The sequence below is a fragment of the Haemaphysalis longicornis genome, unplaced genomic scaffold, assembly GCF_048455015.1.
Source record: "Haemaphysalis longicornis isolate Haplotype H1 unplaced genomic scaffold, Haemaphysalis longicornis Haplotype H1 scaffold_1, whole genome shotgun sequence".
Lineage (NCBI taxonomy): Eukaryota > Metazoa > Arthropoda > Arachnida > Ixodida > Ixodidae > Haemaphysalis > Haemaphysalis longicornis.
Window position 1 is genome coordinate 426,048,957 of NW_027526203.1, and position 53,786 is coordinate 426,102,742.

At 46.0% G+C, this 53,786-nt stretch overlaps 1 protein-coding gene across 1 annotated transcript; it reads left to right on the forward strand.

Annotated features, from left to right (window-relative positions):
* The first annotated feature begins 1,240 nt into the window (after positions 1-1,240).
* LOC144155690 (nucleolar protein 9) lies at positions 1,241-49,329 on the forward strand. The gene is made up of 11 exons (XM_077687292.1): positions 1,241-1,609; positions 1,772-2,013; positions 8,570-8,695; positions 10,984-11,155; positions 14,184-14,291; positions 15,214-15,349; positions 31,625-31,817; positions 33,599-33,727; positions 34,315-34,491; positions 44,676-44,819; positions 48,913-49,329. The coding sequence occupies exons 1-11, from the start codon at positions 1,429-1,431 to the stop codon at positions 49,171-49,173; spliced, it is 1,869 nt and encodes a 622-aa protein (XP_077543418.1). The 5' UTR covers positions 1,241-1,428; the 3' UTR covers positions 49,174-49,329.
* Positions 49,330-53,786: the final 4,457 nt, after the last annotated feature.

Genomic DNA, 53,786 nt, shown 5'->3' on the forward strand with positions numbered 1-53,786 from the left:
ACCCAGCACTGCCGGCACCGCGGTGCGGCGAGCGGCCGAAAGATGGCGCCACCTGCGCGCTAGAATCAAAACAGGCCTCTGCAGATGTCTTGGTCACCGATCGCTGAAACGGAAATTACTGCCAAAATAAAGCTCCATACGCGAAAAAGGGGATGATAGTGGATTGAAAAGTTGTGTAAGGGATGGCCATTCGCAGTTGTACAGATACCGGCGATCAAATATTCGCCACGATTCTAAGCCTAAAGTTCCCAACACCCAAGCTGAACCGAGAAACGCCCAGCCCGCGGCTGTCTTGGTCGACAGTTCTTGCGCCCGCCGCCGCGCACGAACTCAGTCCACGTTTAGCGCAGCATGTCGTCGCGTGGAAAATAATGCATCTTGGCGTCGTGGTCGATTTGCTCGGACAGGCTTCCACGAGCAGTGCTTCGCATACTTGAGAGAGCTCGGCGACGCGCACCGCGGTGCCCGTCGACATCGCGCATCGCGCGGTGACGGCACCGCGCAGTTTTCGGCACCAGTGCAAGGGAACACCATATGCGCCGGCCACGAACTGAAGAGCAAAGACGTCGAACACGCAACGTTTACAAGCATTGCTCACACAGCCTATCTATAAACGTTGCACACAGCTACGCCCACGTCTCCTGCCCAAACGAATACCACCGACAACAGCAGCGCAGGATATCGTTTCCGGTTCCGAAAACGACTATATGACGTCACCCCGAACCGGCCAGACACGCAGGCCCGATGTTTCGTCACGCCGAAAGCGATTTCGCTAGTGCTGCCGATTTGTGGAAGCTCGCGGCCTGGACAATCAAAATCGATTTTAGATGTGATTCCGGCCTCGGACCGCTGCAAAAATTTCTGTGAGGCATCTGTACAAACTACTGAAGCCAGTTATATCATTTTTTAGGCGTCAAAATTTGGTGTCAAAAAAGCACCTTGCTCGAGACTTCCTATTTCGAGATGGCATTGTACGCAAGGCCGGTGTGGCGAGTTGGCCTACGACGAGTTCTCCGGAGCGGGCTTGTGACGAGTGGGCTCGTTGCCGTGCTTGACGTGACAAACATGCGCTGGGGACGCTGGGTGGTTGTCGCGAAGTACGCACACACGAGCGCTCGGCATTTTTTTTTTATTTTTATCTGCGCACAGGAAAATTACGATTCACTAAATAGCTTCGCTGTTAAAACGCATGCAGTCACTCTGATTGAAAGGGTAGTAGGCCATTACTCACCATCATCATCAGAGCAAGTTCACTATATTCATGGTGGCAGCGGCAGCGGTGGTGGCACGGCCGTACAAAAGCACTGAACTTACTCGTGCTTGCAAGTAAACCTGAAATAACACCAACTGCGGCCCAACCAATCCTCGAAGCAACGTGGTTTGTCAGCCACTTCGACAGTGCAGTACGGAATACGTGCTTGTGCAACAATGAAGCCCATGAAGCGCAAATTCAGCTCTATGAATTCGAGTCGTGCGGTGATCAAACAGGAGCCAAAACCATGGGAAGCGCCTTCTTCGGAGATGCAGGAAATTGACAAGGATATGAAATCGTATTTTAAGATTGTGTCCCAAAGGTTTCAAGAAGATTTCGAGGATGACGAAGATAAAGGTACAAAAAATAACTTTCCTTAGCTTTATTCAACATTCTTTGCGGGCTGACCTAGCGAGGTGCACCAGCCTCTGAACAGGCATTCGATTATGCGTTCATCGAGGTTCACAGTTAACTTGCTCCACCATGTCTTGTGTGGTAACTGACGTTTTCCCCCTCTAGCTCTGTTCATGGAAAATGTGGCCGCACAGACCCTGGGAAAGGAAGTGGAGCTTTCCTGCGATGAATCAACAAGCGACTGTATGCAGATGCTGCTGATTAACACGAGGGACCCGAGTGTTTTGGAGCGATTCATGGCATCGTTTCTAGACCATTTGCAGCTCGTTTGCACGCACCACGCGGGCGCTTACGTCATGCAAACTCTGCTTGAAGCTGCGTTAAGGTTCCTGCAGCATCCATCAGATGTAAGTCGCAGCTCTTTTGTCTAACCCTGGTGCTTGGGTGTTTTTTGTTGCCAGAATGGTGTGGTACTGGGATAATGCCTTATAAACCAGTTCAGCTTGCACTGACGGAACTGTAGCTGCCATTTTGGTGCACTGCGTGCACGGTGTTAGGCTGCGAATTTATGCTCTGCTCATATTTCTAGTAGAACTGGGAAAGCTGAGAGCAGAGCACTAGAAAGGGCTGTGGCTGCACTGTTGACTTTTTTTGCTGAGCCGTACAAGTAGAATCGTACGAGTGTAAAGAAAGTTTGGGCTCTAGACCATCTTAAATTTTTTGCAGGAGTGGCTTGAAAGGGGTGGGGGGGTAGAGCACCCGGAAAATAGTCTTGACTGGGCCAACGATCATAGCATAGCGAAGCATAGCAGCAACATTAAATCATGGAATACAATCTGTACAGTCAAAAGCTTTATGACAGTAAACATGCGAGCTTGTGCCGCTCACTACATGTAGAGTGCCCTGGTGAGGGGCTGGTGTGCTATCGCAGTTGGCTCGTTTAGCGGAGCATTCCCCAAAAGCACTTTATTGCGTGCCTGCCTGCTGCATTAATTACGTCACGGCATCTGGGTATATGAAGACGTGAGGATAACGCATTCTTATCGCCCAAACAGGCAGCGAAAATCACATGTTTTAATATATTCGCTGGGTTTTGTGCTTGATGAAAAGCCCTTAGCTGCACATGTATTCTCTGGAATCATTTCCACATATCTGAAGTAGCTACCACAGCAGACAACAGCACAATCAATCATTGTCAGGGAGTGGATCTGCCAAAGTGTGAACTACGAAAGTTCACCAACCTATCGTTAGACCGCACTGCATGTACTGTGTGGCACGTGCTTCCATGTTTACTGTCATTAAGCTTCCGACTGTACACGTCTCTGAGCTAAATTTCTTTAGTTTGTGCATGTGTGTGTCGCACCATTCCTGTAGTCATAGTGAAAAAGCCCGCCCGCAGCGGCCGCTTTTCTGGTGGAGGCGAAGAGCAAAAACGCCTGTGTGTATGAGATTTCGGCGCTCGTTAAAGATCCCCAGGGGGTCAAAATTAATCCGGAGCCCTCCACTACAGCGCGCCTCATCGCCTGCGTTGCGTCGGCATGTTAAACCCTACAACCAGTCAATCAGTCTGAGGGAGCACTATGTTTCGAGACCTTCACTACACCCCGCTGACACTTTATGGTTCCTCAGTAGTACAGTAGAAGTCACGAGCAAGGTTTGAAAGGGTAAATGTGCAGAAGAATGTTTCAGTGCAGTGTGTACAGGCATACATAAGCAGTAGAGCCCCACTATAGTGGTTCTATATACACAGTAAATCCCCCATCCTAGTAAACGGCAGCACCAGTCCTGTTTGATATTCCTGTGGGAAAATACCTCCTTATTGCAAAAGTGTGTAACCAGTCTGAGCTGGCTACCTATTAGATGCTTTTGGCACCTGTGCTGCTTGTGGCAGTTATAGCAAATATTTGCTTCAACTTCCGTTGCCAGTTACTTTCAATTTTTGCATTTGCAGTATCCATTGGTGTGATTGGAGGGATACAACATGTAAAAAAAAATTGTTGGAGCACCAACCTCACTCAGAAGATTTGTGTGAAAAGGACGCTTCTGAGAAGGATTGGAACTAGCAGAAGCAGCCTGCCAGATCCTCCTACAAAGCATAAACTTGTCTCAGAATCAGATTCTTTAAAGACGGATGCTCAAATCTGTGCGTGCTTGCTAAAGGCAGTTGTTCAAATGACGGGTCGGTCATAAGTAGTGCTTTTCGGAAGTGTGTACATGTCCTGTGCCTCGTCTGCGCACGGCATGTAGGCTTCTTAGTGTTTTTCATGCCAAAGCAACACCTGGACTATGAGTCACTAAGAACCAGTTGGGCTTGTTGGTTGTACAGGTGCCGTCAGGAGTAATTGGAGCACGGGAGCTATGGCCGAACCGCATAGGAGCGCTGTATAGCTGCACCGGCGGTAAGCTAGAGGAGCTGAATACGCATGCGTGCCTGCCTACGCCGATAGCCCCTCTATACTTCTCAACCCACTTCGTTTGACGCGGCTTTGAGCGTTGTTCGCAGCATACTGGCCTCGGCGATGGCACTGATAGCAAACGCACCTAAAAATATTAGAAATGAAAAATTACGCCAATCTTCCCGCAAGGGAACCCTGGTGGGATGCGACGCATCGGGGGGTTCAATTGGTGTTTCCGTTGGGTTGATTCTCTAAATCGTGTGAAACGTGTTGTGAACGCGTATGATGCATTTCCATCACATGCGGGTGTTCCTATACACGGGAGGATGGGCGTAATTGTTGTGTCACACCACTCACTGAAGGGACCGTCGCTTCCATCACGTCTTCATCGGAAGAATCAAGTCAAGCACGAAGTAGTCAAGCAAGGTCACGTCAAGTGCGAGAGCGAGCGCTTGACTGAACCGCCGCAGTGCGATACCTGCTTTATATTCACAGCGCTTGAAGGAGAGGAGACAATGGAGGAGAGTCACGCATGCACGCACTTGCGTGCGCCGGAGCAGTTGTTAACGCAGCGAAGCGCGCCCAAACAAGCGCGCCAGCTGTGGTATGCTAATGAGCCGGAGTGAGAGTGTTGCACACAGCTGTGGGAGAGAAGAACGGAGAAGGGATGCGGACGGACGGCGCGACGACGACGCAGGAGGGACAAGCCCGAGAGCAAGAGATGCGTCGCATCTAAAAATTGTCACTTCAGATCCAAGCGATTACGATGCTTCTCCAGCAGCTCGTTTGCGCTGAAAGTGTGTGAGCGACGCTGCGAAACACAGCCTCTGGTATCAGCGCCATCGCAGAGACCAGTATGCTGGGAATAATGCTTGAAACCGCGTTAAAAAAAGGGGGTTGACAAGTTTGCACGTGCTATCACCATCGGCAGGCACGCATGCGTGTTCTGCTCCTTTTGTTTACAGCCGGTGTAGCTACACGGCGCTCCTATGTGGTTCGGCCACAGCTCCCGTGCTCCAATTACTTGTGACGGCACCTGTACATGAAAAAGATTTACAGCACAAAACAAGGACGAAATGGAAGAACGAAACAACATGAGAGCTCGTGCTGTTTCGTTCTTCCTTTTCGTCCTTGTTGTTCTGCACTGTAAATGCTTGTCATGGACTACGAGACGTGTCGTCGTGATAGGGAACTGCTAATCACTTTAGCATTCACAAAATCTCAACATACTGGTGTTTTTGTTTTTGTTCTCCATATCAGAAAACAGCTGCTCAGAAAACAAGAAATAGGTGTAAAGCATTATTTTCCACTTAGCTTCATCGTTTTCACAAGTGATGCTTGACGGTGCACAAAACTGGCCCTGGTGTCTTCATATGTCTGAAGGAATTGTTTCACCCCTGCTATAACAGAAGAGAAGGATAGTTTCTGGTTTTAGACCATTTTGGTCAGCCGTTGCTCAATAAGCACAATAAATATGGCACAATAAGCAGACACCCCTACTCAGTGGTCGATTAGATGTCTGATATGTCCTGGACTGGTCAGTCAGGCTTTCTGGTTTCTAGTGAAGTTATGCACTTTGCAATAACAGTCAGCATGAAAAATTAAAAAAAGGAATTTTTTTTTTATACCATTTGGTATTCACTCACATGTAAAGGTTGCCACAGCCCCCCCCCCCCTCCTTTCCCCTCCCTCTCGAATGGCCATCTCTACTGCAGATTTTCATGATTTTGTAAAGAAATTTTAAAGATGTAGTCATTCAAGGTCAAATGCCTTCAGATTAAACTTCCTTTTGTGGTTCCTTCAGATTAGATGGCAGTGTCACCATTACAAAAATATAACAAACATCTTTACTGCTCAGGGTGTCAACCAGATGGGTAAACTGAGATATCATAGATTTAAACGTGCAGAAAATCCACTAATTGTCTGGGATATTCTTTAAAAAGCAACATAAATCGGGAAAAGTGCTAGAGGTTCGCGAATATTCAAACATTAAATTTTTTTTAAAGCCCATTTCATCTTTAAAATACTTCTTTCAAGCACATCTTTACCCCTCGAAGCGTTCCATATCTTTAAATATTCATTAATTACAAATAGTTAAGAAAATAAGAGAGTCAACTTTGCGCTAGACATGCACATTCTTTTGTCTTTGTGGTGGGCACTCTTGTGTTGGCTTTTTCGCATTGCTCCAAAGTTATGCAAGTTTCAGGTGCGTGAGGTAACTGCGGGCAAATTTTACTGAAATAGTAAAATGACGTCCGTGAATTTTTAATTCAAATTGAACAACTGGTTGGATTTTTTTGTACCCAGTAAAATGATACATGAAAAAATTGGCACATAACAGGGCAGTGGGAACTTACGTTTTGAGTGCACAAGTTCTTTTGCCATCAGTGTTGTGCATAATCTTGATAACTTTGTTAGTTATCAGCAGTATTCAGTACGTAATGCTTAATTTAAGCCAAAGGTAAGAACTATCAAAAGAAAAGGATGATTGGAGGCACTACATGCAGAAAAGGAATAGCAAATAGTAGCCACTCTTCGTAAGTAACCTGAAAAAAAAAGTGAAAATTACTCAGTGAAGTACAGGGCAGAGAAATTAGACGTCAGAAAAGAAAATTTTTACGCTAATTCCAAGGGCAGTGCTTTGCTTTTGTAGGCTAGAGTAGGTTTCCTGAGAACTACGAGCTTTGTGGGGAAGTATGCAGAAAATGATGGGGTATGCGTGGTCTGTGGAAAAGAAACAGGAACTAGTTATGCGGCGCATGGTTTTAGAATGCGAGTGTATCCATCTCAAGAGGGAAATATTCGGCTTCCAGAAGCCCTAGGATTCAAGGGTAGCGCAGAGGAAGTTAACTTCAAGGCTGTCGAGGGGACGAAAAGAAGATTAGAATGCTAATGGACGAAAAGCAGAGAGGGTAATAATGCCTAGGGAAGCTACCGCCTGCAACAGGAAAAAAAAAAAAAAAAGTATTTTGTGCCTGCCTTGAGAGCAGCGCTAGTATTAAACGATGTGTATAAAACATGGATATATTAGTTTTTTCTTGGTAAGATGACATGTCATCACCCCGTTTCAAAGGGGATACCACTAGCAATCAATCAATCAAAGTACAGCTTGAAGCCTTAGGAAAGGTAATCTACTAGGCTCTCTCAAGCACTGTCTTGGGCTGTCTTGGTAAATTTTGTTCTCTTTGAAATGTCCCATATATATTTTGTGATGCATTGGTTGCTATGCTGCACCACTTGTTCACTGGTCAAGGAATTTTGACTAAAATTTGGGGACTTTGGAAACTGTTGTTTGCTAGACACCTTAAGTACTTTCAGAATCAGCAAGGTATTATTTTGGCTAGTTGGTATATTTGTTAGCAAAAAACAGTGCGGATAATGAGCACAGGACTACGAGCAAACAACACAACCGCTCGTGTTATTTGCTCCCCCCGTTTTCCACACTGTTTTTTACTCTCAAGACGTTTTTTTTCTCCACAACGCTTGGGGCAGCGTAAATAGACCCATTTCACCTTTGCGAGTGAGGCTGGCACCGAACATTTTATCACACAAGTCACAGACACAGCAATTTGTAGCTAGCCAGAAAAGCTAGTTTTATGCATTCTCAAAACAGCATGCCATTCATGCACTCCAATAAGCCTAGCCTCATCTCAAGGAAATGCTGAGCACAAAGGTTTAATTTTTTTATGGCTGTGAAAGTGTTTCTGATAGAGACAGAACAGTAAAATATTCATGTAGATTAGCTCTGGTGTATGTTATATACTCCAGGAAGTTCTAAGTTAATACATAGACCCTTCACATGGCATGTCTCAGAGGCCGGTTGTTTCTTCGGATTTCACTAAACCTGAAGTCAAAATTTGGTGCCAGGCAAAAATGTCACAAGCCTTTCCTAGAGTTGTGGATTTATTTGGCAGGCCTTATCACCGAAAGCTGTCCTGTAGTTTATTGTTTAGGTTTTTGGGGGGGGGCATTTTGTTTCATTGTCATTTGATTGTTGGATGAAATGTGCTTTGTAAATGAAGTTTTGAGTATTTTCTTGGTATGTCGACACCGTACGAGCTTCTATGGCCTGTAGGAGATTTCTGTTGTTCAAAATTGTTTGCATGGTAGCTTCAGATATTCATTGCTCTCATAGCATGCTGTTTTCGCTTCATGGCGACTTCTGAGTTCACCTTATTGTTGCAGAAGCTGCTCTGCTCTGAGTGGTCCATTTGTAAGTGGCTAACCCTTTGGTGACGAGCACTTGCTTCAGTGCTATTTCTTTTCCAACCTGGCCTTGGGATGTCTCACCCTCTCTTGTTCTGGGCAGTGGGTTATGCCGGGGCATCCGGGATGCTTTCAGCACCTTGGGCAGTTTCAGCTGTGCTTGCTTAGGCTGTAAAGCTTCTGGCCATGCCGGTTCACTATACTGTAACCATCGACTGTGACGTGGCTAAACCAGCGTGTATAAAACTTGCATTGTTTGCATAAAAATGGAGGGGCAATTATGTGAATGAAGCCAAATGTAAGTTTTGTTTGTGCCCTGCATTTCAGTTATTGGATTGACTTAAAAATTTTCTTCTTGCAGTACGGCACAACTGCAGAGGAGGATGACAATGTCGAGGAAAGTGAGTGGGAGCAACAGAAACAGTCTGGTGTGTACCGTCCGAGGGGTTCCTCGCATATGGCCGAACTGCCGAGCCACCATGACAGGGTAAGTTAGTTTGGGTTGTTGGTGCTCTTCCATCTGTGAAGCGAGCAAAGCGAGGTGTTTGCAACTTTGCCACACTAGGCCCTTTATCAGCAGTATTCATGCTTATCAATGCAGCACATGAGATTCGCTCTTGTGACTTACCTGGAGCACTGAGGTAAATGAGAAACATGTTAGAAGGCAGAATGCGTTCTATTGTTAAAGGAGTACTGACACGAAATTTCAAAGCTGAGATAACTATGTAAAACGCTTCCTTTTTATCAGGAGATATCTCCCAGCAAGTTTCAACAGCAACCGTTCAGTGAAACATATTTAAAATCCATTTTAATCTTCGCCCGCACGAGAAAGCCCAGAGCGGGCCGACGTGACATCATCTGCTACGTGCCCCAAACTGCCGACGTCGGGGCTCCCGTGACGAAGCCGACGCGCTGGCTGTGGTTGGCGCGCACTGCTCGGGCGTGTGTACACGTCATGGTTTTGGGACTGACGTCATGCTGCCCGGGCCTGTGGGGACGGCGAAAACCTCGGCCGGTCTGGGCGCGCACGTGCGCTCGCTCGCGCGCGCTTCCAGAGAGGCAGCGATACGGCAAGAATGGTGACGTCATGTTATACATGCTGTCATGGCGGCCGCTCGGCGTTTTTCAGTCGAAACCGAAACTGGCACGAATAAACGACGCCGTAAATGAATGTTTACGCTGCGCTCGACCGTCTAATCTGTCATTCTATGATTAGTGGGCTGGTAGGCACGCATAGCAGCGAAAAAAACGTAACATAAAAATTTCGTGTCAGTACTCCTTTAACTACACGAGGTTTTTCTTGCCTGCCAGTTGCTAACCATTTTAGCAGATATTGACATATTTAACACCACACCTGCCTCTGCGGGATGGTGCTGCTATGGGGGATCTTTAGAAAAGTTCTGCAAGCACAAATATGAAACAAACCATGGGTGGCACTTTAACAAAAAGGACAAAAAACCTGTTTTGATGCTGACGAACATTTTGATCATTTTGTCTCTGACTGTTGACTAAAACTAAAGGTATTAGCGGGCTTTAATTGTAGCCTTTGGCCTAGTACCTCATTTTGCCATGCGGTGCTGAAATAAGGCAAACTACAGTGAAGATACTGCAGGTGGGTAACAGGATGGGAGTACGACGGGCCTATAAGGTGTAAAGCAATTGTTTGATATATTGTGTGCGTGTGTGTGTGTGGGGGGGGGGGGGGGGGGGAGCAAGTGAATGTTGTCAGGGCCTACACACCATGGGAGGCATCCTTAGTCCAAAACACAGCAAGAATATATATAGAGGAAGCAAAACGGCCCCGCAGCGAGCGACCAATGTCACAGTGCAAGCCAACGTGGACTACAAAGCATTGTTGCTATAACAATTCATTCCGGGGCTGTCCAGTGAAATGCCAATCGCTGCAGCTGCACAGTTTTTTTTTCTTTTGCAGCGCATGCCTCTAGCGTAACCTAGGCCAGGTGCTTGTGACGTTATCTGGCCGTCCTAGGAAGCAACCTTTCCCTTCCTGTCTTGTTCTTATTCTGTGGTTCGAGATGCCTTGTTGTGCTAGCTGGCTGTCCGGGTCCGCTCCACTCATCGCTAGTCTGAGGGCTCAAAGCTTGTCAGCTGCTCCACCCACTGTTTACATGTAGGGTTGGGATTAGGGTTACGGTAGGGGTTTGTTGGCACTCCCTCACCAGGTGGTATAGCGTGCCTGCTACAGGGTAGAAGTTACAGATTCCGGGATACTGTGTGGGTTACATAGCATTGGCAGGGTGTAATGGGGGTATGAGTTGGTTTGTAGGTGCCGGACTGTGGTTATTTCATCACGTGGTAGTTGTGAACGGGGGGGGGGGGGGGGGGGGTTGTAATGTGCTAGTGTTTCGGTGCATTTAAGGAGTGGTGTGTGTTTTAATGTTGCTCGATTGTGGTGTTCTTCTGGGGAAACAGTTGGGTTTGTAAATTAATGGCACATGCCGCCTCATTGCCTTTGAAGGACTTGTGGCTTGGTGACCAGATGATGTGGGGGAGTTGGGGTAACGTTTTTACTTGTCATAGAATTAGAAAACTCTTGTTTTTATAGAACATGTAACTGGGACTTGTAAGGAGATATTTTGGAAGCTTGGTTTTGTTGTAATTGCAGGAAGTTCTGAGATAAAGGAAGATGGTTGCAGTATTTCTTTTTTTTATTATTTAGCAGTTTGCTATCAACAACACAGTAACGTTGGCAATTGTGCTGTGCTTTTGTAGGTGTGTTGCAAGAAATGTGTGATATTATCGTGCTGTTTTCAGATTGTCTTCTGGGTGATTGAAGTAGCACAGTTTTTCCTAAAGCATTTGGGAAAGTTTGTCGTCGACCAAGTGACCAGCCATGTGGTTCGCTCTGTTATCCAAGTTCTTGGAGGTTGTTATGTGGAGCGACATCTTACACGACACCGAACTACGAAGAAGAAAAAAAGAACAGGTGGGGTAACAGTGTAATTTTCATGCACAATAATTTTTAACTAAGGGCCCCTGGTTCAGTAACAATATTTGTGGCTCAGTCAGCACAGTGCTGTCAAGCTTCATAACTAAGAAGCATTTCTTCCCTGTTCCTTGTTGTGTGTGTGGGAGGGGTGTACGTACATGTGAGCGGTGCAGTAAAGTGCCATTTGCTGCAGAGTGCCAGTGCTCATGGTCACGTGTTGTCATGTGTAAATCACACACGCACACACAGCGCAAGGGGGTTAAACCCTAGCTTCTCTTCATCTCTCTGGCGCCCGCTTCTCTTCTTCTCTCTGGCTTCTCTGCTTCTCTGGCGCCCGCACTTGTCACTTCCACACGTGGCGACCCCGCCGCGTCAAAAAAGCCACCCTCGCACCTGGTACAACCCAGAACAGCGGGACCGCAGTGCCAAAAACAGGCTCCATTCCCTGCGGAGGGCCGCCGCCGCAGAGCGAAAACAATGGGAGGCGTTTGCTTTCCCGGAGCATCCGCACGCCTTCCCAGCCGAGGGGCGGAGCCTAAAACTGGTCACGTGAGCGGGCCCCGCGGGCCAGAAAGATGGGATTTCTCCGTCATGTGAATCCTGCTTTAGCTTCACTGCAGGATGAATCCCTCGCCCATGGACCTCCAACTACTCCTGTTCCACGCCGCTTGAGTCCATTCTTTGCCTCCGAATTTCCTTATTTCGTCTCTCCATCGAGTTATTGGCCTTCCCCTTTTTCGAGACCCGTCTCTCGGTATTCACTCTGTTGCCCTGGTAGTCCATCGGTTGTCATTTCGTCCGACTACATGGCCAGCCAAAGTCCAACTATGATGCCTTCTACTCGAGTTTGCTGCCTGATCCAGGAGGCTCGTTTCCTCCCCCAAGTGTTACTCCTAACGTTCTTTCCATGGCCCGTTGAGGCAACCTAAGTTTGCTTTCCAGTTGTTTAATAAGGCGCCAAGTTTCCGCTCCATATCATATGTTATCACCGGCAGGATGCATTGGTTGTATTTTCTTCTTTTCAATAACAGAGGTAGCTTACTTTTCATTATTTGGGAGTGTTTGCCGAGTAGTGCCCCCCAGCCCACACCTGTTCTGCGCCTGATTTCTCTCTCATGGTTAAGGTCAGCACTGACAACCTGTTCGAGGTAGTTATAATCTTCTAGTTCTAGCGTTTGGTTAGATATGCTGAAGACAGCTAAGGGGCATGCAAATGGGAAGTGCATCTCCACAGGGAGGGAGTGAATGCACTACTGCTACTACGAGCTATGGCACGTGCGTGTAGTGTGACAATATGTGTGGGTGACAGCTGCTTCGGAATGTCGTCAGGTGCTGGAACCAAATTACCTATCTACAACTTCTCATTTTTGGTTGCCTCGCTCTAAGGGCCGTATTCCGAGTCCCTCCTCCACTCCATTTGCTCCCCCCACTCGGCTGAGGAGAGGATTTTGAAATGCTTGCGCATGGGGAAATCGATTTCAAGGATCTCCTCCACTGGAGGCTCGAGTGGAGGAAGGACTCGGAATACCAGGGTTAGTCAATGGCCCGTTCTGACGCCTAGGTAGGTAAGATATTAAAAGCAGCAATCACCAGCTGTGGTTGCATAGGGCACCCACTTGGTTGTGTAGGCCCCTCCCAAATACCGATGGAGCTTGTCTAAATGTCCAACCCATTAAATTCCCATTACATTCTGGGGTCACTACGGGTGGAATGATTCCAGAGCAATTCCAGCTCCAGAAGGGCAGTTCTGCTGCAATACTGGTGCATAGGGTTTGTAAAATCTGTTAGTGCCGATGGGAGGTAACATTCATGTGTATCGTATCCCCGTTGATAATGAGGTTCATATAACATGGGCCAGCCAGTATGTCAAAGCGCTAAAACTGGTGTCCAGAAGTGTTCGTACTGGGACCTGTGGTTGCAACAGTAGGGCTTAAACTTCAGATGATACTGGTTAATGGTCACACAGAAACCGATACAGTAGAACCCCGCTTGTACGTTTTAAACGGGACCATGGAAGAAAAACGTAGTAGCTGGGAAACATGTGACATGAACATGTCGCTAGTACATACTGCAAAAGACATTACACAAAAGACGTAAGCCATGTTTCAACGCAAAATAAATTTACTTGGAATGTTCAAGGTTTAAAAACATCTGATACAAGCATGGCATTTCTTCTGAGCCTGTGGAATGATACTGCCCTTTCCAAATTGTTAGTTCGCCTTGTGGCTGTCTTCATAGCTGAAGGGGCTCACGTGTACAACGTGTAGTTCAGTTGGGTTCTACAGTGAGTTCAAAGTCGACAGTGGAAGTTTGAGTTCTTTCGCGATATGTAGTTTTTCCCATCTCGGATCCTTGTTGGTTACCCACGGAACGTCAAGCTTGTCGTCAAGCTAGGGGGCTTTCCATTTTCGTGACGCCAGCCATGGCTATAGCCGTTGCAAAGGCAAACAAAGTCTGAAACATAGTAACCTGTCCAGGAGAAAACACCTGCAGCAATGTTTACGGGCGCTGTAGTGAGTGCGTGTTTCGGTGCAAACAGGGTAGCGACAATTGTGACGGTAACAATAATGAAGGTGTTGTGCCGTGCCCTCTTGTTTCTGGGACTTCGGTGCTGCACCAATAGCACTTGTTGGCATTCGCTGGACTGAGGACTATGCAGTTCAGTGTTCTTCAAATTTTTTTCTGTGCACTTTTATCACTTTTGCTATATTTTTTCGATATTTCTGCCCTATAATGGCAACGTATAAAGCAGGAGTGCCGTGGTATGATGACTTATTAAGTGGGATTGTAATAAATGTTTGTCTATAAACATTTTAGTGGTACCGCACTACCACAGTGTAATAACGAGGAAAACATAATAGTGAGGAACATATGAGTATGGTTTTACTGCACTGCACTTCGTTGTAACCAGTTATTGCATGCTACGGTTTCGTGTATAGAATATTTGCCTCCTTACTGGGTATGGGTTGACTAAGTTCTGCTGTAATCTTGTACTATTGTCCTTCTTATTTCTCCTTTATTTTAGCCATAGAAGTTCCCAAGGAAACAGTACAAGCAGTTGATGTCCCACAAGCATTTGATGAACTCTTTAGAACCTTTTTCGAGATAATAGAAACTCAGGTTGACCTGATAGGTAAGTTCTCTCTTTTTTTCTTTTAACTTTGGTGGCCTTAGGCTTTTGTTTGTTTTGTTCTGTTTGAGGTTTTTTAAAGATACGAGGTCATGTTGGGTAATGGTGACAATTGGTGCTTACCTTTTCAGGCTGTTTAATTATAAATTAAGTATTAATTTGCCGAGTGGATGTTGAACCTTGTAAGACTTCATGAGGACGGAGTTATGCAGGTATATAGGAGGAGAAGGAGGAAGGATAAAGGGCATTTTATGCATCAAGTTGCAGTTAGCACCAAAAGAGGCTTAGGGTGGATATGATGGGCTGCAATTAACATTTCTATCTATGTCAACAAAGGGGCATTCGGGCTGGTTGTTACATTCCAAATTTGCGGAAAAAATGGCTCACAAACAGGATGAAGAGGATGAAGGAAAGGAGCACTTTGGCCTGTTGTGTGCACTGTTTTTTCTGCAAATTCGTAACATTTCTATGTTTCAATGAGGGTGAATGTCAATAAACAAGATGGCATCACCTCTCACCAAGAAGTAAAAGAAGAATTGCCTGGTTATGCACTGACGGTGAGCAGCATCTTTTAAGTGCAGACCATGTTGCATGCGATTATTGTCATCTTCTGCTTTAATTTTTTTTTTTTTTGCTATCCTTTTTTTTGTCTGTGCATCCTAAGAGGCAGCTTATGTCCCAAGGCTTGAAATTCTGGTATTACGTTTTTTCATCAGTGCTGCTAGTCTACCAAATAGTCGGTCAACTACTCTAATGGATCAGTCTTTTACAGCTTTGTGTGGCTCATCCACATGTGCACATGTCCTGGTTGCAAAAGAGAGAATAGAGAAAAAGAAATAAAAAAAGAAAAAAAAAGTTGCCATTAATAATGTCTGGTTGCATTTGTACGTGACAATGAAGCAATCATGCTTTGTACCCTGTGCAGAGATCATGAAGACCAATGTAACGTCACTGCTCCTGCAAACATTGCTGATGATGTCTGAGCTGAAAGGTGAAGAAATACGCTCCAGGATTGTGAAGTGTGTTGCCAAGGCTGTTTTCCCTCCAGTTAAAGAAAAAGGGTATGCATGTATTTTTTGTTTTGTTATTGGAAGGAACTGTATGGTAAATTGTCTTATTTTTTGTTATTACAAGAGATGAGCATAGTAAATTAAACCTGGGAACACATATGAGAGGCATTGTCCTAGCTGTAAAAAAAAATAATAAAAGCACTTATATGCACACTGTTTAGTGCATATTGCTATATGGCAAGGAGACGTATATTTACAACTATTTGCAAGGCAGGGTATGCTGGGAAGCATTGAGGTAACCAGCAGCGTGAGTTCGGAGCGGAGCTTCATTGTTCTCATCCTCTTTCGCCAGTGACATAGCGCTGATCGTATGTTTATCACTAACAGGGATTGCCCCGTCACATGAACGCTGGTAGTGTAAGCACTGTCTCTATGTTTTCTGTGGAGAACCGGTTGGGGGTAGCTGATATGGTTTTAAATGGGCAACGTGGACTATACTGGTAGGCGGGCCAGTAGAGGACAAGGCCCCTGGAGAGACTGTAGGAACAATCTCATACGTCAGATCTGTGACGCGACGCAACACTTTGTATGGCCCAGAATAGGGCTGAAGCAGTTTTTCGGAGAGGCCAACATGACGTTCAGGGGACCAGAGCAGAACGAGCGAGCCCAGAGGAAAGTGGACCGTGTGCGGTGACATTTGTCATACCGTTTCTTCTGTGGTACCTGCGAAGCAACAAGGTGGTTGCGAGCCAGTTGATGGGCCTGAGTGATAGCATTGCGAGCGTACTCGGAGGAGGGGGCAGGAATTATGGAGTCCAGAGGCAAAGCTGGTTCGCGGCCAAACAGTAGATAAAATGGGGAGAAACCGGATGTGTCATGGCGGGAGGTTTTGTGAGCGAAAGTGACAAATTGTAACCGAGGTCACAATCTTGGTGGTCAAAAGACACGTACATAGACAGCATGTCGGTCAGCATCCAGTTCAAGCACTCGGTGAGGCCGTTAGTGGGTGGGTGAAGTCAGCGACGTCAGTTGTGCAGCTGGTTGCATGGCATACCACTTAGAGTGATCTGTTGCAACGGCGACCCACTTGTTTTCCGGGGAGAACAGTGGGAGACTAAGTATATCGAGGCCCACCCAAAGAACGGCTCATGGGGAATGTCGATGGAATGAAGTTGTCCAGGAGGAAGCGTGGAGGGCTTTTTCCGACGGTGGCAGCAGTCACATGAGGCAATGTAGCAGTGTATTGATCGGTAAAGGCCAGGCCAGAAGAACCGACGCTGCACTCGGTCATAATTCTCGTCATCCCAAGGTGGCCAGCTGTGGGCAAGCCATGCAGTTGGTACAGGATGCTCGAACGCAGGTGGCTGGGAACAATGAGGAGGGGGTCACGACCGTCAGAATGGAAGTTATGGCGATATAAAACACCATTTTGGAGGCTGAAGTTGTGCACGGAAGGGTCTAGTGACTGAGAGCTCGGGCGTTGAGTTAGTGAACGGAGCAACAGGTCACGGTGCTGTTTGTCACTGATCTTGAGAAAGTCAGATATTGCCAAGACGCAAGTGGCATCAAGTTGTGTTGTCTTAGGGGGGTTAACAGGGCGACATGAGATACAGTCGCATCTTTATGCAAGCGACCCGATTTATGGGTGATGGAAAACATATATTCCTGTGGACGTAATGCCCAGCGACCAAGCCATCCGGTCGAGTCTTTCAAGTTGGTAAGCCAGCATAGCACATGGTGATCGGTGATGACTGTAAAAGGTCTGCCATACAAACAGGGCTGAAATTTTGCAAGGGCCCAGACAATGGCGAGACACTCGCGCTGTGTAATTGAATAATTGCGCTCCGACTTGGACAGCAAATGGCGTACGCAATCACACGGTCTTGACCCGCTTTCGATTGGTTTGGCCAGTATGGCGCTGATCCTGTAGCCACTTGCGTTGGTACGCACTTTGATGGGAGTGGAAGTGTCGAAGTGCCTAAAAATTGGCGAGGGGGTTAGGAGAAGTCGGAGTACTGAATGTTTGGGCTTGGTCGGGACCCCATGTAAACGTGGCACTGCTCTTCAAAGGGTGCCTGAGTGGACGAGCCACGGGGGCGAAATTTTCTATAAAATGATGGAAATAGGAGCAAAGTCCTATAAAGCTGCGGACAGCGTGAGTTAAGCATTATTAAATTAAATTAGATTAGATAAAAAATATTAAAGGATCCCTGGTGGTCACAGATTGATTCGTTTCTCTCCATTGTGGCATGCCGCATAGCTCACATGTAGCTTCATTGTACTCATTATACTTCAAACTGCGAGCACTGGTTGATATCGGGAGACATCAAAGCCCAAACTCCGTCACATACTCGACAGTTGCTGTTCTTATTCTAGCAAAGTGCTACCAGAGTTCTTCAATGCTTTACTGGTCACGAAACTTCAGCGCTTGTTTCATATAGGGACCGCGGGCGCCACCGCTGCACGAAGGGCATGCAGCCGCTGCGCGTGCAGCATATTTGCCAGCTCTTGGTGTGCAAACACTCGCTGCTTTTGGTATCTGTGCCATGATTAAGCATGTTTTTTTTTCTCGTAGTAGTTAGTGATGAATCGTCCAATCATTGTGTATGCCACCTGCCTTCAATGGGGTTCTATTTTGCCAAATAAATTGCCTTAGACTTCAGCCGCAAACGGCAACTGCTTCTGCGTCCTCGGGCACAAGCGCTGCGCTGTCGTGTATACGGATTTTTAAATCTATATTGCTTCTTTTCTTAAAGCAAAAGTTGTAATCACTATACATACAGTAGCTCCGTAGTCTTAGACTGCTGTGGGCCTATCGATAATACAACAAAAATAAACTGAAAGGAACCAAGAACACGTCGTTCAGATTACGCTATTAACTCTTTCGGGACCGCCGGAAAAAGTGATGAAAAAGGGAGGTCTCGGTGAAAATTTTTTATTACATGAAGCAAAGATACCATCCTGCTTTAGCATATACCAAAATGCAGCTAATTATATGTTCTTTGACATACAATACCGTGTTTTACTTCAACACTGACGATAGCACCATGAAAAAATCAGAAAGTAAGAACTTCGCAAAAAAACTACTGAAAAAGATAGAAAAAAGCGTAAATCTAAGAATAATTAAAAAGAATAAAATTATTTCAGGATATACAAAATCTAACACAATGCTTTGTTTATTCATCACGAAAGTTTGATGCGGCTAGGTGTAACTGGTTTTTTGTTTTGTGTGTGATTTCTTTGGCACTAGGGCCATGGCTACGTCGTCGCCCAGGTACACGCCGGGCTCTCGGCTCGGCGAAAACTTGATCCGTTTCTGCGCTGGTGGCAGGAGATCACCACAATAGGTAGTTAACACCCTAGCGAACAGATATAAACTAGCCAGAACATATTTCGAGCGCACATACCTATTCCAGAGCCAATTGAAACCGAAACCAACACCCACCTTTGAGCGCGATTCATGTTCCAGGCTGATCGACACCCGAATCCTCACTTGAGCTGAAATGCGATCTCTAAAGTCGCATTTCGACTCTTCACTGCCACTCTCATCGTAAAAATCCACAGTAGAAGGCGAAGATATGCGAGACGAGACGACGCGGATCTCTTATCGCGCTCGCGCGTGAGTATGTTTACATTCCGAACCACCGCCCGTCAGAATAAAATATCTGATGCGTTGCCGCCTGGCGATAAAAAAAGAAACTTCACAAAAGAGAAAACTCTAGTTTTCAAACTATCTCCTAGATGTCGTTAGGTGTTCCATCGAGCGAAAATTTTTATTCTGCACGCTCGCGAAACCATCGATCATATGTGACCGATGGCCTATAGGAGCGGTCCCGAAAGAGTTAATGAATCTGTTGATTGCTCTGGAATGCGCAGAACGCTCAAAGAGACAGCCCAATAATATTGTCGTTTGGATGAGTTGGTACATACTTGATAAGATTTAAAAACGCTGCAGAAACGCGAAGGATCCAAACATGAAGAGTTATATGCTGCACCGTGTGTCTCCACTACCACGCTTTTCAATCCTTGCAAAAAAGGACGAGCAAAAAGAACAAAACTGATTTTATCACACATAACAAAAAAATTTCGATATTACGAAGGGAGGCAAAAGAGCATGGTCCAGCATACAAAAATTTATTTTTGGCGCTGTGATGTGCTGCATGCGGAGGGAACAGAATATTGCCACGTAGCCAAGAACGACGCAAAGTTCTACTGTACGAAGTTTATTCAAGCGACCTCCTGCTCTACAAAAGACGGCGAAAAGCAAAAACGCCCCTGTGTACGAGATTTCGGTGCACGTTAAAGACCATTGGGTGGTCAAAATTAATCTGGAGCCCTCCACTACGGCGCGCCTCATCACCTGTGTTGCATCAGCACATTAAACTCTACAATAAATCAATAAATCAGTCAGTCCTCTACAAAAGAATGAAACACAAATGTTGAAGAAGCAGTCTGCAGTGTGACGCGCACAGATGGATGTCGATAAAGTGAGTTGTGTGGCGTCTGCTATGCATGCATTATTCTCGGATTGTTATTAATTTCAGATCCATGGAAATAGGATCGAGAACATTGTCGAAGAAACAAGAAATTAAGCTAGTTACAAAGTGACACCCTTTCCATATCAAACAATATTGCCCGACGCGACGTACGACAAAATGCAAACAGACGCTTCGGTTGAAACACCAGATAAGAAAACCGGAAGCGGCCACGCGAGGTTACAAAACAAACAAAACGAATCCTAAGCAATCGTTCGCGGAAATACGAAAAGTACAAGCACAAGGACATCAGAAAGCTTTTTTTTACATGCGAGCCTGAGCGCAAGGTAATACAAGTTTGCCAAAAGGTAATGAAGCACAGCTACTACCTGACTGATCTGACAAAAATCCGGCTTTAAGTTAGCCTTGTACAATTATAGGTCCAGGAGGTTCTCAAAAGGGTACACTGCTTTTTTTCATTCTCACACACTCTCGCATACTCAAAATTGAAGCTGAAATCTCCCATTTCTTGCCTTGGAATGGCGCGCTTCCATTTCTCACGCAGCTCCCCGTCACTCGGTAAATAGACCATGGAAACTTTTTCTGTTGTAGCCTTGTGCCCGGAACGACATCCCGAGACACAACACGTGTTCGGCATTGTCGTTGCACAACTTAAGCCGCATCACAATAGTGCAAGATGCACGTTATATTCAGGGGTGAGACAGCTGCGCATATTGCGCCTTTTTGATACGATTCCATTTGCCTGCGCCAAGCTGCTCCAAAAGCACGAAAACGGCGAAAATTGCGCCAAACTGCTCCAGAAGAGCCTCAACGGCTCGGATTTTGATGCTCATGTCAGTTTCGGCGGGGACGAAAGCCTCCCGCATCCTGGTCACCACTTTTATCGTCTGTCAATCGCAAACACAGAAATGGCACAAATAGAATGACTGAAACGAAGCAAGCGATAGCTTCTAAAACTCGATTCGCTTTCCGACCGGGTTCGCTGAAACGGCCTTCTGGATTAGGCATCGCTGTGGCAACAAACATGGCCGCCGCCTGATCGGGCTGCTACCAACGCGCTCAGTGCGCATCGCCGATATTTTCCCTGGTTTATTTTGCGCTATCAGCTGGGTTCCAGTCTATTCATTATATCTGTTGTGGCTCTGAACAGTGACGTTAACGCGGGGATATGGTTTGAGATTGGTGCCAGATTACGGGAAGTTGCGCGGCGCGAAAAAAAAGTTCATTGAAATGTGGGCCCGGGCCTAGGACTTCGGCGTGGTTTGTCCTTGAGTGCGAAACGCGGTGCGCGCGTCTATAATCGGGTTCGTGAAGTGAATTTTTTGGCTCGTTGTGGTGTTATAAAATGCTGAGGTGTTGCTGTGCTTCGAAGCGCTATCGCGAGCCTCGGGGATGGAACGGTCGACACCAAAGTTGCGGGCTGTGCTGCGGCGCCGCGACCTGTTCACGCCGCGACTACACGGTTGCCATAGAACGCGACTATAACACTTGATGTATGCAAAGTGAAATTGAATGCCAGAATCTAGGTGGCTATAGACAGTAACGCTAGTCAAATGACCATAGGGTGAACCTGCGCCCCGGGGGCTGAAACGGGTTATGCTGGTTGGGCTATGCGACCGTTAGCTCGAAGTTGCTCAACTGTAGCCGTGACTACAGTCGTTCGTACAACGCAGCCTGGGATTACAAAAATAATAATTTTAGCATTAAAATGGCAAAAAAATGCCACAGTTGCGGAGCCCTTAAATTTGGTAAGAGTTTTAGCAGTCCGTCTGTTCCGTCGTGTACGTAGTTACCGTGCTGACCGGGACTCGTCTGGGCACTTGGGCATTCGTAGCAGTAGGGGGATTAGTTCCGCGGGCCTGCCTTCGCCCTGTCCGCGCCTCCTCGCCCTTCTGCACGCGCAGGCGCTGACCGGTCCCGGTCAACCCGGTAACAAAATAACCAACAGAACAGATGGACTGCTAAAATTCTCTAATGTTAATGGCAGTTTTGTTGTCAGTGTTGCGTGCAGCCGCAACACAATATCACCAGTTAGGAAAAAGGTAGTGCAGTTAGTACTTTGTGATACTCTTAAAAACTCTTTCAGGTACGGCTGTTTCAGTGTTCTGTGCATTCAAAACTGATTTAAATGTCCACTTGACCCTGCAAATTTCTGAAATAATGATTTTTTAAGCTCACATGACGATGTATTAAATGTCCCTAACTGCTCCAAATCAAGATTCTTCTGCTCCAAAATCGAAATTTTGCTGCTCCGAAAACTGCTCCCAAATCTGTTTGGGCTGTCTCACCCCTGTATATTCCTTTCCCACACAAAACGAACACAACTCGCCGCGTCTCTGTTGTTCGAGCCAGCGCGACACTGCCCGAGGAGTGACCTCGGTCAGATAGTGGCGCCACTGCGTGGCGGCCAAACGCAGCATATGAAGCTCTCCCATTGAGTGACGGAGCAGTTTCGTGATCAGTAAAACATTGAAGGACTCCGGTACTACGTACCCCACGGTGGCCAGTTCCGCTTATTAGGAACAGATTTGGGCTTTTTTCACCGAGTCGCTTGTAGATTTTTTCAGCCGCTTGTTGCTTTCTTTGGGCTTATTCATGCTTTCCGTAAGAATCGTTGATGTTGTTACATATATGTGGCTTATTCATGAGTAACACAAGAAAATTTTTAAATAAAAACGAGAGAGTAACAAGCCGGCACCTTTCGAGTTAATCAAAATCAGAAAAAGCGGGAAGCGCCCGGAGGACGATACCGAAACCAGCCGCTGCGTGCGGGTGTGCGCGGCCGAATGCGGGAGCGATAGACAGCGCACCGCTCATAAAATAAAAAAAAAAAGGACAAAAGAGCCTCGTCAGTTTCGCAGGCGACCTTGGTCTGAGGCAGGTGCAAGAAGCGAGAGGCGCCCGGGTGCCAGTTGGGCGATACCCAGCGCGCCCCCCGTCAGCGGATGCGCAAACGAGAGCCGGCGCGCCGCTGAAGTAAATCATAAAAAATTAAAAAGAGCCATCGGCGCAAGAAAAAAATTTGACGTATTTCCGAAGTGTGGCAGCACATGCCAAGCAAGAGAAGTTGGCGAAAAAGGCGCACTTTTTAAAGATACAAGCAATGCCGTACATGTATGGCCGTGACCCTCAAATGGTTAAGCGGCGTGCTGCACATACCTTATAGCCCCAAGTTTTGAGATGTCTACTGCTGGGGCTTTCAACCGGCTGCGAAGATATTGCAGCTTTTGAATTTGAAAAACTTGGGTGCGTGGTTCAACCGAAGTAAAAACTGAGGATTTTCTCGATGAATAGGAGACATAAGACCATGAATGCTTGTAGTTGAGGACCGAAACAAAACATACATTAGGGAATCAAAACGTAAGTTAACCACACACTTTTGTGATCACATTACTGATAAAGCTTTACAGATAAACAAGGAGACTACGATGAAAATTGAATACGTTCTTTGGTTGGTTCATAGTTCTGAATGTTTTCGTGATACAAGATATTTAATCCTGATCATGTTTCATTGAGTTTGTTGTCATATTATAATTATTGAACTCTCTTAAAGGGACCCTGCAGCACTCGTTGAGCAGTGAAAATAAACTTGCGCGATGTTTAGCAAGCACTGCCAGGAATACCTGGGCCAAATATTACATGTGCACGGGAAGCGGTGAGCATGCAAATCGCTGTGAAAGATGCGGAAAAACCAACCGCGCTCTCTTCAATTTTCCTCATTGTGCACCACTGGCATGGCTGAAATGAAGTCATTTCTGCCATGGCTGTCCTATTGGCTGTCACTGGTCAACTTCATGGCTTATTCCTCACATTTCCTGTGACGATCCGCCGTCGTCGGCGCTGTGCTCCAGCCTTTTCTATGCCTGAACCTGTATGCACAGTTTTGGTGTTTCTTTTGTGCTTAGAGTGCACACGGAGTTTGAGTGAAAAACTCAGTACCTTCCTTTCAACCAGAGCACTCGACAACCAAAGTTTGCTTCAAAAATGCCCTACCAGCCTGAGCGCGCTTGCAAGCAGGCATCCATGCCTGCTTTTTTGTTGCAACAGGCTGGAAATAGACCCCTCCACGTTGTGGAGAAAAGTAGAAAACTCCTCGGCCTGTGATTTATCTAAGGCCGCCGAGGAGAACGCATGAGCCACCTCCCACTCCAGGAGAGAGCTTGCAGCTTTTGTCGCATTGTCCGCGGTTGAGTTGAGAGGGAACAATTATGTGCGATTTCTCATCGCACATAGTTTTGGTGGTAGTGAGCGGATTTTCATAATTCTTCTGGGAGGAGATTGCTGGGACAATAGACTTTACCCCAGAATACATTCTGAGTAGTCGATAATAAGAGCTGCAGGGCCCCATTAAAAGGCATGCGCATTTATGGAACTCCTGCTTGGTTTTGGGCTTTCTTTTGGGACGATTATTTGCTTGTTTCATCAGCTGCATCTGGCCACCCTGACGTACCCACAGAGTAGCACATATTGGACAATGCAAGAGCTAAAAGTGAAACGGAAGGCCTAAACTTTGGCGCTCACCTTACAGTTGCTGCTGTCCATCTAGCAAAGTAAAGTGTTGGGAAGTTGGGGTGTTGGACAGAGAAGTTGGGGTGTTGGACAATGCTTAATAAGGAGGCACGTATGCTGCTTTTGCCTGTGGCTGGCACAGCCAAATTGTCGATCAATTTTTTTGTTCAATGTAACCATTCTTTTCGCTGCATATTCTCACTGTCACTCTACTGTGTTTTGAAATTGTTCCAGCATAAGGTATAATTTAATGTACACTGGTTCAATATAGTGGTGTGGTTTGAATGTAGTAGCATGTATACCCTAGGACATGAAGTAACCGAGTGCAGTGCCACTGAACAAGCTCAGTTAATTTTAGTGCTAGGGGAAAAGTGCTAGGTTCACTGCTAAGGTGGACCTGCATACCATATGAAGCATACATTGTGCATCAGATTGAAAAAGTAGGGTACCCTACAGACCACTAGGCATAGGTCACAGACAGGTGTGCTGAGGGAAAAAGTGAGCTCCATTTATAAACACAATGGCTAGTGTAGTAGTAGTGTAGTGTAGCTAGTTGGTGCCTTGGTGGAATCTGAAAAGTGGTACCAGGGACTGGAACATAGAAAACCATCAACAAAGGGAGTTGTAGTGACATGTGCACCAGATTGGCTTTTCCCGATAACCTGTAGTGACAGTCAGCACATACTTTCGTTTTCTCCCCTTGGTGTCATGCTTTCACTTGTTGAGCATCTAGTGTTATAGCTTTGCATTTTACCCCCGATGATTTGTTTTGTACAGCTTTTTATTTCTGCTTTTGAGTTTCTTACAATTATTCATTTTTACACTTCTAGTGCGCTTTATCAAATTCGGATAAACACAATAGTCCTGGTCAGTGGTGGCACATTAGCTTATACTTTTCCGTCATTGTTGGCCATTTTAACAGAAGCCAGTTGACAATTACGTAGCGGTAGAAATCCTATGTGTGCTTGTACTTCCTTGTTTCATACTGGTAAACTTTTTATTCTTTTTAGGTTCGGCAGAAATAATGCTTGTGATATTTGTCTTGTGGAAAATGAGGTTCTGCAGTTCATGAGGAGATAATACCTGTTTGCCAACATTGGTTGTGCTAGAGGCTTTATGCAGTACTGAGGTATGTTGCTGGTGCTTAGTGCTAGTGGTTAAAGGAGTGCTGGCGTGAAATTTTCGTGTTTCATTTCTTTCACTGCTATAGAATGGCACATTATATGGTCAACTGCTGCGTAAATAATTATTTACAGACTCGTTTACAGTACAACCTCGTTACAACAGACCATGATAGTGATCATGATTTCAGTCCGCTATAAAATAAGTATGAACAATGCAAATACTGTTACTGCAGACTTTTACAGTATCATGGATAAAGTCTGTTATAACAAGAGTTTGGACTTTTCAACTGTTAAAAAAAAATCACACAGTACTAAAAGTATGCCGGTCATTTCACAAGATTCAGTTACAACTTAAACAGGTTGGTATTTTAGGCCAACAAACCTTCAGGATGAATTGGGCTTTTCAGCAGTTTCATCCTCTTGTGGCACTATGAAGCACGTCGCAAAATGACGTGCATGACTCTTACATTTGCTGGGCTCCTGTTGTATGGCACCCCGTCAAACTTTTGATTCACTCCATACTACTATTTCTCTTTCACGTCTTCAACCTACACTTGCATTTCCATTGTCTTCACACGAATATAAATGAAATGCAAGTAAAGATCTCATTGCTAAGCTTGGAGATTTAGCCATCTATAATGTATGAGGGCATACATTTTTTTGTTTTAATGAACGTAAATTTCATATAATGATCTTATCTGTTGCACTATAGCACTGAAATTCTTAATCCTATTACTTGATTCCCAGGACATCACACCTATGCATACTGCAAGTGGATGCAAGAGGTTTCACTTCTGCTAATTCACAATTATTTTTAATTGTTTCAAATTGCTTTCATTTGATCACAACTGTGAGGTAGTAACACAAAAACTGAAAACATACATAACAAATGAATGGTTACCTGCACTTGAAAAGTCTGCTGTAGAGATGCAAAGGTGGACTTGTTAACCTTTCAAACTGGTCTGTTATATCCGAATGTATGTTGTAACAGAATCTGCAGTAAAGGAAGTTTAATCAATGGCACAGATAGGAAGACCAACCAAGCATTGCAAATCAGTATGTTGTATTCAAATATCTGTTGTAAGCAGATCTGTTGTAATGAGTTTCCACTGTATTTGTGTCCGTTTCGTTTTCAACAAAACGAACACTGAAGCAGCCGCCATGACAGGACAGCGCTCATGATGTCACCGTTCTCGTTGCACCATAGCCAGTCTGGACACGCTCACCCCCTCTAGTGCGCGCGTCCAAACTGGCCGCGGTCGCACGTGCCTGGGGAGCATGACGGCAGTCCCAAAACTGTGACATGATGCACAAGGTGGAGCAGCGCGTGCCGACAGCAGCCAGTGCCTTGGCTACATCACTGGACCCCTGAGGTTGGCAGTTTGGAGCAAGGTGCAGGGCAAGGTGCTCAACGCGTCATACTGGTGCTGATGTTGAAAGGGTGTCCGTTCTGAGCTTTCTCATGCGTGCAAAGATTAAGATTGATTTTCCGTTCTGAGCTTTCTCATGCGTGCAAAGACTAAGATTGATTTTCCGTTCTGAGCTTTCTCATGCGTGCAAAGATTAAGATTGATTTAGAATATGGTATACTGAACAGGTACTATTGAAACTGCCTGGAGGTTGTCTCCATATACAAAGGAAGCTTTTTACATACTTATCTCAGCCTTGAAACTTTGTGTCAGCACTCGTGGTCATAGGAACTTTTTTTTTTTTTGCTTTCCAACCAATTTTAATGAAACTTCATGGGCTTGTTTAGTTTTTCAGCTGATGCTGATTTCAAATATGCAATTATCCTTGATGTAAGGTAATTAGTTTCTAAGATAATTAAAAATCTTTCTTGATTGCTCTTGACAACAATAGAAAAAAAACTGTTCCACGAAAAATTGCCTGCAAGGCATGACTAGATACTAGAAGTTGTGGAAAATGCAATGTTGGAAGTAGTTTTCCTGTTTGGAAATCACATGTAAGTTTGCATCAGTTCTAACTTCGAGGTTTAAAGTACATGTGCTAACCCATTATAAATAATGCTTATTAAACAATTATTGTAACATGAAATGCAAAATTTGTTTACCTTATTGCAAGGTTTAAACATTCAGCTTTACGCTTCAAAAGAAACAACTTTTCTAGCTGCACCACATGCTGGGATGTACCTCTTAAGAATTTCCTAATGCTGCAACACTTTGTGGCGAAGTAGGAAATTATGGAAAGATCGTTATTTTTTATCGAAATCAGGCGTGTACAGCATCTATAGGTACTACCTGGTACAATTCAAGTAGTGACTTTTTGGAGGAAAGACTGTGCCAACTAAGAGAGAAGTGATACTAAAAAGTTTTTTTGGGCAATTTTTCGGTCCCAAAGACCCATGGGCCCACTTGTACTGTGTAGCACTTCAAGTAAAATAAATTTTTTTTGGCGGAAGTTCACTTCTGAACTGATGTGTAGATTTATTTTGTGCTCCTTATTTCAAATGAATAGTTATCAGAACTGGTTAGGAAATGTGCGTTTTGAGTGCATGTCAACTAAATTTGGGTTATATATAATCTGAAGTGTAAGAATATTGTTTTTTAACAGCAGAGCTGTTTTAAGCTCCTAGTTCTGCCGTTAAGCATTACCATAAAAAAAAAAATACCAAGAAAGAAAGTACAGTGCGCACAAGAGCGTGCACCTCATGCGAAGTTGTGCGTGGGCTTGCGCCACCTGAGGAGCTTGCAAAAAATGCCAAGAAAAAATGCCCAGTGCACGTGAGTGTGTGCCTCGTGAGGAGCGCCCTGTGGTGACCAACAGACCTTCGAGAATGCTTCCCAGCGTTCGTGGTGTGACCTCTCGCATCCTGTTCTCGCCAGTTCACTTTGTCGAAGTAGGGAGCACAGACGCCAAGTTCACACTACAGATGCCGAGTTCACGAAGCCGGTTGCCACGGGTTCTAGTGCGGGCAAAATGATCCGGGCCTGCCAGTCATGGAGAACTTTCAGCGGCAAGTTCGAAAATCCATGTGAGGCAACGTTACTAGAATAAACTCAGTTTGAAAGCTCCGCCGGAGAGGCGGGCCGCGTGGCGGGCGCGAGAACTAGTGGCGCTGTAGTCGAGTCTTGCGCTACTCTTGGCGCGTCGTCTGCTACTGCGGCGGGCCGCCGCAGCAGCCGTCCGCGGCGGGCCGCCGCCCCGAGGTACCGCGGCGGCTTTCTAGTACTGCTATTGCTAAACTTAAACATATATCATCTTCCCGGTCGACAAGCTTAAACATCTTCATCCTTCCAGTCGACGTTACCGCATCCCATTTGTGCACTGTTTGAGTAGATATGCGTACGATCGTCTATATGCGCATTGACTTGCATGCGTTGCTCATTGGCTGGCTAAGAATCGACGGTGGGCCTATATTTCAGCTGTGTAGATTGCGTTTAACTTCCATATACGGGAGTTTCTTAGCGAGTGAGCATTTTCAGCGTAGTTTCGATAAGTACTGAGCTGTCTTATCTCGACGAAAAATGACCCAACACGTTTGTAAAAGCCGTGCCTTTATGCCTGTGCAGCAACACGAGTTTTTGTGAATCTCGTCAGTGCGAGGTTCCGTTAACCAGCTTCCGATGTAGAGTTCCTATTCTCAACTTTTATATGAGCCGGGCTCGTCTCACCTCCTCCGGCTTCAGCGCTGTTTGTGGTGCATACGAGACATTAGATCACCGAAGATGAAAGTTCGCCTAAGGTTCTGACGCTCAGTTCATCTCTCGCAGATGCACTCGACTTTTGCGAAATCACGTTAAAGCTTTAATCCACAATTTAAAGGTGCGGATTCTACGCCTAAGTTCATAAGGATCTTTGGCCGCCTTTTTGATGTTTTGAACTCAAGAAATCCCTCCACCTGATCGTTCAAGGCACCTCTGCGAAAGGCGAATGAGGATTCAATGAGGACTTTGTAAAAGGCTGAATTGTACATAACAGGACTCCAGGATGCACAAGGAAAATCAGCAATTGAGGGCCTCAAGAAAACCGTATTTTTAGGACTCCCCATACGTATGAACAGTGTCATGGCAACTTTTGACAGGCTTGTGGAAACAGGGAAGCTGCAGAATTTGCTCACGCACGAGATGTCTCAAAACCGCCTGAAAACATTTTTTGGTTGCGTAAAAGGAAAGGGGTGTCAAAAAACAACAACCCTACTACCTTCCAAAGGATCTGCATAAGGCAGTTGTTTAAGCAATTCCATGTTAGCCGTACACGATTAAATATGATCGAATACGCATTCAGCCGTTCGCGGGCGTAATGCGTATTCACTTGAAACATTCAAAAAGTCAGGTACTCGGTGAAAGCAACAAATGGGTATATGACTTTTATTCACCCGGAATTAATTCGAAAGGCCGTAGAAGGTGAGACCAGCCCGGCGCACATAAAAATGCAGCATTGGAACTCTACACCGGAAGCTGGTTAACGGGACCGCCCACTGATGAGGTTCACAAAAATTGTCGTTCTGCCATGCGGGCCGGAACGACCACCCTCACGTGTTTTGCCTGAAGCCAGGCAAAACACCTGTTGTTTTGCCTGGCGAGAGTCGGCGTCAATAGTGGGCGCCTCCTTCACTCCAGAAGGTTTTCATTAAGCTCGTCAGTGCAAGTGCGCGTGCTTTGCAGCGACCAAGATTACTAGTAACGTTGGCAGCGAGTATGTACGCTTTGCTCGTCGGTCATTTTTGGAACTGTTTTCGGCCATGCGAAGGAATATGGAAAAAGTAACAACGTGCACAGAGTGCCTAGCATCGGTCACAAGTACGCCTGAGGAGTATACAGCCGCGCCCAAACCGCATGAAAGTGCACTCACTCAACTCAGGTCTTTCAAAAAAGGCTGCCTACGCCATCCCTCACGCAGCCTATTTTCTACAATAAAGGCTATTGAGAAAGCTGCCCAAAAGCCCTTCGACGAAAACACCATAGTTAGTGACCTTTTTTGGATTGTCCTTGAAAAGTTGGAGTGGTTTTCACTGCCTTCTTTGGGCTGCACTGCTCATGATCAAGATATGATGGCTAGAGTAGTTAAGTTTTACATTGTGATGCGAATGTTCTTTTTTTTGCAAGAAAATCAATCAGGAACTACAGCTGTCTGAAAAAGTAAAAAATGCCAGAAAAAAGGTAAAGTTGCTGTAACATTTTGCACTTCACTCTAAGGATAGCCGTCGCGAAAACTTGTAAAGCATTGAAAATAGTGTAAAGCAGGGTTACTGTTTTTCTATAACGCCGTTTTTGTAAATAGCAGGAAACATGAATATTTTTTTTCTACAATGTTCTTGTATATTGTGTAAGTCCAGTTTTTTGCACATATCCTGTTCGTGCTTCTTGTCTTCAGTACATTGTTTTGTTGTTACTTCATTATTTTGCATTGTACCCTTGTTTTTCTTGTCTGCTTATTATAAATTTGTACCTATTATACCCACTCCCCTCTGTAACGCCCTACCCGGGCCTTGAGGGTGACCTCAAATAAATAAATAAAATATAAAGTCACTATCTTACAAATTTGTTGGGTCGTTTTTGGTCGAGGTAAGACAGCTCAGTAGTTATCGGAACTACGTTGAAAATGCTCACTCGCTTAGAAACTCCCGTATATGGAAGTTACACGCAATCTACACAGCTCAAATATAGGCCCACCGTCGAATCAGCCAACCAATGAGCAACGCACGCAAGTCAATGCATACAGACGACCGTATGCATATCTACGTAAACAGTGCGCAAATGAGATGCGGGGTGTCAACTGGAAGGATGACTAATTTTGAAGTTTGTCGACTGCAAGGATGATGAATGTTTAAGTTTGGCCATAGCACTACTAGAAAGCCGCCGCGAGCAACTCCGCGTCGGCCCACCGCGGCACGCCGCCGCCGCCGCCGCCGCCGAAGTAGCAGACGACGCCCCGAGAGTAGCGCAAGACTTGACTGCAGCGCCGCTAGTTCTCGCGACCGCCGTTTGGCCCACCCTCCTCCGCTGGCGGAGATGCGGAGCTCCGAAACTGAGTTTATTCTAGTAACGTTGATGTGAGGTGCAACAGCCGGGTCTCCGACGAAGGGAGAGGGGCTGCCAGCGCTACTGTTTCTCCAGCATTGCTCCACTAGTGCAAGCTGTGCCAACTTTTATTTGACGCTAATTGTCGAAGTCAGTGACGGACTGCTGGGGCAGTCACTGAAAAGCATGCTAAGTCTGTCGTATTTTTCTTTACAGGGGGCTCCCAGAAGTTTGTGTGGACCGCATCGCTTCATTCACGGTGGAAGAAATGCTGAAACGTTGCCCAGCAAAGTACTTTACTAAGTTGTGGAAGAAGCGTCTTTCTGGCACCCTCCTGCAAATGTCATTGCACCCTGTGTCCACATTTTGTGCGCAGCGTGTCATCGAGCGCGCAACGTCTGCCGAGCTGGTGGGTTCAGCATCAGTGGCAGTTTTCTGCCATTGATGTCGTTACAGGGACACTGAAGTGAATTTGTCAAGCTCCCGTTTTTCCTTGCACTGCGTAGACTGGCTCAAACTAGCACACTTTTCATCGTTTATCCGGTTGACAAGTCTGTAATTATTTTACAAAGCACGAAAGAAGAAAAACTACCATGCGCGGTTTGTGGCGGCCGCCCCAACTAAAGGCTGTGACGTCAGGAGGAGGTGGCAACGTGTTTGGATGATGTCCAAGGTTAGCATTCAAACAAGTTTCGGTTTCGGTTCTGTAAAACAACATGCTTGACATCCGACGGCATCGTTGAATGGGCATTCTCGATATCTCAGTAATCGTCGTACCGCGCTTCTGCGATGATGTCAGCTGTAAAATGCATTAGATAAGCCTCCCAGGACGGCTTCGAATCGTAGCAATCACTAGCCGAGGCCTACGCTGTGGATGAACGCCCTCCGCGTCCCCGCAGACGCTCAGATGCCATGCGCTTTTCTTCTATATTTGGAGCTTGCCTGACTCATGCCTGTATCGTAAAAAGCGTGTTCGCACCAGGCGAAGGGTCTGTTGATTCTGGCCTGTGCCCACTGCCCGCAAGCAGTCGGTGCTTATAAAAACAGCACGCAAACGAGAACTCGCTAGCGCGCCAGTGTCAGCCTGCGTGCGTTCTGTGAACTAGTTCGTGGAGCAGCGAACGTTACGGCCCAAAAAAAGGTGAACTCAGTATAGAAAACATCGACCGAAAACGAAAAAGTCAACTTATAAAAAAAAGAAAAAAGAAAAAAAAGAATGTACCCCCGGGGATTCGAACTGGTGACTTGCAAAGCAGTTGCAGTAACATACCTAGCACTCCAGACCACTCGGGCATGGGCGGGCGCTGCTGAAGTAGGAAATATAAGGTATATAATGTAAAACCATTTTACATTCTTATTTAGTTTTAGCATTTCAAGCAGCTTAGGTGACCATTTGTTGTATAGCGCTCGTGCAGTAAGCGTACCCCAAGTTTCCACAATATCTCACGCCAAGCAATTGCGTTTCTTACGCGGAAAAGCTTTCGCAGATGCGTAGTCGTGCTGCTGACCGCTGTGCTTGTTCGCCGAACGCAAAACAGTGCTTCCCGCACCCTAGTTTTACGCTGTACGGTAAAAATATCAGTTGATTTTATTTCCTTAGTACCTATATTGACTTTGCTGACTCTTCTCTCGCCTTCAAGTGGCCTTATATTTTCCTACTGGCGTACCAGTAGGCGAAGCGTTGCATGTGCGCTTGTGCAGCGCTTGTGTGAAGCGACCTTGACTTGGAGCTAGATTCAGTGTACAAAAAAACAAAGTAAAGAAAGGCACATTCTTCCATTCACAAACGTGTCCTGGCTTCGTTTCAACTGAGTGAACGAATTACGACGACCCGTCGGTGGCTGGCGGACGAAACGCTGGGCCAACTTGACTGTCGGGAGGCCGGCGAGCCGTGCAGTAGCGCAGCCAATTGCCAGCTTCTCTCCTCCTGACGTCACATGAAAACTCCACAGAAAATGGGCAAGGGTGCAGAGAGGAGGACAGTGTTTTTTAATTAATTTTTCTACCAAATAAATTCACGTAAACGTGCTCAGAGTGGTCGAAACAGGGCCTAGGGACTCTGGACTACAATTTGCGCTCGTAATCCCGCAATGTTTACAAATCACTTCAGTGTCCCTTTAAATTGTGCTTGCACGTGTGGTGTGGCTTCTGTATTGTTCACCGCAATCGCTCGTTACCTTTTTGTTGCAGTTTCAAGAAATGTATGAGGAGTTAGAGCCTGGTTTTGATGAGCTGTTCGATTGTGGACAAGTTTCTATACTTGTCTGCATTGCTGCTGCATGCAAGGCCCACTCAGTGAACCAAGACAGGTTTGTTAAGGTAAGAGAATATTTATGACATTGGTAACAAAATGGACAGGGACAAGTAACAGAATGGGCACTGTCTTGTCACTTGGTGCCTGTAGTGGTCATCCCAACATTAGGTTTTCCACCTGCCCGGTTTTTGACCGGCCCGATTGGTTTTTTAGACAGCGGTCCGGTTGCCCATCCATACTTAAAACCGTTTTTTTGGCCATCGTGCCATGATTTTTTTTTTTTTTTGCCATTTTATAAATGTCAATTCAGCAACTACGATGATAAATATGCATCGACAAGCTGCGTAAAGACACGCGAGCAGAGAAAATGCGGGTGAGTGCACAAAGTAACCGCGTGAACATTCAGAGCCATAACCAAAATCTCAGTTACTTTCAGTGCGAACGTTATGTTGATTTCCTTCTAGGAAAACGCTACAATAAGGTTATGACCAGCTATGGTACACCTTGTGGCGTCGTGTGGTTTTGTTTGCCCACTCTTTCGAAATATAACATAAAGCTGGCTATTCGCTGCATAGTTTGGAGCATTCTGTGGGGCGAGCAGATTTGGCCAGATTGCATTGCCTACTGCAAAGCATGTTCTGTCTCTGTCCAGGCTCTGATGAAGACCCTCCATTGTGCTGATCCTGAGGACCGGCGTGTCTTCCTGGCTCCTCTCATTCTTTATATGACAAGGTACGAGGATTATGAGCAGGCAGAGCCTGCGACAAGCGAGGTGTACCAAGGAAGCCTGTTGCTACAACACCTGCTCAGTTTTGGAAAGACAAAGAAGGTATTTGTTTTTGAGTCGTGTCTTGTGTTGCAGCCACTAGGTGGAAGACAGGTGTGGCCTGCTGCGTCATGCATAGGTGTGTGTGTGTGAAGGGGGGATTTGAGGGACCAACACTCATTGGTGACTGCTCTGGTGCACAAACGGAGTGGTGGAGCAGCAGGTTTTGAGCTAACACAAGCAACTTTCGTTTTGTGGTTTTACAGCAAAAGCTGTATAGGGAACACTTTGCAGCGTTACGATGATGTTAAATGCTAGCTGTTATGTGAGTGTAACCAAGATCACATGCATGTCAATTCTTGTGCCAAATAATGCCTGTAAATTTCATACTAATGCAATTACAAAAAAAACTAATGATACGATGCTTGGCTGCCAAGATGACTGGGCAATCTGGAAGAGTTCCACATCATTTATTACCATAGCAGCCACATGATGTCTGGGAAAAGAAGTGCGGGAAAACTTTGCAACGAAATTGTGAGCAAAAAAGTTATACTTGGCACAGATGCCGTTGACTACCCATCTGCTACCCAGCCGTTGATTGCGCTAGTTCATTTAGTGTGTTCAAATTGCCTCCGGGCAAGAGGCCTGTGGCCGCACTGTATTGCATCGACATCCACTTCATGCTAAGCTGTCTAGCATGCAATTGTCTAGAACATGACGCTGGTCACTTTGTAACTTTTGTCAATTTGTTGACAAAAACTTTCGATAACCTGTGCATCATTATGTGGCTGATCTTCTAAAAAGCAGTATAGTTGCAGCAGCAGTGTAAAAAGTAGTGTATTGGTGGACACATGCATGTGAGTCATACATCAGATATAAAATCAGGTCATTCATTCCAAAAATTTTAATTGTATAAGCAGAATCAAAAACTATATAAATTATATATATAAAATTAAAAATATATTGCCCCAGAACATTGCAATATTTCATACCTGTACTGACGAATGTTACATTTTGATCATCATATGACACTAACCAATTGATAAACTTTTTCTATGCAACAAGATTTATCGTAACCTGATTGTGCATACTAAGATGGGGTAGGCAACAGTTGATTCAGTGATGAGGTAACTATTTAAAAAAATCAACACAAAAAATTCAAAAACATGAGCAAAAGGGCATTCAGGGAAGTTCTGGACTTCAGCAACCTGCCGGGGTGAGACAGTTGCAGATATAGCACAGTTTCGATACAAATCCGTTTTCCTGCGCCAAGCCGCTCCAAAAGCATGAAAATTCCGAAAATTGCGCCGAACTGCTCCAAAGCAGCGCGAAAATGAAAAGCAAGGATTTTGACGCCCACGTCAGTTTCAATGGGGTGAAAATGCCGACTTCACAACGTGGATTTTCCAAACAGCCCCAAGGTGACTATGCTTTTAGAGGTTTGATCGTTTGATCAATCAATTCATCAATAAACAAGCATGAGGAACAGATAACAAAAAATGTCCCAAAGGTTGTTTTCTAAAAAGTCACATTTTCGGATGTCACGTTTTATATTCTGTATGTTTCCAAAGTTTCTTTGTCGAAAACCATTGTAAATTGCCATTGAAAAACACTATGTCAGCTGAGTTGATAAACTATTTGCCGGAGTTGACGAAAAAGAAAATTTTGGGGCGCTGTATCTCCGGGCTGACAGCACCGGGTGCCGCCATCTTGGCATGGTTAGATTGGCCGAGCTCTTGTATTTCACTTACTGGTCGCTTTTTTTATCGTCTCTCAAAGGCACGCAAACGACAGCCAAAGAAAGATGGTGAAACGAAGGACACAATAGCGTATAAAGTGCGACTGGCTCTCTGGCCGGGTTTACTGAAACGGTCTTCCCGATCGCTGTTGTAAAGTGGCTGCTGCATAGTTAAGGAGCATGTTGCGCTTTGCCAATTTTTTCCCTGGTTTAGGTTACGCGGGCGGCTAGGTCCCGTTTAGACATTTTATGTGTGGCAGTACTGCACAGTGACGTTATCGCGGCTATAACGCTTTGAACGTGCGCCAGATTACGGGAAGTTGCGCGGCTCAAAAGGCAGAGTTCATTGAAAACAACGTGGTGCTTGCTGAGTTTAAAATACGGTGCGTGTCTATAATTCGGGATCGGGAAGCAAAATTTTACTCATGATGTTGTAGAACACTGAGTTATTACTGTGTGACAGCGCGCTTGCGAGCCGCGGGAAGTAGACGATCGATACACCAAAAGTTGTGGCGCAGGCTGCATTGTCACAAAGTGTTCGGGCAGCGCCCACTAGTGGGACTTTTGAACTGCAGTAAAAAATTAATAATGTATCTCAAGTGATATTTAATGCCAAAGGCAAGGTGGCCAAACATAGCAACGTTACTAAAATTGCAATTGGGGTGAACGTGGACCTTGGGGATTAAAATGAGAGCTCAACTGGTGGGGCAATGACTGTCGCCTCACTTTGCACAACTTTTGCCGTGGCTCTACACTCATTCGTACAACACAGTCCGGGAATAAAAAATAATAATTTCAGTGTTCAAATGGTACTAAAAACATTGACACAATACAAGTTTGTTTTATTTGAAAGATTAGGCATTTTATAGTGCCTTCAGAGCTTGTCTGGCAGCAAACGATGCTTACCTGACGTACCTGACATACCTGTCAGATTTCCTGAATTGTCCGATAGACTCCCGAGTTTTGATGGTTTTGTGCGAGTGTACGACAAACAAAAATCTCCCGAATACGCACCTGTGTTTGGCGAAACCTTTCTCCCAGTCTGGCCACATTGCACCGGAGCTAGCTGACATTAATCCAATCAATCCTACACCAATTGACATTCTTGTCAGTGGAGAGCCTAAAAATCATAGTCAAGTTGAACTGGTCAGAACCACAGAAACGCTGAATGAGAGAGGCAGTTCATCATAGTAAAAAAAATTGCACCCAGTTCCGAGCATCCATGTCTGACACAACCCTCAGTCATGTTCTTTTGGTGAAGTGTCGCAGGGACAAATATTTTTACTTGACAGCATTCCCAGGACTTCCTGAAAAGGCAGGGCGTCAGCCACCTCAAAGATTTTTACCAATTGACCTTTGGTTTAGCTTGTTAGTAGTTAGGACAAAACAGCTCAGTTCCTGCTCTTAGTCACTAAATTAAAAATGCGTGCAATTTATTCCATTCTGTTGCTACTAATATTTCTATCCCTCACCCCCTTACCCTGGTCAGGTCTCCCTAATGCCATCCTGGCAAACCTGACAGGTACGCACTGAGAAATTACACAATTTAAGCCAAAATTTGAATTTTCTTGCTAAATTGTGTGTTTCGTGACGTCAGCGATGTCATATCCAGGGCAGGTATTTAAAATGAATATTATGTCGGCCAGGGCTGCAGCGAATGATGAAACGTGTTTTGTTGCTTCGTTTCTAGATGGCACCACAATACTGCTCAAGCGTGCTGTCTGCACCTGCTTTGTTTTTAAAAAAACTGGATTTGCACCTGGCTTACTTTTCATACGGTTGATATTAATCGTTTCGTGAAACACTGGGTATGCTCAACAAACAGGGTCATGTAAGACAATGTCGCTTATGGCAATTGGTCAGTGTCGTGTGAGACAACCCAAAGCACCGGACTGCTGTGCAGCTGTAACAAGCATAGTGTGCGCAGTACACACTGGTGCTTCTATGTTTATGTGTGTGTTTGTAACTTCCATTGTTTACCCCACCATTCTTACTGCTATAAAAAGAATATGCATTAAATTTAAGTGCGAATAGCTGGTTCTGCAAACTTATAAGCCCTGCTTAACTTGTGTTTGCTTTTGCTGGTCTCAGCCAATTGCACAGCTGCCCAAAATACATCGTAGGTTCTAGTGCGGGAAATGAGCTAGTGGGTCGCATGGCCATTCTTTTTTTTCCCCTAATTATATACATTTATCTTATTTTAGTGAAGTTTGCATTAAAGGGACACTGAAGTGAATTTGTCAAGCTCCCGTTTTTGCTTGGACTGCGTAGACTGGCTCAAATTAGCACACTTTTCATCGTTTATCCGGTTGACAAATCGGTAATTATTTTACAAAGCGCGAAAGAAGAAAAACTACCATGCGCGGTTTGCGGCGGCCGCACCAACTAAAGCTGCGACGTTAGGAGGAGCGGGCACCGTGATTGGACGATGCCCAAGGTGAGCAACCAAACAAGTTTCGGTTTCGGTTCTGTAAAACACAACTGGTGGCGTTGTTGGATGGGCATTCTCAATAACTCAGTAATCATCGTACCGCGCTTCTGCCATGTTGTCAGCTGTGAAAATGCATAAAGATAAGCCTCCCAGGACGGCTTGGAATCGTAGCATTCACTAGCCGAGGCCTACGCAGTGCATGGACGCCCTCCGCGTACCCGCAGACGCCCAAATGTCATGCGCTTTTCCCCCATATTTGGAGCTTGCCTCACTCATGCCTGTACCGTAAAAAGCGTGTTCGCACCAGGCCAAGGGTCTGTTCATTCTGGCCTGTGCCCACTGCTCGCAAGCAGTCGGTGCTTATGGCAACAGCACGCCAACGAGAACTCACTAGCGCGCCAGTGCCAGCCTGCACGCGTTCTGTGAACTAGTTCGTGGAGCCATGAACGTTGCGGCCCAAAAAAAAGGTGAAGTCAATGTAGAAAACATCGGCAGAAAACGAAAAAGTTAACTTACAAAAAAAAAAAAAAAAGCACGTACCCGCGGGGACTCGAACTTGTGACTTGCAAAACACTTGCGACAACACACCTAGCGCCCCAGACAACTAGGCCACGAGACCGGCTCAGCCGACGTTGGTAATATAAGGTATATATTGTACAACACGTTTACACTTTTATTTAGTTTTGGCATTTCAAGCAGCTTAGGTGACTATTTGTTGTATTGCGCTCGTGCAGTAAGCGTACCCCGAGTTTCCACAATAGCTCACGTCTAGCAACTGCATTTCGTAGACGGAAAAGCGTTCGCAGATGCGTAGTCGTGCTGCTGACCGCTGTGGTTGTTCGCCCAGCTCAAAAAAGTGCTTCCCGCACCCTAGTTTTACGCTGTACGGTAAAAATATCAGTTGGTTTTATTTCCTTAGTAGCTATATTGACTTCGCTGACTCTTCTCCCGCCTTCTAGAGGCCTTATATTTTTCTACTGGCATACCAGTCAGCGAAGCGTCGCATGTGCGCTTGTGCAGCGCTTGTGTGAAGCGACCTTGACTTGGAGCTAGATACAGTGTACAAACTTACCAAGTAAAGAAAGGCACATTCTTCCATTCACAAACGTGTCCTGGCTTCGTTTCAACTGAGCGAACGAATTGCGACGACCTGTCGGCGGCCGGCGGACGAAACGCTGGGCCGACTGACTCTGTCTGAAGGCCGGGGAGCCGTGCAGTAGCGCAGCCAATTGCGAGCTCGGCACCTCCTGACGTCACACGAAAAACGCCACAGAAAATGGGCGAGCGTAAAGAGAGGAGGACGGCATATTCGAATTAATTTTTCTACTAAATAAAATCGCGTAAACGCGCCCAGAGTGGTCGAAACATGGCCTGGGGACTCCGGGCTACAATTTGCGCTAGTAATCCCGCAATGTTTACATATCACTTCAGTGTCCCTTTAAAAGTGGGGTCGGTATTGTTCTAACAAGGCAATTTTTCGAATGACCCAAACTTGCATTTTGTCTTCATGGCCCCTTTAATTTGATATTCTTAACAGTTCTCTACGTTGTCTATGCATACAGTCTCAATAAAATTTACGAAGTTTGTAAGAAGGTAGTGCAGTTTCATACCTTGTGATACTTACCGTAAAGTTCCGAGCGAATGCCCACCCCCAAAACATCACCCACCCTCCTTTAGGGGTGAAATAGTATTCAGTTTACTAAAGACCCCAAAGATTGCCCACACCCTAAAATTGATGGCTTTAGCGCTGATGAGTGAACAAAATAAATGCAAATCATCTATTCATCTATTGATGCGGTAACTATTTGTCCTTTGCCCACTTGAGCCGAAAGTTCACCTATCTGGTATTTTTTCTTGATATCTCCACTGTTTTGGTTGGCAGTGCAGCCACTTTTTTTCAGTTCTTCACTCCTGACCCGAAAAATTGCCCATCCCATATTTTTCACTGGATATCTTTTTACTTTGGGTGGGTGTTCTTTCGGAACTTTACGGTAGTTTTAAAAGAAAACATTTTCCAATGGAAGTTTTAGTGTGGTGTGTACTCCAAACTGATTAAAAAGTGTACTCTCTCTCTCTCTCTCCTCTCCCCCCCCCCTCGCTACAAATTTGATTTTTTAGGCTCCTAAGATGATGTACTAAATGTTAACTGCTCCAAATTGAGGTTCTTCTGCTCCAAAATCTAGACTTTGCTGTTCCAGAAACTGCTACCAAATCTGTTTCAGCTATCTCTCCCCAGAGCTTGGCAAATGCTTAAAGGGGTCATGCAGACAAAATACAAGTTTGTTTTATTCGAGAGATTTAGTATTTTATATGGGCCCTAAGCACTTGTTCGGCAGCAAGCGATGCTTTAATCACTGAGAAATTGAATATTGTAAGTCAACATTTCAATTCTTCGGCTAAATCGCGTGTTTTTGTGACGTCGAAAAAGATGTATTAAGAGCACGGCCTTAAAACTAAACATAGACTGCTGACCAGGTCTGCTACCATCTAACAGGTGCCCGTTTGTTTATCTTGCTTATCGCCCACTTTCATAGATGGTGCTGCAATATGTACTGCTGAAGTGCCAGCCAGTCTTTGTTATCTTGTTTATTTCCCACTTTCATAGATGGCGCTGCAATACTGCTGAAGTTAAAGTGCCTCGATGCGAGCATTGGCATCAAGGCACCCTAGCTGAAGTGCCAGTTGCTTCTGGCCAGACTTCTACACCTGCCATATTTTTATTACAGTCCATATTAATTGTTTCCTAAAACTTAGCTTGTCCCGACAAATATGGTTACGTAAGCGACCATGCCACTTGTGTCAGTTGGTCAGTGTTGTTTTAGACAAGTCCAGCGTGTCCGACGGCTGTGTTGGCGGTGTCAGTCGGCAAAGTGGCAAAGTGCCGCACTAACTGCTTCGGTGTTTACGTGTTTGTTCGTAACTTAATTGTTCACCCCAGAATTCTTACTGCTATAAAAAGAGTGTGCCCTACATTTAAAAGCCAACTGCACCCAAATTTTCGACAAGGTAAAAATAATGTCACCTAATAGTACACATAAAAAGAGTGCGTTATGCAAAATACTACACTTCAAACATGAACGCGAGCGACGCAAACGGCTCACGACATTGGCGTTTTCAGAACCGAAACTGAATAGAAAAGGCGGCCATTACCGGCGGCCCGACGTGGCGTACGTGATGGAACGGAAGCGGCCGCGCTAGAACCGGCGGCCACTCAGGGCCGTCTTCAAATGCACGTGGTAACGCCGTAGCGTCGCGTTTCACACTGTTATTTCCGCAGAAGAACCCCCACTAACGTTTGCCCAGGATAGTGGAGTTAGGAGCAATCCCAACATCACTTCATTATCAATCGAAATGAAGTAGGCCGTACGACAGTTATTTTTTTAATCAGAATAACTGCCATTGTAGCAATCCTTGGCATTGCGAGTAAGAAAGCGGGCCCTGATTTACAAAGCTAGTGGCTCGAATGGTATCGGAAAGCAGCTTTGGTTAGCTGGCGCCTCGGCTGTCACATCGCTCTCTTTGAAGGGAATAAACCACACGTGGGAGGAGATCAATCACTATTTTTACTATACATTACATCCAAACAGCTTCGTGAATATCGGCCGAGTATTTTCCCCCTGTCTTCACACCGAAAATCAAATTATAAAAGGGGTCTAAAACTATAAGCCAGTTTCCCCAGCTAAATGATACACTAAAACACGAAAAAAGTTAACTATCTACCGCTGTTTTCTACTTTCACCAGAGACATGTGCTGTTAAAAACATTTTACTTCCAAGTAAACTAATCTAGCACTCTATAAAAGTAAATACTTCGTTCCGAAATTGAAAAAATCAAGTTTATTGTTTATGAGAGGAGCAGTTTCGTTAGCTTTCGCACTCGCGAAGACGAGGGCCGATATTTGTGTGGATGTATTTGTTACCACGAGCTGATTTTGGTTCACTTAGCGAGCGAGGTAAAAGTCGCCCAAATGTTTATACCCACGTGTGCAACAACTCTAGTTAGGTCGCAAAACTTTGAACAGGTCTAACGGTTGGAGGTGGTGTTGGCCGAGCCCAAATATTGAAAATATCGGACGCGGAAGTGTAAGGGGTCAAGAATTTATAAAAAATCCTTTTTTTTCTGTGATAGATGCAACAGGAATGACAAAGTGCGACATGCAAGTGTGCATGTCGCACTTTTTTTTTTTTTTGTAGAAATATTATTTTCAAGTAAAAAGAGTTTTGCTAGCTCCAGAACGTTCACAAGCGCGCGTATAGTTTGTAGGCTTCTAATCTCTTTTATTGCACTGAAAAAAAAAAAAAAGGGCGGATATTGCTACCTATGCTAGTTTGAAACATGTGGTGGCGACGGTGCTACAGTGCGGTGGATTAGCAGAGAAACTACGGGCGAACGCGTCCCTGTGCCCGGTGGAGCACTGTGCAAGTCGCCGGGGAAGTGCCAGCTCCACCGGACAGGTTCCCCAACCTCCGTCACAGGCCGCTTGGAAGTTGTTTCGGCGACTCTCCGCCAGATGCAAACGTCGTCTGCACGGAGCTATTTTGAACGACGGTACCTAGTGTGCTGTGTGCCTACGAAGCTTGGGATTGCGCCAAGGTGATTTTAAGAGCTTAGACTGCTTATTTGGATCACATTTGGTCAAAGAAAAATTTGAGTGCAGTCGGCCTTTAAAAGTGTAGATAGCTCAATCGGCAAGCTTATAAGCCCTGCCTGATTTGCATTTGCTTTTGCTGGCCTCAGCCAATCGCACAGCAGGGCTTATGGCGTCATAGGTTTTGTTGCGGAAAATGAGCCATTGGGTCGCATGGTCATTGCCTTTCCTGATTATGTAGCTTATCTGAGCGAACTTTACGTTAAAAGTGGTGTCATTACGATTCTATTGAGGCAATCTTAAGAATGCACCAAACCTGTGCTTTGTTTGCTTGGCCCCTGCAAGGTGAAACATGTAGATTGTAAATAAAAATAGTAGGAAAGATTGATTCTTTTTTTTTTTGGGAAGGGGGGAGGGGGCATTTTTTTATGGAGTTTAGTGTTTCGTTTTAATGTCACGTTTTGACATGGGCTGAACTAAATTTTAGCAGGCGGCCTTGCAAAATGTAATGCTATTATAAAGAAAAAAAAGAGAAAAGTCTTGACAGAAACTAGTCAATGGTCCCGAAACACGGTTGCCTTCTTATAAAGCTTTACAGATAGATTCTGAGAGAGGATCCCAATTTTTGTCCTTTAACCGCAAGAAGGTTCTTGAACATGCAAGCTTCCACCACTCCACCGGCACCCACCTATCGAGCAGGCACACCCCTACTGTGCCGTGCAAGCGAACACCTTTCCCCATCCTAAAAAGATCTGCCATTACTCCGCACAAATTACCTCCCCTAGCTGCCCCTTCTGTGGAGTGGATGGCACCTTGTTCCACATGGTTGGTGGATGCTCCAGATGCTCCTCTCATGCTCTCCACACAACCGAATCCTTTCAACTCTTCCGAGCCCTGGAGGTGGCCAGCTCATGCCTGTCCAACCAGCTTCGGCTGGTGGAGCGGGCTATAGCGGCTGGCAAGGCTTATGGGGTCCTGGACTGAGGACTGCACCTTCTAAAAACGCCATTCAAATTTTGCCAGCAGTAAAGATGTTTATCCTCCTCCTCCTCCGTGCAAGCGGCATATTTTTACTATGCACTGCTGGGCTGAGAAGGCGTGCAAGAGAATGAACTCCACTTGCTGCATGGTACTCTCTACTTGAACGGCAAGGGCTGGTGCGAAGTTTTTGTGTGGTTTAGCTTTACGGTGGCAACATATCCATAGTTTCCTCAAAAATTGTGTTTTGATTATGCAATCCTGCCGTGCTTTCGCATCAGAGCCAGCACGAGTTTTTGACCATTGCAAGGCTGTCTTCAGTCTGGTTGCTACGGTTGGGAATCATTGCTAGGCATGGTTCAAGTACCACTGCACATTGCATTTGTCCTTCAGTTTGCAATAAAGATGCTTGTGGCAAACGATTACTGTTATATACAGCGTTTTTTGTTTTCTCAATGTTTCTGAAAGTAATTTGCCCTGTTATTTTTTTTTTTTCTTTTCTTTTTTTATAGGTTGCACAAAGTCTTTTGGCTATGGGTGCCGAACATCTAAAAGCAGTTGCGTGTTGCCGATGTGGCTCCCATGTTTTGGATGCATTTGTGCGGAGTGATCATGTGAAGAAAGCGAATAAGGAGAAGCTTGTCACGCTCCTTAAGGTAGGTGCAATATTTTTTTGACTTCATCCATCAAGTCTGCCATTTGCCCTTATTTTCTTGTAGCGTAATGGGGCCAGTATTTAAAGGGACCCCGAAAAGCTTTGTGAAGGTGGCAATCAAATGCATTCAGGTGGTAGGACACATAACGAGGGATTTTTGAGCCAAGTGTGAGCCCCTGCGTTGTACGGATAATTTGTAAACAATTTTTGAAGATCGCCTTTCTCAGCTGATGAGCGCGACGGCGCAGATAGCCGACCGCGGCTGACGCAACGGCGACCGCGGCTGACGCAACGGCGAAGGCGCCCCCTGATTCGCCTAATTGCCGACGAGGTCGGCCGCCGGCGGCGTCACTGCTATTGGCTTCTGGCTGCTCTTCCTCCTTCCTGCGCGATCCCGAGGCAAAGGCGGCAAAGGCGGGTCCGCAGCGATTGACGCTTGCCCAGGCGCAGGAATGTAGCTAGCGCAGAACGGAAGTCGAGCGTCGCGATGTCACATGGCTATTCCCAGTGTTACCAGCTGCTTTGAAGGAAGCAGAGAGGGAGGAGGAGTCGATTGGCAAGTGGGGAGAGGCGCATTTAATTGCTTCTGGCGCTGCTAATACTGAATGTAGATCAATAATTCCAACGGCATTGCATCGTTATATTGGTGCTACGCGACAATACAGACCTTTTGTAACTTTTTTGGAAGGCTTTTCTGGGTCCCTTTAAGGGCAACGAGCTTTGATGTTGCTCACACTTACCACATCTGAACACTTTCCTTGGCAAATAACACTGCCAATAAATGGAGCTCCTTGTGGACTAGCAGAGGTTACTGGTCACTTCATGGCTCATTTTGAAGGGATGCTAAAGTGTGAAAACTTGTTGTCCTGCATCAATAGATTAAAGTGCCACGTAGAGGAATGTACCTCTGTAACCCCCGTATTCAGAATGCATACTTAACTTATGCCATGAGGGAGCCTTTTGTAAGTGTCTGAAAAGGACTAGAATGAGAAAAGGCCGACACGCCTTTCAGAAACCTTCTTAAAGGCGCCCTTATCAAAGGCACCCTTTACGAGGCACGGTAGGCTCCTGCGAATGAGGCAAGTGCACAATGCGCCAATCCGCACACGGCGCGTGGGCGGGACTTGACCCTTGCGTCGATAGGGAAGGACGCTTCCGTGTTTCCAGCTTTAAAGCGCTTGGATCGGCCAGCTCCGTCCATGGTCGGTCTCCGCAGAGAACTTGAGGCTTTCGCAGCAGAATATTGATCGCTGTTTGCACTACTACTGTGCATAACTATCTGTTGTGTAAATTTTCACCACAGTATCGTCCCCTTTCTCGTATGCATTACTTGGTTTGCCCGATTGGTTGCATTCTAGCAAGTGGTGACTAATCGTAGCTGCACCTGCCGTCCGTTTTTCTACGCGTGGAGGCAGTGTGATGGTGCCGGCGCTGGCCGCATTGCGCGCCGGCCGGGCTGATGGGCCACATCAGGGCAGCAGGCGTTTTTTTCTCGCCGAAAGTGCTTCATTATTTACAGCTTTATGAGTTTCGTGCAAACAATGCGCGAAATCTGACACTTCAGCTAAGCTATCATCATAGTCTACAATGTTGGTCAGAAAAAGGCTAGCCTTCCACCAGAGCGTTTGGAAGTATACTGAACGTGATATGATTGTGCCTACGTCAGTGCCATGCATTGATTCAAGGGATTCGGTAATACTCATTTTGTTTATTAGTGACGAACAAAACACTTCTTGAATGCGAGTAATGTACTCGCAAATCAAGGAAATCGCGAGCGGCCGCTTCTGTCAGCCACCATGGTGTTTGTTTTGATATTGCGCGGCAGTGGCCGCTGCCAGTAGCTTCGATGGTTGCTATCTCGCAGTGAATGTGTTCTCATGATTGGGAATAAAGTTTCCCGCTTAACCCACAATGCATGGTTATTCCGCGTGCTTATACAAAAGCCTACCTTTTTTAACATCTACTGCGTGCTCAACGAGCTTACGGCTCTTTTGGAGCATCGACCATTGATGGAAGAGCCGCCGAATGGGGGTTATTGGTAGTTGAGGGAAGAGGTTCTCTTTGTGATACGATTTTCTAGGCGGTCGCATTAATGTGTGCTTGTGTCACTTCCGTGTTGTGCTGAATTGTCCCGACTGTCATGAGTGCCCTGGGCCAGAAGAACTCTCGGCGCTCGTTCACAGCAGCGTTCAAACGGGCTGCTTTCGGTGCCCGCTTTTTTTTTTTTTTTTAGATGCAATTTTTGGGGGTTGACCTACATTCGAGTTGACTTACAATCGTGTATATGACGTCATATGCACAGCCTAGCGATTCGATTGGCTGAGGCCGGAAAAAGCAAATGCAAGTTAGGCAGGGCTTGTAAGCTTGCAGAACGAGCTATTTTTGCTTAAGTGTAATGTATATTCATTTTATAGCAGAAAGAATGGTGGGGTGAAGCAATGGAAGTACAGAAGTACACGTAAACATAGAAGTACCAGTGCATACTGCTTTTGGTACTGTGTGCACTATGCTTGTTATAGCTGCACAGCAGTGCGGCGCCAGAGTCCTTCAATGCTTCTCTGGTCATGAAACTCCCGGCCAAGTTTCGTACGGGGACAAAGGCTACCGCAAGGGGCGCCACCGCAGATCGGAGGGCATCTGGCGGCCGCTGCTGCTCTGTAGCCAGACTGGCAGGCAGGAACGCAGTAGCAGCATGCCCGTTCGCACCAAATTTTTTCACCACTCACAAAATTACAAGTCCATTTGAGTGGCCCACGATACGTAAAGCGAAAGCGCACTGCTGATAAGGCGGTGAGCGTCTGTTTTATCTTACTCCGTGGTCCGTTCCCTGCCAAGCACGCTCTGACCACACTCCCGGCTGCCCTCCGATCAACACCAGCGCCGCAGCGTGGCAGCGTACGAAGCTCTCCCATAGCGTGATGGCGAAGTTTCATGACCAGAAAGGCATTGAAGGACTGTGGCGGCGCTTTGTGGTTGTCCCACACGACACTGGCCGGTTGGAGTAAGCGACATTGTCTTGTGTGACCCTATTTGTCAAGCATACCACGTTTCATGAAATGATTACTACCTACCATAACAAAAACAAGCCAGGTGCGGAGCATTATGGTGGCGCCATCTAGGAGTACTGACGGTAATCAAGGCTGTGCAGTCCGCTGCAGACTGAACGGTGCACTGGAAGTTCGCATGAAGACCCGGCCTCGTGAAATCACAGCAGGCGTCATGAAACACACGATTTGGCAGGAGAATGAAAATCTTAACCTAAATTGATTAATTTCTCAGTGAATAGAGCATCACTTGCTGCCGGAAAAGTACTGGGGACACTATGAAACGCAAAATCTTTCAAATAAAACAAACGTATTTTGTCTGCATGTCCATTTAAGTTGGGCTTGTGAATACAGGGGTAAGCTGCAGCAGTTGTAAAAAGCAAAAAATAAGAGAAATCATAAAAACAGGTTCATACCACTGCCTCATAGAACTTTCTGTACTATGACCTGTGATGTGAGAGATTGAAGTGGAATGAGTGAGCTCCTTTAATTGTTCTAAGGAAATATGAGTGAGGTAATCACTTGAAAATATAAAATGATTGCAGCCAAAAACCTCTTTTTGGATTGATCTTTCTAAAAGGCATTGAGTACTGTTTGTAAACATTACCAAACAAGTGGCTTCTCTTAAACACCACAGGCAATCACTGCGGTTTCCATTTTTATGTTGTTTTCGTACTTTTGGTGCACAAGCACAGTCAAAACATTCATAAAGGTGATTATGCAAGCTACCATCACTTATTACTGCAAGCATTGTCTACAGCGGTCACCATATAAAGGCAGGCAACTAGGCAAGGTAATGAAGCGGACTGCTGGTATTACTGTGTATTGTTGGTAAATGGAAATTTGTAAAGTGTGGCACCTGCGATAGAAAACCTTGTGTAGAAATTATGTTCGAATGGAAAGAGTGAAAACCAGCAGGTGTGCCTGTGTTTAGACCCCGCTTGATTATGGGGGGGCAGGTCCTCCTGGCTGTCTTTCACCAGAAATGGGTGTTTTGCTATTTTGAATTGTTTCAGTTCATTTACCTTCTTATTGCATTTTTTTTTTCAGGGCCACTTCGAAAGCCTGGCATTGGACAAGTATGGCAGCTGTTTTGTCATGAATTTGTGGGACAGCACAGATATGGCTCAGAAGGTGGCCATTGCAGAAGAGCTTTCTCCCAGGGAAGGCACACTTACATCCTCCGTACCTGGAAGATTAGTCTCCAAGAAACTCAATTTGTACCACTTCATTCACCGAAGAAACGACTGGAATGAGCTCCAGAAGAGTCAAAAGAAGGCCTCTGCTCTTTTCAAAGACATCATCGAGTAGAGTAACAAGCACGTTCACAAAAAGTACAAAAACTGCAAAGTGGAGAAAAGCCACACACAACTCTTATTTTACTGTTTCGGGTGCAAAAGCTACTGCAAGTGTCTTGTGCACTGCTGAGATTTGTATATTTGTCATTAAAAAGTTGTTTTTAGTGGACTGTTGGACTTTGCCAAAGCACCGTAGAGTTTACTTGTAATGACTTGTGTAAAAATCGTTATGGTTTTGTTAACAGTGTATCTTTGCTGGCAAATCAAATATAACCAGTTGGACTTTTTTTTTTTTACTTTGCAAACTGGGTCATCACGTTTGTGGATCAGCTGAAGTTGAGGTTAATTTCTAGTTCGTTCCCCATTCATTTATTCTGCTTCACCCTTCTAAACTTTGTGGATCCTGTCACTCTGCTTGTACATATGCTGTTCTTCTAATACAGCTAGTACACAGCTTTCTAAACAAATTTTGTATGGGTCTTCGCAGATTTCAATGTTCAACAGAAGTCATGTTCGTTTCATTTGCCGTTGGCTGAAATCGCATTGGCTGAAATCGCATCTTTCCCTTCTATCTTCAAGACTTGAAAGTTCCTAACTCAATGTTGGCCACAAAGTTAACATCTGCAGGTCGCACACCTTTTAAAACTACAAGATAATCATTTATGTATTGTCACAGGACGTACAGGTGAACATTCTATTTACAGTATTTACATGGCAGTGATCAGACAGCCAGCGCAAGGTCCGCCAGCCCTTTTTTCGTCGTCGTCGTTGCTGATCTTGTGTGATGGCACTGGGGTATTGCCCACCTGTATCAAAAAAATGTGATTGTCAGCGTTCAGACCAGTAGGGTTTTGAAAGGCCACAGTGCCGAAGTCATCAATGCCATTCCTTGCAGCAGAGAAACGTTCCACTTGGGGTGTAGAGTAGTTCAAGTCCTGTACATCAGCAGGAAAAGTGTAGAGGGGATTCCGAGGTCATCCATTCCTAGAAAGAAACTCAAAATCTCATCTGAATTGTGAACCAAGAAGAAATCATCCAAGCACAATAGCTTAATATGTTTCTGTAGGAATGTAGACATCACACTTTGCCATGAACCTCTCTCTGAAATTATTGTGCTAAAAGGCATGCCTTGCTTGTGGGTTTTTGCTGAGAAAAACATTCTTGCAGTTTGTCCTTTTTTGTAGTGGCAGTAGACTTCGAAAGTGGCAGTGTTGCATGCTTCAAATAAAGCCAAGTCCTTTTTAGCTACGGCTGTAGGGCTCTTGAAGGGGGAAAAATTCTTTGTTACAAAAGCTAAATCCTTCTCGTTGAACATGTAGTTCAACATGACGCTTCGCTGCATTAACTTTCCAAGCAAGTGGGAGTGCCAGCAGCACCATGCCGATGTGTTACTCTTAGTGTTCCTGTATATAGCTTTCCTAGAAGGGCACATACAGGTTCTTCTGTGGGGGAGTTGCAGAGTTGCATACAGAGGCGCAACTGTAGTCGCTTCTGCCTGGCAACGCCATCTGTCTGCTGGTGTTGGCATAGCCATTTTAGTTTACTGCTTCCATGCGAACGGCGTTATTGAATGGGCATCAGCCTGATGCCTCCGAGGAGTTTCAACTTGGTGGTGCCGTCTCCCCTCTGATGCCTCTGACTCATGGGGAGTGCATGGCCCTGCCGCCCCTTCGCAGGGCTGAGCTTTCGGCCTCTGTCGCTCGAGGGCCACCAACGTCTGCTAGATGGCCTCGCGCTGGGCGTCGTAGTCAACCTTCGCCACCGCCTTTTCCAGGCTCGGTGGCAACGCGTCCGTAGTCCCTTTGCTCACTTTGCAGTTCCACAGTATGTGCGCCATGGTCGCCCGGCCCTTGCCGCACACCGCGCACACCACTCGCGTACACCTCAGGGCACACGTGTTTTGCAACCACCGGTGTCCACACCGCTCGGGTCTGTAGTTGACGTAGTGTCGTCGCCTCCTGCCTCGTGAGTTTTCGGTGGGGCGGCGGGTGCACTTGCCTGCCCTCCCGGTACCACTCCGACACCTCCCGGTAGGGGGTGATCGGCAGCACCTCGTCGCGGTCTTCGTCTTCCGCATGTCGGGGGCTCGGGCACGCATCGCGACTTGTGAGCGCATGCGCCGCCCGGTCCGCTCTCCGGTGCTCACCGGCCCCATGTGGGCCGGGAACCACTTCACGGTGACCGGCATCGTTCTGTCTTAGAGCCCCGCACACCCTGGCCGCGCGCGGGGACACATTGTCCATTGCAAAGTTCATGATCGCGCTCCTCGAATCACTCAGCACCGTGGTACACTGTGGGTCCGTCAGGGCCAACGTGATGGCCAGCTCCTCCGCTTGTCCCGGGCTTTGCGCCCGCACGCTGCATGACGCTTGTAGCTCTCCGGTAGTCGCCGCACACACCGCCACGGCGTAGGCTCCCGGCTTGTCCGGGTACCTCGCCACGTTGACGTATCGTGCTCCGTTGTCCGTCGCATGCGTGGCCGTAAGAGCCTTCACCCTCGCCAGCCGTCGCCCTCGATCCACCTCTGGGTGCATGTGGTGCGGGATCGGTGGCACCTGCAACGAGCTGAGCAACCCGCGCGGCAACGGCGATCGGCCGGCACTTCCCTGCAGCCCTCCGCGGTATCCCACTCTTTCCAGTATGTACCGCCCAGTCTTGGTACTGGCTAACCTGACCCGCTGCGCCGTCAACTGCGCCTCGGCCACCTCGTCCAGTGTGTTATGGACCCCAAGCTCCAAGAGTCGCTCCGTACTAGTGTACGTGTAAAGCCCCAATGCTGCCTTGTATGCCCTGCGTATAAGCGCGTCCACCTTCTGGCGCTCCGCCACCTTCCAGTCATGGAAAGCTGCTACGTAGGCTACGTGGCTGACCGCAAACGATTGTACCAACTTCAGCAGACTGGCTTCCTTCATGCCCGCATATCTAGGAATATCCTCCAGCCACGTTAAGATCCGTATATTAGCTTTAATTATTACAGAACCAAAGGAAGATTTGCTGCAGGTCTGTTGTAGACGCGTAAGCATGGACTAATGCTTGCCACGCCTTTCGCGCTAAACGATGTCATTATTTTGCACAGGTACAAGACAATTCTTCGAGCACCGTTTTGTCAAATGCCATTTTATTGAAAGCATGTCCATTTCATGAAATCCGCTTCATGAAACTATTTCGTCGAAGTGATGTCGCCCGTTTCATAAAATGCTGTTTGGAAGCACCGAGAATGATTTGTATTGCTTCTGGAAAATTTCAAGTCCTTTTCCAAGGGATGCATGAAGCATAAAATACTTAATAATTTTAGGGTCGCATAGAAAATCGCGCCCTCTTCAAGCACAAGTCTGTTGGCAACGCGCCACAGAACTGTTGTCTGGGTGGGGCTGCATTTTGGGTTATCTTTACAGAAGTTTCCTTTATATGAACCTTTTTTTCGGTTTTATAGAACCATGTTTTTGTGAAGCTTGATAGCTGAAATTGCCAGGAGGCACACATTTTTTGGGCACTGAAAATTCATCAACCGATTGGCAGAAATCTTAAAACTTTATTTCGTGAGGTAGAAATTTGTTGTATGAAACACTGTACAATGGCATAAAAGTACTAGAATGCAGTCACTTTTTTAGTTGATAAGCAATTGCCATTAAAAAGTGTACTGGCGTGTTTCACTGGGTGTTGGAGATGTGCTTGAGGGCCTCTTCTTTGGCCAGTACAGCTTTTCTCTGATTTGGCGGCTGCTGGCATCGCAGATGCGTTTCCAGCCATTCATGCTGTTGGTTTTGCTCCTGTTGCGTGCGGCTGAGGAACCGCCAAAAGCCGGAGTGTGCAACGCCAAACGCTTCTGAAACCCTACTGTGCCAGCATTCTACCAATTTATGTCCCCATGGCAGCCCTTGTTCTGTTAATGGCGGAAAGGACAGAAGGCAGGGGGAAACAGAGGTGGCATGCTGATCAAGTCACTAAGCAGCTGGCGTGCTTTCCCGCCACGCCAGCTTTCCCGCCACCGAACAATCGTATATACCAGCTCCGAGGCAGCTGGTGAAGAATCCTCCAGTTCGTAGGACCCCTGCGAGCCGGTAATTTTTTAGCAATGTGTGAAGTAACTCTGGTCAATTGACGTGCAGGCTTCGAATTCTATGGGGGCCAAAGGCTGAAAAATGTGAAAGTGTGTTTGCAGTTCAAGCTTATGCACACGCCTGCAAACATACTGAGATAAAGAACAGCCAAATACATGCGCGAGTAAAACACCTAAAAGGCACTCAGCCTGACGACAGAGGGCTGCAGAAAACAACAAACCCATTTATTTCTGCACATGCGCGCTGAATGCTTTGCTATTTTATGTACGGCCCAATTTGATGGAATGTCAAACGTCCTTCGACCAAACGGCGTTCGATGACACGGTGTTTGATGAAACGTCTTGTATGTAGTGGCGTTCGATGTAACGGCGGTCGCTGAAATGTCTGCAACCCGTCCCACGGTGCGCTCCCCTCTGAAGCCCACGCATACCCACGCGCCGGCAATCGGCCGCCGACATCACGCGTCCCAACCGCGCCAGCGTCCGGGACGCTTTGCCCTGGAGTCTGGACATGGCTCTGAAGGCCTCACCAGCTTCGCTGACCGAAGCCATGACGAGATACAGAT

What these genes read in the sequence shown, in the direction of transcription:
- LOC144155690 (XM_077687292.1), top strand. Translation starts at nt 1,429, where the DNA reads ATGAAGCCCATGAAGCGCAAATTCAGCTCTATGAATTCGAGTCGTGCG. An exon ending in ACCAAGACAGGTTTGTTAAG is followed by an intron (nt 33,728 to 34,314) that starts GTAAGAGAATAT and finishes GTCTCTGTCCAG; the next exon opens with GCTCTGATGAAGACCCTCCA. An exon ending in GTTTTGGAAAGACAAAGAAG is followed by an intron (nt 34,492 to 44,675) that starts GTATTTGTTTTT and finishes CTTTTTTTATAG; the next exon opens with GTTGCACAAAGTCTTTTGGC.